General features: G+C 38.2%; 1 protein-coding gene and 1 non-coding gene across 2 annotated transcripts; one reads left to right on the top strand and one right to left on the bottom strand.

The window, feature by feature from the left end:
• Positions 1-23,630: 23,630 nt before the first annotated feature.
• On the bottom strand, positions 23,631-54,721 carry LOC140877705 (uncharacterized). Its single transcript, XM_073281260.1, has 6 exons — positions 54,637-54,721; positions 48,535-48,663; positions 47,617-47,811; positions 47,059-47,415; positions 46,585-46,812; positions 23,631-24,166 (listed from the first exon to the last, which is right to left on the bottom strand). Exons 1-6 carry the CDS (start codon positions 54,719-54,721, stop codon positions 23,631-23,633), a joined length of 1,530 nt encoding a protein of 509 aa, XP_073137361.1.
• LOC140885926 (small nucleolar RNA R71) lies at positions 50,679-50,789 on the top strand. The gene has a single exon (XR_012151338.1). It is a non-coding gene; the product is annotated as a small nucleolar RNA R71 (small nucleolar RNA).
• Positions 54,722-72,089: the final 17,368 nt, after the last annotated feature.

The raw sequence follows: 72,089 nt of genomic DNA, 5'->3' as shown, positions 1-72,089 counted from the left end.
AGTCAACAAGTGATATTTTGACACGTGGCAGATCAGGATCTTCGGAAGCTCCGATGGCAGGATCGGACGTTCCGATCGAAGTTCGGACATTCCGATCAAGGATCGGAGGCTCCGATCGTTGTCTATAAATAGAAGGCCGAGGCTTCATTTCTCCTTGCCAATTCCGGATTTCCTCTCTATTTCTAGTCATATTCGAGTTGTTCTAGCCTTCCTAGGCTTGAACCGGGAGTCGTCTAGACGTTCGATAGTCGTAGCGGAGTTGTGCCCAAGTTCTGGAGGCATCGACATCAAAGGGCTAACGACGGACGCAGGTATAGCTTTGAGCTCCTAAAAATATTTAGGAGTATGCTATAGCTTAGTTAAGGCTTTTAGGGCGCTATAATGATAGTAGTATCATTTGGCAGTGTAGAGCGGACTATAGGCGTGGACCTAGAGTTGGTAGAGCTTGCACTGTTTTGAGGTACGAAAGTACTGTTCGAGATATCCTGACTGAGTATGCATGTATTATGTGACTGCATGATTTATATGCCATGATATTATGCTGCATTCATTTGCATCTTGATGTATCTCCTTCGAGATGTCTGTAGTAGGGTTGTACCCTATCCTGTTAGTGGATGGACTTCCATCGATTTGGGTCCGGCGTTTCCACGGTTATCTCGGTATGGGAGCCACCTCCTGAAGCGACGGCACAGCGTGCTACATACCAGGGCCCGGTCTGTCTCTGTTATCTGATCCTTGACCTCGAGTCTATAGGGAGTTCACTTTGCATGCATGTATACTCATACTCTCGTGCTGAGCGTTTTATGCTCACGTCTCGTACTCTGTATTTTATGGACACCCTATTCCATGGGGCAGGTTTGCGATTGGACGAGAAGGGTGGATCCAGGAGGGGCTAGTCAGCGGTTGGCCGGCTGGAGCTTCGCTTAGGTTTTATTACTGATGTTTGGGTTTATACAGCTATTCGATTTGGTTGTATATTATTGGATAATTACAGATTCCTTTACTTGGGATTGTATAATGATATTGGTTTCCGCAGTTTTATTCTGATATCTGTTTTATTAAGCTAATTGCATGCATAAGTTCTGTTTAGTAGGTGATCCGGGTAAGGGTCACTACAACATGGCAAGATTCAATACCACTTGTGGAATTTTTATACAACAACAGTTATCAGACAAGTATTGAGATGGCTCCATTTGAAGCATTGTATGGAAAGAAGTGTCAATCGCCATTGTACTGGGATGATGTGTCAGAGGTACCTGAGTTGGGACCGGATATTATTAGACAGAGGCCTGAGAAAGTTAATTTGATACAGCAAAGAATGAGAATAGCACAGCATAGACAAGCTAGATATGCGAATGTTCAACGTCGGCCATTATCTTTTGAACAGGGAGATAGAGTGTTCTTGAATATTTCACCATTCAGGGGCACAGTCAAATTTGGCAAGCAAGAAAAGTTATCTCCGCGATTTATTGGGCCATATGAGATACTCGAGAATATAGTCAATCTTGCTTATCGACTCGCTCTTCCTACATCTTTATCTGGTATACATGATGTATTTCATGTCTCGATGCTTCGAAAGTATCAACCTGACGAATCTCATATTTTGCAAACTGATGAAGATGAGTTGGATGAGACTCTTAGCTATTTTGAACAACCAATTCAGATAATCGATAGGAAAGAAAAACAACTCCGAAACAAGACCATTCCATTTGTGAAGATTCAGTGGAATCGACATGGAGTTGAAGAGGCGACGTGGGAAGTTGAAGAAGACATGAAGCAGAGATTTCCCTATCTATTCCACTGATGTGAGTTCTTATTCAGTTTTCTTTTATTCTTTATTCTTATGTGTATACAGACTGCATATCTTGACTGCTTATGAATTCGAGGACGAACTCATGTCTTAGTGGGGGAGAAATGTAAGGCCCGGGTTTATTTAATTTAATCCAAACTTATTTAATTTTAATCCGAGTATATTTAAATTTGGAATATTTAGAGTTTCGATTTAAATTCTAATATTCTTAAATTATTTAGGATTGAAATTGAATTAAAATAAGGGATGATGACCAAATTGAAATTTCTGAAGAATTGAGGGGTTAAAATGCAATTTGGCTTGAAGTTATCAGATTATTATCACATATTCAGCATGTATACGTGTATAATCCATATTCCATTCAGAAAATTCGAACAGAGCAAGATGAGAACTTTATTTTATTTTTATTTTCCTATTTTCAAAACTCCGTAACTTTTAATCAGATCGTCCGATTTCGATTCCAAAAATTGTTCTGGAATCCTTGCAAAGAGGGCTTTGATCTAGTGTAAGTCTTTATTTCTTTTGGCATGTTTTGAAGATTGAAATATGTTAGAGATCAGAATTTGAGTATATGTTATGTTCTTGAGATTATTTGTTGTATCGTATCGACACCGAATCAACGAACGGCTATCGGTTGTGTTTGTTATGATTTCCAGCAAGTGTTTCGAATTGTATAGCTTATGATTATGCTGGTTTTTGATGGTATGTGACTGAGATTAATTGATTAGAAGTGGCATATGAAGTTAGAATGGTTTCGATATTATGTCGGTTATCAATTTTCAGTCGCTACGCCGTTGATTTGTGTTTTGAGACCGTTTTGATAGCTTATGTTTGAGCTGAGAGGTTCTTTGAGATGTTGTTGACGTTGTGGTATTTATATTCTTCAATTTCAGATTAGTATTGAAGGCTAACGACTCAAGAACTTGAATTCGAACCGAAGAAGAAAAAGTTGAGGTCGAAGTGATTTTGATTGAAGCTCTATTGCTGATTTTGAATTGATTTTGAAATGATAGATTTGAACAAATTTTGATATGAATGTTTTGATGTTATGTTTCAGATTTGAAGCGTTCAAAACCAAGAAAATACGAAGGTATAAGACGACATCGCGAGTCAGTGATTTGAAACTCGAGAATAAAGCTTCTTGAGTTGTCCCGCTAAAATTACATACTTGTTTATCGCTTTGATTTTATTTGATGTTGTCGATCCATCTCAGGTAGTGGATCTTTGAATTCGATATTTTGTTGATAATATATGTATGGAATTGATTCTATTGCCAAGGTCTAAGGCGACCTTATTTTCGAGTCAAGGATGGCTACGATAGATGGATATCCATGTCAAGATCGTTTACGAATCTTGATGAAAACGTAGTTTTATGAATCAATTCTTAATCGATATATGAGTTTTTTCTTATACTGTTGAGTCGAGTATGATTAGAGTTGATATGATTTATTTAACGCTTTATATATCGATTATACTGAGATTGTATTCTCACCGGAGTTTATCCGGCTGTTGCCTTGTTTTGTATGTGTGCATGGCAGTAGAGGGGGCAGGAGCTGGTCAAAGACGACATTGACACCTTGGGAGAGAGTTTAGCAAGTGAGGACTCGGGTTGTTGCTGAATTTGTACTATAGAATACATCAAACTTGTTAAGAGAAATTTAGACATGAAACACTTATGATGTTTGGTTGAATGTTGTTAGTTTAACGTCTTTTAAATGATCTGTTTGATGTAATAATCGCATGGATTGATGCTAGGAACTTACTACATGTATATGTGTATGTTTCCAGATTTATAACATGTTTAGAATCCATGTTTGTAGATGATTTATGCCTTGTTCCATGTTTTGACAGCAAGAATAATTATGCAGATTTTCTGGACAGGGGAGCCCGCTCGATCGGGTGAACTCCTCCGATTGAGCGCGGCCTGTAAATTTTCAAAATAGAGAATTGGAATTTTGAGCGAGCCCGATCGCACGAGTTGCTCCAATCGAGCGCGGCCAAATTATACTCAGACCCGAGAGTTTGAACTCCTAGCTCGCTCGATCGGATGAATTCAACCGATCGAGCGAGGTGCAAGATTTAAATTTTTTTTTTTAGCATTTGGTTTGAGTATTATTTTAAAGACTTGATTAATTGTTTCATTAATCATTAATTTCCCTAAGATGAGATTAGCAACCCGAGGTCCCCCCAGGCTATAACCACACCTTGGTTATTCCAAAACTTCTATTATAATCGATAGGGTTCTCAAGTGTATACCTCACACTTATATAACTGAAGAAGGAAACACGGAATTCGTATTTCAAAATGAAATAAAATGATCCCTATTTATAGGAAAATTTCTGGTCAAGTTCGGACCCTCCGAACTCGAGTTCGGGTCGTTCGATCCAACTCACTTTCTGCATGCAAGACACGTCGAGTTCGGACCGTTCGATTGTCACTTTGGGCCGTTTGAAGTGTCCTAAATCCAACACTTGTCAAAATCCATGACTGAGTAATCATGCCTGCTTGGAACAAGGGAGTTCGGGCCGTCCGATCCTGGTTCGGACCATCCGAATGTGCCTTAACTCCAAAGTCAACAATCCCTTCTTCGGAGCCCCAGGTTGCTGAGTTTGGATCGTCCGAAGAGGAAGTCCAATTCTTGATTCTGAAGTCCGATGAAGCCTCGGAATTGGTTTATTACTAACCCTTAATCATGTTTAACATATTATTATCTTAAAATGGGTTCTGAGTTACTACATTTTTCCCACCTTTAGATATTTCGCAGGCGAAATAAAATCTAAAGACAATTCAAGATAACAATATGAAAATCAAACCATGTTTTATTATAACAACTGTAATTACATCTTTACATGGTAATAAAAAATACAAAGCAAACAACTCAGGATACTCTGCTCGCATACGGCTCTCTGTTTCTCAAGTTTCTTCTTCAATACCTAGGCGCTGCCACTGTACCATCACAAGTGGTATAGTCTTGTTCCGAATAACTTTCTCCTTCCTGTCTAGGATAAGGAGTGGTCATTCGACATACGACAGATTTGGCTCTAGCTGAACATCAGTAGGCTGAATAATTTGAGATTCATCAGCTATGTACTGTCGAAGTAAAGATACATGAAAAACATCATGTATACTGGAAAGATATGGCGGTAACGCCAAACTATATGCAACGTCTCCAATCTTTTTCAGTATCTGAAAAGGCCCAATGAAACGGGGTGACAACTTGCCTTTCACACCGAATCTCATCACCTTCCTGAAAAGTGATACTCGTAGAAATACATATTCACCAGGCTCGAACTGAAGTGGCCTAGATGAATATTTGCATAACTGGCTTGCCGATCTTGATCAAATTTGATCCTTCGTTTGATCAAATCTACCTTGTCTACAATCTACTGCACCAACTCAGGACCCTCGACTTGCAACGCTACTATCTCATCCCAAAATAACGGAGTACGACATCGTCGACCATATAATGCCTCGAAAGGTGCCATATCAATACTACGATGATAACTATTATTGTAGGCAAATTTGATCAAAGGTAACTGATCCTGCCAAGATAAACCAAAATCCATGACAGAAGAACGTAGCATATCCTCCAACGTACGAATCGTCCGCTCTGACTGCTCGTTAGTCTCTGGATGATATAAAGTACTCAAACTCAGAGTGGTACCCAACGCCTGTTGAAAACTACCCCAGAAACGTGATGTAAATCGCGGGTCTCTATAACTGACTATGCTCACTGAAATCCCATGTAGTCGCACTATCTCCTGGATGTATAAGCGTGTCATGCGATCATAAGAATATTCTCGGTTGTAAGGAATGAAATGTGCTGATTTCGTCAAACGGTCAACAACGACCCAGATAGCATCACACTGACGTGAAGTAATAGGCAAGTGGGTGACAAAATCCATAGTCACGTGCTCCCACTTCCATTCGAGAATCTCAAGATTCTGCAGTAATCCACCTGGTCGTCGGTGTTCAGCCTTGACCTGTTGACAAAACAAACATCGAGAAACAAATTGATATACACTTCGTTTCATCCCCTTCCACCAGAATCTAGTTCGCAAGTCCTTATACATTTTCATGCTTCCAGGGTGAACTGATAATCGACCCCTGTGAGCTTGGGAAAGAATATCATTCCTGAGCTCCGCAACACCAGGCACAACCGCCCGATTCGATAAGTACAATAAACCATCTGCCTGATAATGGAATCCAGATGTATTAACTCCATTGGCTAGACATGCCAAACGCTGAGTCTTAACATCAAATATCTGAGCATCTCTGATCCGAGAATACAATGCTGGCTCAGATAGAATAGTATACAAACGAATCCCATTTCTCCCTTTCTTGTGCTTGAGTGTAAAACTCAATGAACAACACTCATGAATCATATGAGATAATTAACTAGTTTGAAGTGAAGAAAGTCTCATCTGCCGACTCAAGGCATCAGCAGTAATATTAGCAGAACCTGGATGATACTTGATTTCACAATCATAATCTTTCAGGAGATCCATCCAGCGTCTCTATTGCATATTCAACTCCGCCTGAGTGAATAAATACTTCAAACTCTTGTGGTCCGCGAATATCTCAAATTTCTCGTCATAAAGATAATGTCTCCAGATCTTGAGTGCAAATACAATGGCAGCTAACTCGAGATCATGCACTGGATAATTATTCTCATGTGTCTTAAATTGTCGAGAAGCATAGGAAATAACATGTCCATGCTGTGTCAGAACACATCCAAACCCCTGACCAGAGGCATCAGTGTAGACAACATAACCTCCTGATCCAGAAGGTAGATGTAATGCCTGAAAATTCGATTACGTAAATCCGCATGAATTATTAAGAAAATAATTATTTTGAAAAATTAAAAATTGGGTTAAATGATTTTATGTGATATTATGTGAATTATATGCATGATTTAAACTTTATTTTAGCATTTAACCAAGAATTATGAAATTTTTAGATTTTTGAGTAAATGATTTATTTGATCGCGTAGACGGAACCGTGGATGGACGAAATATTGTTTTTTTCATCCAAATTATTTTTGAGATTTTTAGGAGCCTAAAAATATTATTTTAAGGTATTATGTCATGAAAATTATAGTATTTATTAATATATTTATTTAGGTGCCCATTTTTATCCAAAATAAGTCATTTTTATGACTTTTAATAACTTTTAAAAATCCATTAGATTTGTATTTCGGGATTAATGTTTTAATATCAGATTATTATGTTAATTAGGAGTTTTTAAACTATGTTTTCATGGTATATTAAATAATTATTCTAATTATCTCCTAATTAATACTAGATTACCCTAAATTAATTCAATACCCTACGTGATCCTTCTAGCCGCCTCCATCATCTCCCTTCCCCATCCCTCACGTTCCACAGCAGATAGAAGACCACCATAGCCGTAGGTTTCAAGAAGTTTGGAGATTTTTATCGATCCGTCATCCCGGGGCCGTATACGCGATATTCTTTGTTTATAATTAACAAGGCATGTCGAATTCTCTCTTTCAACACCATATAAGCTATGTACATGTTTTTATGTCAGATCCATTACGTTTTTGTACTGATATTTGTGAATTCATAAAAGATCTTGAATGTTTTATTGAGCAGATGTAGTAGCCCGTAACCAAAATCAGTGATTAAGGAATTAATCATAATTACTTGGGAAGGGTTCGGAAGCTCCGAAAACAGGATCGGAAGCTTAAAACAAGATCGGAAGCTCCGAAGGTGAGTTTGGAAGCTCAGAACAAGATCGGAATCTCCGAAGGTGAGTTCGGAAGCTCCGAACAGGATCGGAAGCTCCGAAAGAGCGATCGGAAGCTCCGATCGAATTACGTCAGGCATGACGTGTGGCAGGATCAGAAGCTCCGATCAGGATAGGAAGTTTCGATCACCTCTATCCGAAGTCAACCAGTGAGATTTTGACATGTGGCAGATAAGCGAGATCGGAAGCTCCGATGTCGTGATTGGATGTTCCGATCGAGGAACGGAGGTTTCGATCGTCGTCTATAAAAAAGGGGTGCCGAGCTCACATTTGAGTGCACCAACTCCTCTCTTCTCTCTCAATTCCTTAGCCTTCTAACTCAGATCTAGGGAATTCTAGGCTTCCCGTGGGGAATCCGGAAGTGGCATAACGATCCAGGCATCGTAGCGGAGATGTGGCCTAGTTTTGAGGCACTCGACATCAAAGGTCTAACGACGGACGAAGGTATAGCTTTTGCTTCCTATAAATATTTAGGAGTATGCAATAGCTTAGTTAAGGCTTTTAGAGCACTATAATGATAGTAGTATCATTTGGCAGTGTAGAGCAAACTATAGGCGTGGACCTAGAGTGGTAGAGCTTGCACTGATTTGAGGTACGAAAGTACTGTTCGAGATATCCTGACTGAGTATGCATGTATTATGTGACTGCATGGTTTATATGTCATTGATTTATGTTGCATTGATTGCATACTGAGCTATCTCCTTCGAGATGTCTATTAGTAGGGTTGTACCCTATCTTGTTAGTGGATGGACTTCCATGGCTTTGGGTTCGGTAAATCCACTGGTATTATGGTATGGGAGCCACCTCCTGAAGCGATGGCATAGCGTGCTACATACCAGGGCCCGGTCTATCTCTGTTATCTGATCCTTGACCTCGAGTTTATAGGGAGTTCATTTTGCATGCATGTATACTCATACTCTCGTACTGAGCGTTTTATGCTCACGTCTCGTACTCTGTGTTTCTGGACACCCTATTCCATGGGGCAGGTTTGCAATTGGATGAGGCGGGTGGATCCAAGAGGGGCTAGGCAGTTGTTGGCCAGTTGGAGCTTCGCCTAGGTTTTATTCTTTTTTTCTTAGATTGATTCAGCTATTCGATCTGGTTGTATAATATTTTGGTATTTACAGATTCCTTTACTTGGGATTGTATAATGTCTATGGTTTCCGCAGTTTTATTCTGATATCTGTTTTGATTAAGTTAATTGCATGCCTAAGTTCTGTTTAGTAGGTGATCCGGGTAAGGGTCACTACATTTATGGTATTAGAGCAAGCAAAGTATTCTTGGGATTTAGATTCTACATAAGGTAATCGTTAGGTTAATTTTGTAGATGGCAGATCGTGATGACCAGAGTTCTCATGGAAGTATTGTTGGGCGTTGGGGTGATGCCGACTGGGAGCCTCATTGGGAAAGCCGCCATCATCATCGAGATGAGGACCGTTTCAGTGTACGTCGATTCTTGTAGATGGGGCCTAAGCCCTTATTTGGAGGTGAGTCTCCGGAGGATGCAAAAAACTGGTTAGACCGCATGGAGATGACTTTTCAGACTTTCCAATGCACCGAGGAGCAGAAGATGGAAACCCTGTGTTATCTTTTGGATGGACGTGCGCGCAGGTGGTGGAGGTTTAGTTCTGCACCTTTTGTTGCGGCGAGAGGAGTGGCCACCTGGACCGAGTTCTGCACAGCTTTTCAGAAGCTATATTTTCCTCCTGCACTTCGTCAGTCAAAGGCGGGCGAGCTACTGAGTCTGCGATAGGAAGCCATGTCTATTGATGAGTATCAGCAGAAGTTCTTTGATCTGCTATCCTATTGCCCCGAGATTGCTGATAGCTCTTGGATGAAGTATAATTTGTTCCTTCATGGCCTTAACCCTGAGATCCATGACCGTGTGGCGGTTGGTGACGACATGTACTACGAGGGTTTGGTGAGCCGTTGTCACCAGGCAGAGGATAGCATTCGACGGAACAAATCTTTCTCTCAGTCAAGACCTGCTAGTTCTTTGGGTTCCCGTGCCCAATCTTTCAAGAAGTCTGGATCTACTTTTTCTTCCTCTGGCTCTGCTGGTGTTGTCTGTTTCGGAAAGAAGGACAAGTGTGATCACTGTGGGAAGAACCATCCATCCGACAAGTGCCATAGAGCTTCTGGAGCTTGTTTCCATTGTGGAGAGACTGGTCATATTCGGAGGGATTTTCCACTATCTGGGGGAGGCGGTTCTGGTTCAGGATCTGGTTCTCAGGCCATCGTTCAGCAGAGGTCACAGGGACAGCCTGCTGGGAGTTCTCATTTGAGGCCACGAGCTTCTGGCCAGGTGTTTGCCCCTAGACATGATCATGCAGTGGAGGAGAATGAGAAAGTCATCGCAGGTACATTTCTGCTTTATGGTATACCTACTCTTGTACTTATTGACACTGGTGCATCTCATTCCTTCATTTCTGCACGTTTTGTTAAGAGGCATAAGTTACCATGCATTGCACTAGACGTAGTGATGTCTGTTTCTACTCCGACGGGCCAATCTGCTTTGGCTAAGCGTCTAGTGATGGGTTGCCTTTTAGAGTTCGAGGGGAACATTCTATTATCAAATCTCATGGTTCTTGCGATGGACGACTTTGATTGCATTCTGGGAATAGATATGTTGACTACCTATCGAGCTTCAGTGGACTTCTACCAGAGATTAGTATGCTTTCATCCAGAGGGGAGTGATAGCTGGTTTTTCTATGGTGAGGGAGCGCGACCCCCGATGCCTTTGGTATCAGCTTTGAGAGCCTCTCGAGCTCTAGAGTCTGGCGGGGAAGGCTACCTTATCTATGCAGTTGATTTGTCCGCTGAGAGTATTAGGATAGAGAGTATTCCTGTTGTGGATGAATTTCCAGATGTATTTCTTGATAAGATTCCGGGTTTTCCTCCTGTTAGGGAAGTCGAGTTTGGCATAGAGTTGATGCCGGGTACTTCGCCTATTTCTCGAGCACCGTATCGTCTGGCTCCGTTAGAGATGCGTGAGTTGAAGAATCAGCTACAGGATCTTTTGGACAAGGGGTACATTCGTCCTAGTGTATCTCCTTGGGGAGCTCCTGTTCTCTTTGTGAAGAAGAAGGATGGGTCGATACGGCTGTGCATTGACTATCGGCAGCTGAATCGAGTCACTGTGAAGAACAAATATCCTTTGCCTCGTATTGATGACTTGTTTGATCAGCTGCAGGGCACTTCAGTTTACTCCAAGATTGACTTGAGATCTGGGTATCATCAGTTGAGAGTCCGAGATCAGGACGTAGCCAAGACTGCATTCCATACTCGCTATGGGCATTACGAGTTTCTAGTGATGCCATTTGGTTTGACTAATGTGCCGGCTATATTCATGGATCTGATGAACCGTGTCTTCAGGGAGTATTTGGACAAGTTTGTCGTGGTCTTTATTGACGACATCTTGGTGTATTCGCGTAATATGGAAGAGCATGTTTCTCACTTGCGGTTGGTACTGCAGACTCTTCGGGATGAGCAGTTGTACACCAAGCTGAGCAAGTGTGAGTTCTGGATGGTTCGAGTGGTCTTTCTTGGCCATATCATATCCAGGGAGGGGATTTATGTTGATCCAATCAAGATTGAGGCGGTGCTTAATTGGTCGCATCCGACGACGGTTGCTGAGATCCGTAGCTTTTTGGGTCTAACAGGATATTATCGTCGCTTCATTCTGAACTTCTCTCAACTAGCTCAACCTTTGACGCAGCTTACCCGCAAGGGTGTGGATATTCGAGTGGTCCTCCGAGTGTGAGGAGAATTTCTATGAGCTTCGACGGCGGTTGACTTCTGCGCCAGTGTTGGCATTACCGTTAGGATCTGGAGGATATGTGGTATACACTGATGCTTCTCTTCAGGGGTTAGGTTGTGTCCTGACTCAGAATGGGCATGTGATTGCATACGCTTCTAGACAGCTGAAGCTTCACGAGGACAACTACCCAGTCCATGATTTGGAGTTAGCAGCGATTGTGTTTGCTTTGAAGATCTGGCGTCATTATCTGTATGGCGAGAAATTTGATATCTTCACCGACCATAAGAGTCTCAAGTATTTTTTCACTCAGGCGGAGTTGAACATGAGGCAGAGACATTGGATGGACTTGCTTAAGGACTATGATTGCGAGATTAAGTACCATTCGGGAGCTGCTAATCTCACCGCTGATGCATTGAGTCGCAAGGTCCGACTATCCGCACTTCAAACTTGTTCGATTTGTAATTCAGGATATACTTTCAAGCATAAGAAAGGTATGCAGAGTATCCAGATGTTTGCGATATTATTCAAGCCAGCTTTGTATTCACGTATTCAAGATGCTCAGATGTCTGAGTCGAAGACCCAGCGTTTAGCTCGTCTAGCTAACGAGGGTAGCTCGTCTGGATTTCACTATCAGTCAGATGGCTTTTTGTGTTTGTCTGGTAGGCTTGTGATTCCGCAGGATGTTGAGTTGCGAGAGGAGATTTTGTCTCAGGCGCATCGCACTAAGTTGAGTATTCATCCTGGGAGCAACAAGATGTACAAGGATCTATGTACTCATTTCTGGTGGAAGGGAATGAAACGCAGTGTTTATCAGTTTGTTTCGAGATGTTTGGTGTGTCAACAGGTCAAGGCAGAGCACCGACGACCTGGAGGATTGCTTCACAGTCTGCCTATTCCTGAATGGAAATGGGAGTTCATCACAATGGACTTTGTGACCCATTTGCCGGTATTCCCGAGGATCTGTGATGCTATCTAGGTTGTGGTGGACCGACTCACCAAGTCAGTGCATTTCATTGCCTATAGCCGGGAGTAAAATTTGGATCGTATGGCTCGGTTGTACATTCAGGATATCGTTCGACTTCATGGAGTGCCTGTGAGCATTGTCAGCGATCGGGACCCCAGGTTTACTTCTAGATTCTGGGGGAGTATTCAGCGTGCGATGGGTACTACTCTCAGTTTAAGTACTGCCTATAATCTGGAGACTGATGGTCAGTCAGAGCGCACTATCCGTACTTTGGAGGATATGCTTAGACTGTGCGTCATGGAATTTGGTTCAGCCTGGCAGGATCATTTGTCATTGATTGAGTTCGCGTTCAACAACAGCTATCATACTAGCATTGGGATGGCACCTTTTGAGGCGTTGTACGGACGAAGTTGTCGTACTCCACTTTTCTGGGAAGAAGTGGGGGAGAGACAGGCTGAGGGACCGGAGTTTATCCAGCAGGCGTTAGACATTGTTGATCAGATCAAGAAATGGATTAAGACTGCACAGGATCGTCAGGCCATCTATGCTAACACCAAGCGTAGGCCTTTGCAGTTTGATGTCGGGGAGAAAGTGTTTTTGAGAGTGTCACCTTTCCGTAGGATTCTCAGATTTGGCCTTAAGGGCAAGTTGTCTTCCAGGTTTATTAATCCGTTTGAGATTTTGGAAAGCATTGGCGATTTGGATTATCGACTAGCTTTGCCACCGCATCTTTCTAGTTTTCATGACGTGTTCCACGTATCTCTATTGCGGCGGTATGTGGTGGATGAGTCTCATATTCTGCAGCGGTCTGAGGTTCAGGTGAGCAAGGATTTGACCTATGTGGAGAAACCTATTCGTATCCTGGATTATAAGGATAAGGTTTTGCGAAACAAAGTCATTCCTCTGGTTTTAGTTTAGTGGAAGCGCCGAGGCACTGAGGAAGCTACTTGGGAGCTTGAGGACAGGATGCGTGAAGACCATCCAGAGTTGTTTTGATTTCATTCTTAAAGTTGTATTCAGTTACGAACTCTGTAAATGTTTGATTTGAATAAAGAATGTTTTTGATTTCTGTATTACATTCAGTACTTAAGATCTGATTTCGAGGACGAAATATCTTAAATGGAGGAGAATGTAGTAGCCCGTAACCAAAATCAGTGATTAAGGAATTAATCATAATTACTTGAGAAGGGTTCTGAAGCTCCGAAGGCAGGATCGGAAGCTCAGAACAAGATCGGAAGCTCCGAAGGTGAGTTCGGAAGCTCAGAACAAGATCGGAAGCTCCAAAGGTGAGTTCGGAAGCTCTGAAGGAGCGATCGGAAGCTCCGATTGAATTACGTCAGGCATGACGTGTGGCAGGATCAGAAGCTCCGATCAGGATAGGAAGTTCCGATCACCTCTATCCGAAGTCAACCAGTGAGATTTTGACACGTGGCAGATAAGCGAGATCAGAAGCTCCGATGTCGTGATCGGATGTTCCGATCGAGGAACGGAGGTTTCGATCGTTGTCTATAAATAAGGGGTGCCGAGCTAATATTTGAGTGCACCAATTCCTCTCTTCTTTCTCAATTTCATAGCCTTCTAAATCAGATCTAGGGAATTCTAGGCGTCCCGTGGGGAATCCGAAAGTGACATAGCGATCCAGGCGTCGTAGCAAAGTTGTGGCCTAGTTTTGAGGCACTCGACATCAAAGGGCTAACGACGGACGAAGGTATATCTTTTGCTTCCTATAAATATTTAGGAGTATGCAATAGCTTAGTTAAGGCTTTTAGAGCACAATAATGATAGTAGTATCATTTAGTAGTGTAGAGCAGACTATAGGCGTGGACCTAGAGTGGTAGAGCTTGCACTGATTTGAGGTACGAAAGTACTGTTCGAGATATCCTGACTGAGTATGCATGTATTATGTGACTACATGGTTTATATGTCATTGATTTATGCTGCATTCATTGCATACTGAGCTATCTCCTTCGAGATGTCTATTAGTAGGGTTGTACCCTATCCTGTTAGTGGATAGACTTCCATGGCTTTGGGTTCGGTAAATCCACTGGTATTATGGTATGGGAGCCACCTCCTGAAGAGACGGCACAACGTGCTACATACCAGGGCCCGGTCTGTCTCTGTTATCTGATCCTTGACCTCGAGTTTATAGGGAGTTCACTTTGCATGCATGTATACTCATACTCTCGTACTGAGCGTTTTATGCTCACGTCTCGTACTCTGTGTTTCTGGACACCCTATTCCATGGGGCAGGTTTGTGATTGGATGAGGCGGGTGGATCCAAGAGGGGCTAGGCAGTTGTTGGCCAGCTGGAGCTTCGCCTAGGTTTTATTCTTTTGTTCTTAGATTGATTCAGCTATTCGATCTGGTTGTATAATATTTTGGTATTTACAGATTCCTTTACTTGGGATTGTATAATGTCTATGGTTTCCGCAGTTTTATTCTGATATCTGTTTTGATTAAGTTAATTGCATGCCTAAATTCTGTTTAGTAGGTGATCCGGGTAAGGGTCACTATAGCAGATCACGTTTCTTTCATGTTATATGGTTCATCCTCAGGTTTTATTGGCATGGGACGGGCTGGCTGCTGGTCCGAGGTTCAGAGGGTGTGCTAGGGTCCTTAGACTTGGGTTGGCTTGGTTGTTAAGGGATGGGAAATCCATGACCGATCGGGTTATTTATTGGGATGTAGCAGATCACACGGCAGTTTCGGGATTCCCGGAAGCGTGGTTCGCCGAGGCTGTGTGAGGATCGGTTGGGACCATGGTTGGTCTCATTGGAACTGCCCAGACGTGGGCTACGTGTGGGCGGTGGAGATCCGACCGGTGGGTGGCCGGAGCTGGCCGGCAGCAGGGCACAAAGCCTACTGCTGCACGGCCGAGGCATGCACAAAATTGTGCATGTCACGTAAGTGTTGGGGGGGATCGGGTTTGTGGGGCTGGGGTGGTTGGGCTGGGCTAGGGTGGTACGGGTCGGGTCTAAAATATGTCGGGTTAAGTTAATTGGGTTCGGGTCTGGGTTAGTTTAGTTGGGCTCGGGTATTTTTATTTTTAAGTAAATAATAATTTAAATGTATTTTTTTGGGCTTTTAAAATTAATTAAAAAAATTATTTGGACTTTTAAATAATTTATTTTGGGCCTCAAATTATTTATTTAAGTGAGCCCAATAATTTTCAAGGGCTTGGGAGCTCATGAGAAATATTGGGTCAGTCCGTGAATTTTTGGGTCTGTCAGGAATTAATATTTGGCTTAATTAAGTTATTGGGCTTAAATATTTTATTTGAGCCCAATTATGTTTAAGTATTTTATTTGGGTCAAATTATGATGTTTGGGCTTAAAAATTTAGTTATTGGGCTAGTCTTAAATTTTATGGGTTTAAGTCTAGGAGACCTGCAGTCTGGAAAATTTCATGAAAAATCAATAAGTCCGGAATATATATTTAAATTATTTTATGCATGATATTTATTTTATGTACAAGTATTAATATTATGAAAATTATTTAAATATATATTTCGGACCAAATTTTAGTGCATGCATACATGAAATAATTTTATGATGAATGATATGTTTAATGTTGAGCATGAAATAGAGGTGGTTTTCCACCGAGCACAGAGGTAGTTTACTACCGTCATAGAGGTGGTTTTCCTACCGAGCACAGGGTAGTTTACTACCAGCATAGAAGTGGATTTATCTACCGCCACGTACGATTGTTCTTAGACTGATCAGTTGCTCATGATTACGAGCCACACTCATGGATATAACCTACACTGTTCTTTATGATTATGACATGCTCAAATTATGTTATGTATTATATGATATAACACATGGATATTATGTTATAATGAAAGTTATGACATGGAAGAATTTATGATGCATTATTTTAAGAGCATGCATGCATATTCATGATGTGTATATGTATTAGTATGATTATGTGCTTATGTGTGATTTTTAAACCTTGTTATTATGAGATAAAACATGTTGGGCCTCTAAACTCACTACGCTTATATGGTGCAGGTGATTATGATGATTCATTTGTAGCTCCTACCGATGGTGAGGACATATGAGCTCGCTGGCAGTAGACCCCGTGACAGTCTCTTTAGGATTTTTGTCATGCATTGAGACTTTTTATCAGTGTTTAAAATAAGTCCAATATTTTTATGTGTTCAGTGGTTGGGAATAATATTTTATTTATGGTTATTTCGGTATGCATGAATGATGAATTTTCAGCATAGGCAAGACCCAAGTTTTTATTGGATAATTGTTTATTATTTTGTTATGTTAATTTATAAAAGATTTTAATTATTATTTTTATTTTTAATGTTTATACTTATATGTATGGGCATATAGGTGTAATTAATATTTTAGTTAAAAAAATTAAATAAATTCCGCATTTTATTAGTCAGAATCGTTTCAGTAGAGCTAGCATAGGTGCAGTAGTAAGATGTCTACGCAGCTCGTGAAATGATTCTTCACAATCCGAGGACCAAATGAAGGCAACATCTTTCCGTGTAAGCTGAGTTAAAGGCCTGGCCAACTGTGCAAAATTCTCGATGAACCGACGATAATAACCAGCTAGACCAAGGAAACTTCGAATCCCAGCAACCGTCGTCGGACGAGACCAGTTCAGCACTGCCTCTATCTTACTAGGATCAAGAGATATTCCTTCACTAGAAATCACATGAACGAGAAACACTATCCGATCAAGCCAAAATTCACACTTGCTCAATTTTGCATACAACTGCATATCTCGTAACGTCTGCAAAACAATCCTTAGATTTTGTGCATGCTCATTCTTGTCATGAGAATAGATAAGAATATCATCAATGAAGAAAATGAAAATTCTATCCAGATATTCTCGAAATACCTGATTTATCAGATTCATAAAGACTGTCGGTGCATTCGTCAAACCGAATGGCATCACCAGAAATTCATAATGCCCATATCTGGTCCTAAAATCAGTCGTATAAATATCTGAGTCTCGTACCCGTATCTGGTGGTATACCGATCTCAGATCTATCTTAGAGTAGACAGAAGTACCCTATAATTGATCGAACAAATCATCAATCCGCGGCAAAGGATACTTATTCTTGATGGTCAACTGCCTGTAGTCTATACATAATCGCATCGATCCATCCTTCTTCTTGACAAACAACACAGGTGCTCCCCACGGAGAAACACTCGAACGAATATATCCATTATTAAGCAGATCCTGCAACTGCTGTTTCAATTCCCTCATCTCTGACGGTGCCAGACGATAAGGTGCTCGGGATATAGGCGTAGTTCCTGGTACTAGATCAATACCAAATTCAACCTCTCGAATCGGAGGAAAATCAGAAATCTCATCAGGGAATACATCAGGAAACTTGATGACAACCGGTAACTGATCAATACCTGGACTACTCATGGACATATCAACTACATAAATGAGGTAGCCCTCCCCACCTGACTCTAAGACATGACATGCCTTCGGAGCCAAAATGAGTGGCATCGAAGGTCGCGCACCCTCACTATAAAAGTACCAACTCTCACCCTCATCAGGATGAAACTGTACCAAACGCTGATAACAATCCACAGTAGCATGATACAAAGTCAGCATATCTATTCCCAAAATACATTCAAAATCTGTCATCGCTAAAATCATCAGATTAGCCGATAACACATGACCCTCAATCTCTAGAAGGCAACCCATCACTAAATGCTTAGTTACTACCTCCTGCTCCAGCGGAGTAGATACAACTAAATCCAGGTCTAATGATACATAAGATAATCTATGTCTCTTAACAAAGAGACTAGAAATAAAGGAATGCGATGCTCCAGTATCAATTAAAACAAGTGCAGGATTACCGCATAAAAAAAGGTACCTGCCAACATGTGATCGCTTCTCTTAGTAGCCTGCTCCTGAGATAGAGAAAATACCCGCCCTTGAGTCTGTGAACGGTAACCAGAAGAACTCTTTGATGCTGGCTGCTGACGTGGAAAAGTAAAAGCCTGAGATCCAACCTGTGATCTCGATCCACTAGCAGAACTCATACGCTGAGGACAATCTCTCCGCAGATGTCCCTTCTCACCACAAATATAACAAGCACCAATAGTCTTCCGACACGAAGCTGCAGGATGATTTCCACCACAATGACTGCTCGTGAACCATGAGAACCAGAAGAAGTAGTAGTAGTAGAAGAAGACATAGGTCCAGATTGCACAACAGATTGAGCCCTAGGCCCAAGTGATCCACTAGGTTGTTCTGGCATCATCAACAGTGCCCGCCTATTGCTATTTTCCACTTGACGACAACGGTTCACCAAAGTCTCATAAGATGTCGGATCATCACAGACGACAACTTGTGAGTATATCTCTTGATTCAAGCCTTGCAGAAAGATATCATACTTTGACGCATCACTATCACTGATATGAGAAATGAAAGGTAGCAGATCAAGAAATCGTTGCTGATATTGATCAATAGTCATTGATCCTTGCCTCAGAGTCAGCAACTCCATCGATCGTGCCTGACGAACTGCTAGAGAAAAATATAGTTTCTGAAACTGCTGACAGAAATCCCCACAAGTCACATGTCCTCTCTCTGTACGTGCCTGAGTAGCCTTGGCATCCCACCATAAGCGTGCTCGATCTTCTAGAACAAATTCTAGAACTTTCAGTTTCTGCTTTCAGTGTAATCAAAAGGTCGAAAATCACTCTCGAGTTTGGACATCCAACCTCTTGCTTGTTCTGGATTTTCGCCACCCAATAAAGGCTTCGGTCTTACTTGCATAAAAATATTGATAGTGTAGCAACGTCTACCCTCATGAGGACGATGTCGATCCTTATGATGATGGCGATGGTGACGATGCTGATGACCACCTTCCTGGCCAACACTACCATGGCTCTCATCACCTATCCCGGCCATATCCTGAAAAGATTTGCACATTTAAAATCCCAAAATGCGCAATAATTACTCAAGACTAGACTAAATCCCTAGGACTAATCCCAAAATCTAAGCATGCTCTGATACCAAAATTGTAGTGACCCTGCAATGAATCACCTACTAACTGGCAACTAATGTAATGCATTAAACTTAATAAAGCAAGAATGCTTAACAGAGTAAAACGTGCGGAAACATAATCCATAATTTACATATCAGCTTAGTAGAACATATCCAGGCTTATTATAGTAGTGATACAATCATATCGAAAGGTTTAAAAGTAAACATTATACAACTATATCGAATCCTGCCGTATAAATAACTCTTCAAGACTCCTGCTCCCTAGTCCTGCCTTGAACTACCAGATCCATCCATCCTGCGACTTGCCCCGTGAAATAGGGTGTCCAAGATAATAACTAGGACGTGAGTGCTAACGCCTAGTACATAAACATGAGTAAACATATATATATGATGCATGCAACATGATGACTGGTAAAGGGTCATCTGAAAAGTCATGTTCAATACCGGCGCCACATGAGTGCTATCATCAGACGGATCAACCTCTGGGTGCAACCATACTCATCTAGTACACAAGAGTAGTCAGACATACATGTCCCCGCCGTCGCGGTACTCTTAGTGACAGACTAACGAGTATATAGCTGAGCGGCTCTATAATAAGGTATAACAAGGTATAGGCTCAACGTATATGTGCACATGATATATGAATATAGAAAGCGGTAAAACATACATCATGCCACATAATAATTCCAAATAAATGCAACATATAAACATGTATACTCGTTGGCAATCTCAGTCAATGTGTACGTACCTCTAGGCTAGTTCAAGTCTTAGTAGGATCCTAGGTTCCAAGCCTATATTTAAAAGTTCACCATATTACTACACAAGTTTTATAAGCCTTAACTAAGCTAATAAGTACTCCCAAAACTTAAATAGATTCCCGGACCATACCTTTGTCCGTAGTAAGCCCTTTGGAGTCGCTAGTCCTAGATGACTATAACCACACCTTGGTTATTCCAAAACTTCTATTATAATCGATACGACCCTCAAGTGTATACCTCACACTTATATAACTGAAGAAGAAAACTCTAAATTCGTATTTCAAAATGAAATCGAATGAGCCCTATTTATAAGAAAATTTCCGGTCAAGTTCGGACCCTCCAAACTCGATTTCGGGTCGTCTGATCCAACTTCCTGTCTGCATGCGAGACACGTCGAGTTTGGACCGTCCGATCGCCACTTTGGGCCGTCCGAAGTGTCCTAAATCCGACACTTGTCAAAATCCATGACTAAGTAATCCTGCCTGCTTGGCACAAGGGAGTTCGGGCCGTCTGATCCTGGTTCGGATCGTCCGAATGTGTCTTAACTCCGAAGTCAACAAGCCCTTCTTCGGAGCCTCGGTTGCTGAGTTTGGATCGTCCGAAGTCCTCTTCGAACAGTCCGAACTGGCCAAAATATTGAAAGTCAAATTCTTGATTCTGAAGTCCGATGAAGCCTCGGAATTGGTTAATTACTAACCCTTAATCATGTTTAACAAATTATTATCTTAAAATGGGTTCTGGGTTACTACATACAACGTGTGAATGACATGTGATGTTTTCTGCTAGTTTTAATCCACGAATAGATAGAAGGGACAAACCGAGAACTTTTGGTAAACATTTGAGATGAAACCGAGAACATAAAAACATTTAGGACTGAACCGCAAGAACTTTTGATAAATATTTGGGACGAAACCAGGAACATAAAAATATTTAGGACTGAACCGAGAACTTTTGGAAAACATTTGGGACGAAACCGAAAACGTAAACACATTAAGGACTGAACCGAAAATGTGTTCAAAAATTTAAGACTGAACCTGAATTTTCCCTTTATTATTTTTTATAAAGCAGCAAGCTCTCGATCGTACAATAACTCTATCCTCGTTTCTATATTAGTTAATCAATCAATTTGAGTGCATGTTTCACCGCACAATTCTGTCCAAATTTATGCAACGTTGTTATAGGGTAAATGTCACGCCCCAAAAATGGGCCTAGTTGACATCGGCGTTGTTTAACAATTTAACATTTAAACAACAAGCCTCGTAGTACAAATCTTGCCAAAAACCAGTCTATTTCATAAACTATAACTGTTTATACATTGAAAAACACAAGTGCGACAATGCGGAAGCGAAACTGAAATTTAAAGTAAAAAATATTTCTTCAACTTGAACTGATCCGTCATCACCAACCCCAGAACATATTCTGTTCTTCGTCATCTAACTCATCTTCATTCTTATCTGTGGAGGGAGAGTAAAGAGGTGAGTGTTTTGAGAAACACTCAGCAAGTGGAGGCCAATCGTACACATAAATTTCGAATATATATATACATGATAAGAATTCAAAAGAAGACATGTTCTAGAACATGTCGCAACAGGAGTCAAGATATGAGACAAACAGAATTCAAAACAAAGCATCAAGACAAATCATAACTGAAGCATAACTTAGACATAGCACTGTTATTCATCTCGTTAATCCTTGGCTACTGATCAGTCCCTAATTGTTACTCCTCTAAGGGGACGAGGCCTTAAACGGTTATTATAACACACCGCATCAAGGCCTTATCATATCATGTTTTCGGAATTTCCTTACCATTTCTTAATTTGAATCCTAACAGTGCATTTCAAGATCTCATTGCATAAAAGAGGAATCGTATAGAACGAAACATGAAACAAAATCAAAGGACATGAAACGAGGAACGTATGATCAAGTTTTCAAAACAGGAACATCATTCTTTTAAAAATATATTTATTCATATCTTATCATAATGACCATGGGCTTTTACTGGTTTTGGGCTCCCTCTGGGGCCTTTTCCCACGCATGGGCTCCCTCTGGGCCTTTTCCCTCACAGGCTTTTCCCAATGCGCCATTATTCCAATCAAAATCATCACAAATGAACATATCACATGGGTATCAATTGGAACGAAAAGAACAGAATGGATCTGAACAAAGGCTTAGCAAAGGAATGCATAACGAATCATAAGGTACTTCAAAATGAAGCATAACAAAGGATTCATGTGGAACAAAACATATACGGAATCAAAGGACATAAAACAAACAGTGTACGATCAAGACTTGAAACGAATACTTGGTGATTTCAAACAAGAATAAGCCCAAACAAAGATTTCGATGGTTTCTTAGAATAATGCTTAGAGAATCAAAATTAACAAAAAGAGTCCAATAGAAACAAGACTCAATGATTTTCATCGAATTGAAACAAATATGGCTTAAAAAATCTGTAGTGACCCGCACCGTGATCACCTACTAATCAGAACTTAAGCATGAAATTAATTAATAAAATAATCTTAATCAGAGAAACTGCGGAATTAAAGTAAGTCAAATACCAGGTAAGCAAAACCTAGTTGTCAACCCCGCTATCCAGCCTTGGTCACCACCTAACCTCCCTGTCTCCGGGAGAACTACCTACATCTGCCCCATGGAATAGGGCATCCAGCCAATAGAAAATAACCGGAAGTGAGCCTAACATGCTCAGTACGAGAGTATGAGTATACGGTGTTATGTGTGCATGTATGTAAGTGAACTGGTGATTTCAAACAAGAATAAGCCCAAACAAAGATTTCGATGGTTTCTTAGAGAGAATCAAAATTAACAAAAAGAGTCCAATAGAAAAAAGACTCAATGATTTTCATCGAATTGAAACAAAGATGGTTTAAAGAAACAAAAACCCACTTACCTTATTTTCGGATTTGTATGCAACAAAATTCAGTCAACTTGCAGAAGTATTTTTTTTGGAATATTGAACCGTCGGATCGACCTCAAATTTGGTCCGCACGTTTATAAGGATGTAAGAAATATTATGAACGGTTATGATTGGCTTTTAAGGTCATTTGATACCGTTTCTGGTCGACGAACTGGAGTCGCTCCCTTTTTACCTAGAATCTGCCACGTATTATTGTGATGGTCTTTTACATAAATCTAACCGTTGGATTGGGCTAAATGTTGTATATGTTGTTCACAACATGTGTGGGTATAATATGAACGGTGGAGATGGGATTTAAAGCAATTTAGCGATGGGAATGATGTTTTATCTGCTGCTGAAAATTTCAGGATTTGGACAGAAACTTGGGTAGTGCATATGCTCGAATTTGTGTGTTCTTTTCCATCAGCTTAATCCCCTATTTATAGGCTTCACATAGCTGCCAAAGGCCTCCTATTAACAGTCATTTATCTTCCATAATAGCCATTAATATCCATTAACATGGATGTTACAATGGCTGTTACAATTCTCCATCATTTTCCATTACTATGGCTATTGCTATGGTTGTTACACTCTCTCCCAAATCAGCTGCTTGTCTTTTTGAATTCCATCGGTTGGGGAGGTGCTTCTGAAATTTTTAGTCTTCACATCCCACCCTCCTTATTGAGGGTTTTTTCCTCGAAACTTGAGTTGAGTTGCTCTTCAAAAAGGTAAGGGTATTGTTTCCGCATCTTATCTTCGAGTTCCCATGTGGCTTCTCTTTCAGAATGATTAGACCACTGCACTTTAACGCATGGTATGTTTTGTCTCCTCAGTACTTGGTTCTTTGTATCCACAATTCGAATAGGAACCTCTTCATACTTAAGTTCCTCATTTAGATTCCCTTCGATTATAAGGGGTGCAGTTTCAAGGACATGACTTGGGTCCGGGATGTACTTTTTTAACTGGGACACATGGAAAACATTGTGAATTTTTGACATATCTGGTGATAATGCCAGCCTGTATGCCAATGTTCCCACCTTGTCAAAAATTTCGAATGGTCCAACATATCTCAGGTTTAACTTCCCAGTTTTTCCGAAACGGATCACCCCTTTCATGGGTGAGATTTTAACATAAGCCTTTTCGCCTACTTCAAACTCCAACGGTCGTCTCTTCATATCAACCCATTTATTTTGTCGATCTATAATCCAATATTATCAAAGTAACTTAAACTTCTACAATCATGACTTTAAATTCTTATCTATAATGTAATGAATACTAGCTCCAAAATAATTCTTTGTAAATATGAAATCATATAATAAATATTTCTATCGACCAAGTATTATAAATAATCGTCCCAAAATGAGTCCAACTTAAGTCTGAGTAAACATTCTCAAAATTTCTACAATAATTCTAATATGTAGCCTAGTTTCCTAACCTCTACTTAAAATATTAATGGATTCTAGTCTAAACTTTTGAATCTTAGAAGTGATACTGATGGAGGGAATTGAATAGATTTTCCATCATGGAACAATAAGAATATTGACTAGATTTATGATATTTGAAACAACTTAACGATAGACAAGAAATGAAAATTAATTTAACTTAGTATAATCAATATGATTTTGGAAACTAAGTAAAATGATTTGGATAATAGAGGTGCGTTATGGATTTTATCATGTAAACGAGGAAGTGAATATGAAAATCTCGGATAGGTGAATTATCAGAAAAATCAACCATATCGGTTAAACAAATTAATTAGCTATGTCAAATGGTATGACCAGGTAATGTAATCAAATATGAGGAGATAAATCTAGTTGAATAATGATGTACAAAACTTTGTAACTCAAACAAATTGCCAAAATAACCCAATCGAACCACTAAAATTAGGATGATGGATATATTTGAAAAGAAAAAAAATATTGGGTTATCTGGACTATGAGTGAAAATATATATTAGAAAATATGTGAGGCTGATAATCATATAAAGTTTATCATATGACAGGATAACTGTAGTAACCCGCATTTCTAATTAGTGATTAATGAGTAATTAATCACGTGATCATGTTTAGATTAAGTAAAACATGATTAAGTAAGTTCCTATTGGGATAACGGACTTCATAAATGGATTAAGAGCACTCGAATTAGTTGAATTGGTTCAGCAGGATCCGACGCTCCGAACTGAAGTTTGGAAGATCCGAAGAGGATCGGAGGCTCCGTCGGTGGGATCGGAGGATCCAAACAGGGTTAGGGCTTACGTCATCAACTACGTCAGCAAGGTGACGTCGTGGATGACATCACTGATGTGACTTCGGAAGACCCGAAGTAAGGATCGGACGGTCCGATCGTGTTCGGACGATCCGAAGTCGTGATCAGAGGATCCGAACCAGTTCGGAGGGCCCGAAGCCGAGTTCGGACGGCCCGAACGTCGTCTATAAATAGAGGAGCCGAGGATCATTTGTGACTCGCACATCTCCTCTCTTCTCTCCTATGGGAAATCCAAAAGTGGCTTAGTGATCTAGACGTCATCGCAGAGCTACGGCCTAGTTTTGAGGCTATCTACAGCAAAGGGCTAACGACGGACGTAGGTATAGCTTTGGCATCCTAAAAATATTTAGGAGTACGCTTTAGCTTAGTTAAGGCTTTTAGAGCTTTTGGTTGATGCATGAATATTTGCATTGTAGTAGCAAGTATACTGGACTAGTAGGCTTAGAGTCTAGACCAGCGGAGCTAGGTTTGACCAGGGGCTTTTAGAGCTTTATGGTTGATGCATGAATATTTACTATAACTCTGATTTGTTGTATTCTGCCGATTGGAGGTCTACTTCCGCACCGTTCATAGCAGCTATAGGTGCAGCTACTTGGGTTGAGTTCCGTATTGCTTATCAGAGATTTTATTTTCCTCCAGCTCTTCGTCAGGCGAAAGCCAGTGAGTTGTTGAGTTTGCGACAGGGGACGATGACGATCGAGGAGTACCTGCAGAAGTTCTTTGATCTGCTACCTTATTGTCCTCATGTTGCTGATAGTTCTATGGCGAAGTTTGATCATTTCCTTCAGGGTTTGAATCCTGACATTCATCTTCTTCTTCCAGGCCAGCGAGCTCTAGTTCTTTGGGTCCGAGAGGACAGTCTTTCAAGAAGCCAGGAGGTACTTCTTCTTCTTCCTCTGGATCTGGTGGAGTGCATAACTTTGGTGGCCAAAGGCCGAACCGTTGTCATCAGTGCCGATGCAGACATCCACCAGGGCAGTGTGGTCGATCGACCACTGCATGTTTCCAGTGTGGCCAGGAGGGTCACATGAAGAGAGATTGTCCTATGCTGGTTGGAACAGCGAGTAGTTCCGGAGGTTCTCAGGCATCTGTTCAGCCACCTCAGTACCAGCAGCCACCTTTTCAACAGCAGTATTCGCAGCAGCGCCAGCAGCCGCAGCAGTCTCAGAGACAGCCTACTCAGACTCCTTCTCGGGATCATTCTTCTTTGAGACCACGTACCCAGGGTCAGGTCTTTGCGCTTAACCAGAAGCAGGCAGAGGCTGACAGTGACCGGATGATTGCAGGTATCTATAGTTTATGTGGTTTTCCTGCATATGTTTGAAATGATACCGGTGCATCGCATTCTTTTGTCTCAGCACGTTTTGCTAAGAAGTATAGATTGCCATTTATTCCTTTAGACGTGTTGCTAGTGGTTTCTACTCCTATGGGGAGCGAGGTTTTAGCCAAGCATCTAGTTGTGGGTTGTGTTTTGGATTTCGAGGGACATCCGCTGAGTGCTAACCTGATGATTCTAGCGATGGAGGATTTTGATTGCATCATTGGGATAGATCTATTGACTACCTACCGAGCGATAGTGGATTTCTATCAGAGGTTTGTTCAGTTCCGACCGAAGGATGACGATTCATGGTATTTCTATGGTAAGGAAGCGCGACCCCGGATGCCAGTGGTTTCAGCTCTGAAGGCCCGGCATGCTTTAGAGTCTGGAGGGGAAGGCTACCTTATCTACGTCATTGACGCATCCTTAGGACAGCCAGATATCCAAGAGATACCAGTGGTTCGTGAATTTACAGATGTGTTTCCGGAGGAGATTCCAGGTTTGCCCCCGGTAAGGGAGATTGAGTTTGGCATTGAGTTAGTGCCAGGGACTGCACCGATTTCCAGAACTCCTTACCGATTGGCACCGTCAGAAATCAAAGAGCTGCAGAAGCAATTGCAAGATCTTCTTGATAAGGGTTATATTCGACCTAGCGTTTCTCCATGGGGAGCCCCAGTACTGTTTGTCAAGAAGAAGGATGGGTCGATGCGGTTGTGTATTAACTACCGTCAGTTGAATCAGGTGACAGTGAAGAATAAGTATCCTCTTCCGCGGATAGATGATCTCTTTGATCAGTTGCAGGGTACTTCTATCTATTCGAAGATTGATCTTCGGTCTGGGTATCATTAGTTGCGAGTTCGACAAGAGGATGTTCCTATGAGTTTCTAGTGATGCCGTTTGCTCTGACGAATGCTCCAGCTGTTTTTATGGATCTGATGAACAGAGTTTTCCGAGACTTTCTGGATAAGTTCGTGGTGGTGTTCATCGATGACATTTTGGTGTATTATCACAGCATGGATGAGCATGCCTACCATCTCTATACTGTACTGCAGGTCTTGAGGGAAAGACAGTTGTACGCGAAGCTGAGTAAGTGTGACTTCTGGATTGACCGAGTTGTGTTCCTTGGTCATGTCATTTCTCAGGATGGCGTATCTGTTGATCCAAGCAAGACAGAGGCTATTCTGAATTGGTCACGTCCGACTACAGCTTCTGAGATTCGTAGTTTCCTTGGTTTAGCAGGATACTATCATCGCTTTGTGGAGAATTTCTCTCAGATAGCTAAGCCTTTGACTCAGTTGACGAAGAAAGAAGTTTCTTTTGTTTGGTCTGATGCTTGTGAAGACAGTTTTCGTGAGTTGAGACGTCGTTTGACGACAGCTTCAGTTCTTGCCTTACCGTCTGGATCAGGTAATTTTGTAGTCTTCACTGATGCTTCTCTCCAGGGTTTGGGGTGCATGTTGACTCAAAACGGCCACGTGATTTCTTATGCCTTCAGACAATTGAAGACTCACGAGGTGAACTATCTCGTACACGATTTAGAGCTTGCAGCCATTGTCTTTGCTCTTAAGATATGGCGTCACTATTTGTACGGAGAACGATTTGAGATCTTCACCGATCATAAGAGTCTGAAGTATCTGTTCACTCAGGCTGAGTTGAACATGCGACAGCTTCGTTGGATGGATCTGTTGAAGGATTACGATTGTGAGATCAAGTACCATCCAGGTTCTTCAAATCCTGTTGCTGATGCGCTTAGTCGCAAAGTTTATATTAGTTCCCTTCGTACTAGTTCAGTTTCGAAGGTAGTGGAGGAGTGTTGTTCTTCAGGATTCACATTCCGTCATAAGAAAGAACAAGGGATTCGTGTTTCTTCTGTGCTTGCAGAGCCAGCGTTGTATTGACGAATCCGTGAAACTCAGAATTCTGATCTAAAGACTCAGAAGTTGGCCCGTTTGGCTGAGGGTAGTAATAATTCTGGTTTCCATTTGCAGGGAGACGGTCTGTTGTGTCTTTCTGGTCGAGTTGTGGTACTCGAGGATTCTACTTTGAGGGATGAGATCTTATCGCAAGCTCACCGTAGTCGATTCTCTGTACATCCAGGCAGCATGAAGATGTATAAGGATCTTCGCACTCGATTTTGGTGGAAAGGGATGAAGCGCAGCATTTATCAGTTCGTATCCCGATGCCTTGTGTGTCAGCAGGTCAAGGCAGAGTTTAGACGATCCAGAGGGTTACTTCACAGCTTAGAGATTCCTGAATGGAAGTGGGAGCATGTGACGATGGACTTTGTCACCCACTTTCCTATGTCTTCCTGGAATTGCGATGCTATTTGGGTTGTCGTGGATTGGTTGTCGAAGTCAGCGCATTTTCTTCCCTATAACTGCGATTACACCTTTGATAGGATGGCGCAATTGTATATGCGGGAGATTGTTCGATTGCATGGGATTCCATTGAGCATTGTCAGTGATAGAGATCCGAGATTCACCTCGAGATTTTGGGGTAGTTTCCAGCGAGCCCTTGGTACTACCTTGAGCTTGAGTACGGCTTATCATCCAGAGACGGACGGACAGTCAGAGCGAACTATTCTCACTTTAGAGGATATGCTTTGCGCGGTGGTGATGGATTTTGGTCCTGTTGGAGAACCGTGATCAGATCAATCAGAATTGATACCCGGTGCAGCGGAAGTTTAAAAATTTTATATGGAACGATTCCATAATGGATATCAAAACTTTACAATTAAATTGTGTGTGTAAAAATTAAATAACAATTAAATTTTTACCTCCAATCTCGAATCGAGATTATGGACAACAACAGATTACTCTGCTCTTGTTGTATATCCCAGGAACTGATGGACGAACTGTTCTTCAATCAGGTCCACGAACAGAGATTTAATTCCTCTGATATATTGCACTAGAAAGTCTATCAGAAGTTTCTACGAAGAGAATTAACGAATTTGATCCATTAAACCAGACTGAAAATTCAAAATTCACAGGCTGGATTTTTCCCGAGCAGAGGGGAGGGGGGCGGCCACTTAGAGAAAACACAGCTAGGGTTTTTCAAAATATTTTGTGACCTCTGTTGTGTAATTTCTGTACTGCAATAACTTATTTATAATGTGGGCTGCTAACAGCTTAGGGCCCATTAGTCATAAGTTCAAGCCTGACAAGCAAAGCCCGCATGTTCAGAAATTAATATAAAATTCATCGTGACTCAGATTGATAAACCAATTTCACCAATGTTCACAGAAACCATTTCTGCATCTTTTAGAATCAAGACAAATTTTCTGAATCCGAATTCAGTGGTTTCCAAAAATGCCCATCCCTATGTCATTTTAGGAAATCTTACTCCTCTACTCTTAAATAAGAAGTCCCACTTCTTTGTTCATTAAATTTAACTCTTTAAATTTAACTATCTCAACGGGGATTAAAAATCCATTATTCTGTGTGACCCTCAATGGTTCAGGGATACAGCTAGCCGTGGGCTCACAACTCCTTGTGACTCGGAACAACAATTTCCGACTTGCCCATCGAATCATGGTAAGAGCGCCTAGTAACATCGCCCCATGATTCCCTAGGTATCACTGATAGTGCCTGCAAGAACCAATAGATTTTGGTTAGCGTACAGTACGGTCCCTTCATCCATATATCCCGATCGAATCAACAACCATTGGTAAATCGAGAGTCGTTCGAGATTCGATAACTATGTAATACATCTTGAAGATCAAATAGTGACATCGCATGTGCTACTAAGAAACCATTTCTTAAAACACATCATGTACTCTGGCCAGAGATTCGTCACACTAATATCTCCTCAGATTGCATAGGATATCCACACTAGCAAGTATGTGGTGAATCCTTGACAACAAAGCATCGACTCATATATGTGTCGTAACTATACCCAATCCCGACACCTGATGACCCTAATAGAGTCGGTAAACGAGTCAAAGTACAGTACTAGCATATAGAGTCTCAATGATGTTTCAAGTAGTAAGGACTAATGGTGTACAACCAAAACCGCGGACTTTATCCACTCGATAAGTGATAACCACTTGGAAAGTCCGGATAGGATAGTTCGATCATTCATCGTATGAATATCCATTTGCATGCTTTGAACATCTCTATGTTCCATACCAATGAAACGTGGTACTCGGCATCGCAAATGCTAGTCTCAATCTCGAGCGATCCTTATCCTTATTAACGGACGGCCCAATCGACTAGGAACTGTTTAGAATATACAGTGACTATAAGATGTGTTTCATGATAGTCATCCCCATGCACTACCATATCTTACATACACTATAGTATATTCAAGGTCTTTATCAAAACAACAATAGTATATCACAATATAACAATATGAAGAAAGATAAAGTCATTGCCATTAATAAAAGTGTAAATTATATTAAACAAAAGATTGTTTATACAAAGAGTCATCAAAGCCCTTAGCCACAAGTTGGCTCACCGGGCACCCACTCTTTCAATCTCCCACTTGCCCTAAAGCCAACTAGTCATACTACGTAGACCCATTGTTTCGCGATGTTTGTCAAATAATGGTCCTGGCAAGGGCTTAGTAAGTGGATCAGCGATATTGTCTGCAGAGGCCACTCTCTCGACAGTGATGTCTCCTCTTTCCACGATCTCCCGGATGATGTGGTATTTCCTCAGTACGTGTTTGGATCTTTGATGAGACCTTGGTTCCTTTTCCTGAGCAACGGCACCCGTGTTGTCACAGTACACCGGGACTGGACCAATAACTTCAGGAATTACGCCCAACTCTTGGACGAAATTCCTCATCCAAACGGCCTCTTTAGCAGCAGCTGATGCTGCAATGTATTCTGCCTCAGTGGTGGAATCCGCTGTGGTGTCCTGCTTGGAACTCTTCCAAGAGACAACACCGCCATTGAGCATGAACACAAATCCAGAGGTTGACTTCGAGTCATCCACGTCACTTTGGAAGCTAGAGTTGGTATAGCCTTCCAATTTTAGTTCTCTTCCTCCATATACCATGAACATATTCTTAGTCCTTCGTAAGTACTTAAAAATGTCCTTCACGGCTTTCCAATGCATTTGACCGGGATTAGCTTGATATCTGCTCGTGACACTCAGAGCAAATGCTGCATCCGGTCTGGTAGATATCATCCCATACATGATACTACCAATGGCTGACGCATATGGTACATGTGTCATTTTTTCTATCTCTTCATCAGTCTTGGGACACATAGACTTGGATAGAGAAACTCCATGACACATAGGTAGATGTCCTCTCTTGGACCCATCCATTGAAAACCTTTTTAATATGGTGTCGATGTAGGTTGCTTGAGTGAGTCCTATCATTCTCTTAGATCTATCTCTATAGATCTGTATCCCTAGAATATAGGATGCCTCACCCAAATCCTTCATCGAGAATCTACCTGATAACCATATCTTTGTTGACTGCAACATCCCTACGTCATTCCCAATGAGTAGGATGTCATCAACATAAAGTACTAAGAATGTCACAGCATCCTTAACTACTTTCTTGTACACGCACGGTTCCTCCGGGTTCTTGATGAAACCAAAATCATTTATTGTTTCATCAAATTTCTGGTTCCAACTTCTTGATGCTTGTTTGAGACCATAGATCGATCTCTGAAGCTTGCATACCTTATGCTCACTTCCCATGGATGTGTATCCCTCAGGCTGCGTCATATAGATCTCTTCCTTAATGTTTCCATTAAGAAATGCAGTCTTCACATCCATTTGCCATATCTCATAGTCATACCAAGCAGCTATGGCAATAAGGATTCTTATGGACTTGAACATTGCAACTGGTGAAAAGGTTTCATCATAGTCAACTCCTTGTCTTTGATTATAACCTTTCGCCACCAATCGTGCCTTGTAGGTCAATACCTTACCATCAGGCCCAAGCTTTCTCTTGTAGATCCATTTACACCCTATTGGAACAATTCCATCGGGAGGATCTACTAAAGACCAAACTTGGTTTATATGCATCGAATCTATTTCCGACTGCATAGCTTCAAGCCATAAATTTGAATCCGCATCAGAAATTGCTTCCTTGAAGTTTCTTGGATCACATCCAACATCGGGTTCATCTTGATCCCCTTCAAGAAGAAGACCATATCGAATAGGAGGTCTAGAAGTCCTCTCGGATCTTCTAGGTATAGGCGTGTCTATCAATGGTTCCTGAGGTGTAGGATCATTATTTTGTATTTCGGGTTCTTCTCGAATTTCTTCGAGTTCCATCATCTCGCCTTTCTTATCCAATAAGAACTCCTTCTCCAAGAAGGTGGCATTCCTTGAAACAAACATCTTTGTTTCAGCAGGATGATAGAAATAATATCCGATTGAATTCTTCGGATACCCTACAAAATAACATAAGGTGGATCGACTATTCAACTTATCTCCCACTGTCTGCTTCACGTAAGCAGGACATCCCCAAATCCTCAAGTACGAATACTTAGGAGCTTTGCCATTCCATAACTCGTATGGTGTTTTGTCCACTGCTTTGGTATGGACGTTGTTCAACAACAACACCGCCGTTTCAAGCGCGTAGCCCCAAAACGAAGGTGGAAGCTCAGTGAAGCTCATCATGGATCGAACCATGTCCAACAAAGTTCGATTACGACGCTCCGATACACCATTCAGCTGAGGTGTCATAGGAGGAGTCCACTGAGAGAGAATCCCATTCTCTTTCAGATAGTCCAAAAACTCGGTACTTAAGTATTCTCCACCTCGATCCGATCGAAGTGCTTTAATACTTTTACCTAGCTTGTTTTCTACTTCAGCCTTGAATTCTTTGAACTTTTCAAATGCTTCAGACTTATATTTCATTAAATATAAATACCCATACCTAGAATAATAATCAGTAAAGGTAATGAAGTAGGTGTGGCCGAATTGAGTACCAATTCTAAATGGACCACAAACATCTGTATGGATCAAATCCAACAGATTTTGTTTCCCCTTAAAAGGAGATTTAGTCATTTTTCCTTTCAGGTAGGACTCACAAGTAGGTAGAGAGTTAATATCAGACATATCAAACATGCCCTCTCCCACTAGCTTGTTCATCCTCCTTGAGGAAATATGACCTAGCCTAACATGCCAAAGGTTTGCCGGGTTTTGACTATCGATTTTCCTTTTGTTTGTTGTTACCGGTTTATCAACATAATTTATTGGAACGTCTTTTAATTTGAAGTTATATAGATCGTTTTCAAGTTGTCCATTTCCAATCAAACATTTATTCTTGTAAATATTGCAAATATCATTCACAAAATTGCAAGAATAACCATCTCTATCAAGCATAGAAACAGAAATAATGTTTTTAATCAAATCTGGAACAAATAAAACATCTCTCAAAAGTAACTTAAAACCGTTCTGCAAAATTAAATAAACATCTCCCACAGCTTTAGCTTCAACTCTGGAACCATTTCCGAGCCTCAGCTTGGTCTCACCCATTCTAAGCTTGCGACTTCTTGTCATCACCTGCAAATCATTGCAAATGTGAGATCCACATCCGGTATCCAATACCCAAGAAGTAGTATTAAGTGAAACATTTATTTCAATATAGAACATACCCTTCGCAGTTCGCAACTGCTCTAGATATTCCTTGCAGTTACGTTTCCAATGACCGGGTTTCTTGCAGTGATGGCAAACATCCTTGGATTTTTTCATGTTTGAAGCCTTTGTCTTGTACTTCTTCTCGGGTCAGGTTTTCTTGGGTGGGGCAGAACATTTCTTACCCTTTGTACTTGGCCCCTTCTTAGCAGAAGAAGAGGAGCCCACCAAGAAAGCCGGTTTATCCTTCTTTAAAGTGGATTCATATGTTACAAGCATATTGACCATCTCTTCAAGGGAGGCCTCTATCTTATTCATATTGAAATTCACCACAAATCCGTCAAACGAAGAAGGAAGAGATAGAAGTAATAAGTCCACGTTGAGTTCATGCTCCAACACCAAATCAAGCGTTACCAACTTCTGTATGAGCCAAATCACTCGTACCCCATGATCACGGACCGAAGTCCCTTCATGCATGTGACACGTCATTAGCTCTTTTACATTAGCGAACCTTTCAGCTCTCGATTGAGCCCCAAAAAGTTCCTTGAGTTGTACGTGAATGTCAGCAGCATTCACGGTATCCTCAAATCGCCTCTGGAGTTCATCAGACATCGAGGCTTGCATATAGCATTTGGCCTTGATATCATGGTCCCACCATGTATCAAGTTTGTCCAACTCTTCCGGACTTATATCAGCTGGTGCTTCCTTTGGAGGAGATTTTTCTAACACGTAGAGCATCTTCTCCGAAGTCAAGACAATCTTCAACTTACGGAACCATTCCGTATAGTTTGCGCCAGTCAGTTTATTTTGTTCGAGGATAGAGAATAGTGGATTACGCGAATTCATCTTTATGAAATACTGAAAAGAAACAGACAATTATCAGTTATTGTTTAATTAATTTACTAAGACATAAAATAGGCGAAATTTATTTTATGAATCTCACTCCCACTATTTTAACGATTTCACTACCCTCTAGTGAAAACGGGAAACTATTTTCCTTAGTGGGAACATGGAGTCCAATTGACAAACTATGGTCCCGAATAATATCATCCAACCATAATTTTCAAAAGGTAGAGCCCAATTGCTTCCAAAAAAACCTCCACGTTTTTACCTCATGTCCAATAAGGGCCCAATAATATGACGCCGTTTATTGTGACATGTCAAGATGACCCATCAATATTAAGTTGTGATGGACGGTCGCCATGTGGATCCCCCAATAATATGAGCCGATCCCATGGGAGTTCCACCCAACTTACAACATGTGTCGATCCAATGTACAGCTTTCCGACGAACGGGCCCCCCCAATAATATGAGCCGGACCGTATCCGCGGGTAGCATCTCATACATTGATCGTTGATGGAAGGTAAGAACATTTAAACAATATTTAAATTTTCTTTATTTATCTTGATATCAATTTTAAATCATATTTAAAATGAGGGATTTTAATTTTGAAAATTTTCTCATCATTTTAAAATTTGTATGCTTGCGGGATTCATACAATTTTGTCTAAAACATGCATACAACTATAATATCATATATTATATAGGATGATCGATTCCATTTCTAATCGACCTGTGGTTGCCAATCACGAGTCTAAGTCCAATCCTAGGTAATATGCAGGTATGCAATGCAATCCTATTACATTGAGCTTCCAATTTACATTTCTTCAGTCTTTATTGTCTGCTGGGCCCACCTCCGTCTTCAAATCTTCATCTCCCACTAAGTCTAATGTATTTACAATAAATAACCATGACAAGTAGGGGATACATTTCAAGGGGTGGGAACGGGCCATAAACCAAGCCCACTTTTATTACATATGACAATTCATATTGGGCCATAAACCAGACCCATTAATAAATCCAACAACAATAAAAACAAATGTAAATTCCTAACATACACCTACAAAATTGGTCATGGAAATCGATCATCCTTATCCAATAATATTTAATTCAAAATTAATTTATTGGATAACATGCAATGGCAATTTAAATTAAAAGGATAAAATCATATTCCATATATAAAATCTTATTTTACATACAAAATCATATTTTATCTTTTTATCAAATAAAATCATATTTTACATATAAAATCCAATTTTATACATAAAATCATATTTTACTCAATATTTCCATAAGATCATATCTTATCATCAATTGTACCAAAAATAATTAATTTCATAAAATCTGATTTAACGGATAAAATCTATAAATTTTCCAAAAATTCAAATTTATCCAAAAATCAATTTTAAAATTTTCGGACTCGAACAATTCGATCCGACGCCTCGTGGACCAATCAAAAACAATTTTCGATCGGACCAAAAATAGAATTTTAACATATTAAAATTTTAATTTAAAAATAAAAATTAATTTTTCCCGGGCCGCCCGGGACACTCCCGGGCTGCCCGCGCCCCAAAGGGGCTCGGGCCGGGTAGGCGCTGCGCTGGGAAGCGCCGTGCGCTGCCCGGGGCAGCGACCCTCGCTGCCCCCCGGGCAGCGATCCAATCGCTGCCCGTGTTTTTGCCCGAAAAAATTTTATTTTAAAAAATTTATTTTGTTTCAAAAACCGAGGCTTATAAAATTTTTGTACAATCGATTAATTTAATCGCTTGATCTGAGCAACCTGGCTCTGATACCACTGTTGGAGAACCGTGATCAGATCAATCAGAATTGATACACGGTGCAGCGGAAGTTTAAAAATTTTATATGGAACGATTTCATAATGGATATCAAAACTTTACAGTTAAATTGTGTGTGTAAAAATTAAATAACAATTAAATTTTTACCTCCAATCTCGAATCGAGATTATGGACACCAACAGATTACTCTGCTCTTGTTGTATATCCCAGGAACTGATGGACGAACTGTTCTTCAATCAGGTCCATGAACAGAGATTTAATCCCTCTGATAGATTGCACTAGAAAATCTATCAGAAGTTTCTACGAAGAGAATTAACAAATTTGATCCGTTAAACCAGACTGAAAATTCAAAATTCACAGGCTGGATTTTTCCCGAGCAGAGGGGAGGGGGGCGGCCACTTAGAGAAAACACAGCTAGGGTTTTTCAAAATATTTTGTGACCTCTGTTGTGTAATTTCTGTACTGCAATAACTTATTTATAATGTGGGCTGCTAACAGCTTAGGGCCCATTAGTCATAAGTTCAAGCCTGACAAGCAAAGACCGCATGTTCAGAAATTAATATAAAATTCATCGTGACTCAGATTGATAAACCAATTTCACCAATGTTCACAGAAACCAATTCTGCATCTTTTAGAGTCAAGACAAATTTTCTGAATCCGAATTCAGTGGTTTCAAAAAATGCCCATCTCTATGTCATTTTAGGAAATCTTACTCCTCTACTCTTAAATAAGAAGTCCCACTTCTTTGTTCATTAAATTTAACTCTTTAAATTTAACTATCTCAACGGGGATTAAAAATCCATTACTCTGTGTGACCCTCAATGGTTCAGGGATACAGCTAGCCGTGGGCTCACAACTCCTTGTGACTCGGAACAACAATTTCCGACTTGCCCATCGAATCATGGTAAGAGCGCCTAGTAACATCGCCCCATGATTCCCTAGGTATCACTGATAGTGCCTGCAAGAACCAATAGATTTTGGTTAGCGTACAGTACGGTCTCTTCATCCATATATCCCGATCGAATCAACAACCATTGGTAAATCGAGAGTCGTTCGAGATTCGATAACTATGCAATACATCTTGAAGATCAAATAGTGACATCGCATGTGCTACTAAGAAACCATTTCTTAAAACACATCATGTACTCTGGCCAGAGATTCGTCACACTAATATCTCCTCAGATTGCATAGGATATCCACACTAGAAAGTATGTGGTGAATCCTTGACAACAAAGCATCGACTCCTATATGTGTCGTAACTATACCCAATCCCGACACCTGATGACCCTAATAGAGTCGGTAAACGAGTCAAAGTACAGTACTAGCATATAGAGTCTCAATGATGTTTCAAGTAGTAAGGACTAATGGTGTATAACCAAAACCGCGGACTTTATCCACTCGATAAGTGATAACCACTTGGAAAGTCCGGATAGGGTAGTTCGATCATTCATCGTATGAATATCCATTTGCATGCTTTGAATATCTCTATGTTCCATACCAATGAAACGTGGTACTCGGCATCGCAAATGCTAGTCTCAATCTCGAGTAATCCTTATCCTTATTAACGGACGGCTCAATCGACTAGGAACTGTTTAGAATATACAGTGACTATAAGATGTGTTTCATGATAGTCATCCCCATGCACTACCACATCTTACATACACTATAGTATATTCAAGGTCTTTATCAAAACAACAATATTATATCACAATATAACAATATGAAGAAAGATAAAGTCATTGCCATTAATAAAAGTGTAAATTATATTAAACAAAAGATTGTTTATACAAAGAGTCATCAAAGCCCTTAGCCACAAGTTGGCTCACCGGGCACCCACTCTTTCAGGTCCCGCATGGCATGATCATTTACCATTGGTGGAGTTCGCCTACAACAATAGTTTCCATCGCAGCATTGGCATGGCACCATTTGAGGCTCTTTATGGACGCTGTTGTCGTACACCTTTGTTTCGGGACGAGGTTGGTGTGCGTCAGGTTGAGGGTTCTCAGATGATTCAGCAGATGATTGATGCAGTAGAGTTGATCCGACACAGGATTAAGGCAGCCCAGGATCGACAGGCTAGCTACACGAACACTCACCGCAGGCCACTTCATTTTGAGGTAGGGGAATGCGTTTTCTTGCGTGTGTCACCTTTCCGGAAGGTGATGAGGTTTGGTCGCAAGGGTAAGCTGACACCTAGATTTATTGGTCCTTTCGAGATTCTCGAGAAGGTTGGGGATGTGGCTTATCGTCTGGCCTTGCCACCCGATCTTTCGGAGATCCACGATGTGTTCCACGTGTCCTTGTTGAGGCAGTATGTGGCGGACGAGTCGCATATTTTGCATCCGACCGAGGTAAAGGTAGATCGGGATCTATCGTATGTGGAGAAACCCCTGCGGATTCTTGACAGGAAGGAAAAGGTACTTCGTAACAAGCGTATACCGTTGGTGATGGTACAGTGGCAACGCAGAGATGCAGAGGAAGCTACTTGGGAGTTGGAGAGCCGGATGTTAGCCGAGCACCCCGATTTATTTTGTGATTTTGTACTTCTTTGTACCGAGTTTGTACTTGTTCAGTTGTAATAAGATTATTTTGTTGGCTATTTATGTTTTCCTCTAAGACTTAAATTTCTAGGACGAAATTTCTTAAGTGGGGGAGAATGTGGTAACCCGCATTTCTAATTAGTGATTAATGAGTAATTAATCATGTGATCATGTTTAGATTAAGTAAAACATGATTAATTAAGTTCCTGTTGGGATAACGGACTTCAGAAATGGATTCAGAGCACTCAAATTAGTTGAATTGGTTCAGCAGGATCGAACGCTCCGAACTGGAGTTTGGAGGATACGAAGAGGATCGGAGGCTCCGTCGGTTGGATCGGAGGATCCGAACAGGGTTAGGGATTACGTCATCAACTACGTCAGCAAGGTGATGTCATGGATGACATCACTGATGTGACTTCGGAAGACCCGAAGTAAGGATCGGACAGTTCGATCATGTTCGGACGATCCGAAGTCGTGATCGGAGGATCCGAACCAGTTTGGAGGGCCCGAAGCCGAGTTCGAACGGCCCGAACGTCGTCTATAAATAGAGGAGCCGAGGATCATTTGTGACTCGCACATCTCCTCTCTTCTCTCTCAATTCCGAAGCCTTCTAACTCAGATCTAGGGAGATCTAGGCGTCCTACGGGAAATCCGGAAGTGGCTTAGTGATCTAGACATCATCGCGGAGCTACGGCCTAGTTTTGAGGCAATCTACAGCAAGGGGCTAACGACGGACGCAGGTATAGCTTTGGCATCCTAAAAATATTTAGAAGTATGCTTTAGCTTAGTTAAGGCTTTTAGAGCTTTATGGTTAATGCATGAATATTTGCATTGTAGTAGCAAGTAGACTAGACTAGTAGGCTTGGAGTCTAGACCAGCGGAGCTAGGTTTGACCAGCAGTGTTAGAGGTACGTAAGTACTGATCGAGATAGCCGGCATGATATATTTGCTTGTATGTTGCATGAGTATGTGCTATATGCTTTATCGTGTCTTAGCATGTTTTACCATCTTAGCACATACATGATTTTACGTGTGACTGCATCCGGAGAGATGTGAGTCATTGACAGTCTCCATAAGGAACAATGATCTCATTTTGGACTCGAGTCAGGTATGAAAGTTTCCACATGAGGCTTGTATCCTGTTTTAGATTCGGGTCAGGATGGGGTTGGCTCAGCCCTGATATGGAGTATACGAGTACCCCGCGGAGTAGCTCTCTAGTCGGTACTGTATATTGTCGGCGCCATGAGCAAGTGTTTTCACTTGAGTTTTAAATCATCTGTGTGCGCATATTTGTATTTATATCATTGCTTCGTATTGAGCGTTCTAGCTCACGCCCCTGTGTTTGGGTATTGTGTACCTTGTGGCGGGACAGGTTTGAGGCTGGACGGTCCAGGCGGCTCTCAGCAGGATTGAGCTTTGGAGAGTGCGAGGTTGTAGAGGGTAGGGATTTATTTACCCTGAACCTTCGATTTTGTTGTATAACAGTACTTATACACTTGTGATAGCGTCGGTTGTATTCTGCCGATTGGATTTTTTGTATTTTTATTATCCGCTCTTTACGCTTTAAGCTTTTATTGCGTGCGCTTTTACTATAACTCTGATTAGGTAGTAGATCCGGGTTGGGTCACTACAATAACATGGTTGGGTAAAATAATAACAATCAAAAGGGATATATTCTAAAGAAAATGCAAGTCGGAAAGTAGAAAATTTTGATATGAATATCAGAAGTAAAACTGAAATGATTTATGTACAATGAAACAAGAAAACTAAAAAGGGCGATATTGTCAAACGGACTTATTGGATCAAGATGAATGATGTCTTGACAAAATAGAAGTGTTACTCAAAATGTATAATCGAAGGCGAAAGAAAAACAAAAAGAAAAATGTATACAAAATATGGTATAGACAGATACAATGTCTAAACATTTGGGCAAGTGCTACAACTTAAATTGTAATTCACCCAAGTGTAGGTTGTCTGCAAGTAATATACTCGTGAGTACGAGATCGATCCACGGAGAGGATGTTGTAAGTTTAATTTTAGCAATAATATATTATAGATTTATAAAACTTCAAATACACAAATTATAAAATTGTCAAGGTTTCAAAGGTTCCTTGTTGGTTTATTTAAGATTGCTTAATAAATAAAAGAAACTAAAATAAGAATAAACATAAAAGAACAATGAAATATTTAAACAAGTATATCATATAATATAGTTCCCACTATATTAATATCAGTCGATATTTAATACATGGTACCCATAATATATATATAAATGCATAAATATAAATTGACATAAAAGTAAATGTTAGATCAAATCACAATATTTCATTTAGAACAACCGGCAGAGCCACGCTATCGTCTAAATAAAATATATGACTTTATGTTAGATGCGATAAAGTAAATGTTAGTTGCGGAAAAGTAAATGTTATATGCGAGAAAGTAAATGTTAGTTGCAAAAAAGTAAATGTTAGTTGCGATAAAGTAAATGTTAGATGCGAGAAAGTAAATGTTAGTTCAAATCACAATATATTATTTAGAACAACCGACAGTGTCATGCTATCGTCTAAATAATATATATGACTTTATTATAAATAGATACATATATTTATAGTATATAATTATTGTAGTTTTTATTGTATCATATTTGACAACAAATCAAGGTAACCACATTCAAGGTACCAAGCATTTGATGTAAATAGATAACAACAAATCATCCAAAATTATACCTACAAATAAAGATCAATTAGTAAAAATAAAAATAGAAAAGAAAAGAATATACAAAATATAAACAATCTTACTTGACCAACAATGAAACCTTTTCACCTTGACATAAATAGATTTAGCTTTCCATGAACATGAAACTCAAGAATAAAGATAAAAGAAATTTCATACTTGAACTTGAGAAACTTGCACACTCAAACTTTTATTCTCACACACACAATATTTATTTTACAAATGAAGAATTCTCTCCACTCTTGCACACTACAAAGCTTATACAACACATCTATTTATAGGCCAAATGAGAGCAAGAGTCCAAGGCTCATTAAATATGAAATAGTAAAGTTGGTGGGTGCTTGTCTCCTTGAATGTCAATACCTTGATCCAACTTTAATTGGCATGTTTGATGCCTTAGACCACCGATTCAGCCTTTCTTTTCAACATAGAACACGTAGGATATTTTGTGTAGATGTGTTTGGACAACTCATTCACCCCTTTTGGATAAAATATGAAATACTTGTGATATTTTTACTCCAAGCTGGTCATAGTAAAAGTAAATCTATCTCCATTTTGATGTTTAATTATTTTGATCATCTTAATGAAGTTTTTGGAATTTCTTGTCTTCTACAAAGTTGAAGATGCCTCTTTTGTGATTCTACAGGTTTTGAGATTACTCCATTATGACCTCTGTAGCTTGAGTAATTTTATTTTTACCAAACCTGCGCAAACCGTAAAATACAACATTTTAGTAAAACATTTAAATATAAACACATAACACTAAAATAATACAACTTCATAATTTTAATTAAACTTAAATTTTAAAACACACTTTTTAACATATAAATAATTACAAATTTTAAGTTTCATCACACCCCCAAACCGGCTAATTACTAGTCCCTTAGTAATAAAATATCATAAAATATCATAAAATCACAAGTTAGATTTTTATTCCTTAATATATATTCAAATTTGCAAACTTTGAAATTTTAAAAACACACTTGTGAGGAGATCATATGTTTATTTATAAATCTCATTATCAACCAATATATTAATATGTAATTGGATGGGCTATACATATATATTTCACACAATATCAAAATATTAAATATATATAATTTTTTTTTTACATAAATATTTTCTAAAAACTTTGAGAATAATATAATTAAAAGGATAATAGAAATCATTTTCATAACATGTATATCATCAGGAATATTAATGTAAAAGTCTCAACTCCATATTCTCTCGGGTTAAAGTATTTCATATATAGCTGTTTTTCACTCATGGAGTTGGAAGAAAATTATACACTCTTTGAAAATGGCTAGTAAAGCAGACAATCAAATAACCTAATATTGAAAATAAGATAGAATGATTTACAAAGAATAAACCCATTTTTTTTTGTTTTTTTTGTTTTTGTTTTTTTTTTTTTTTTTTTTTTTTTTTTTTTTTTGCTTGGTTTTTTTTTGTTTTTTTTTTTTTTAGCTTGGCTGCAAAATTGTTTTTACATAATCAAATACCTCCAATAAACTTTGAAAATGTAACATTTTTTTTTTTCAAAGTTTATTTATTTTTTTATTTTTTATGAGGTAAATCTATTACATTAATAATTATAGTAGAGATATTAATACTCTACATCTTTACAATCAAACTTCAAACAACTTTGCAGCCAATTTTCATTTTTCTTCTTTTTTTTTTTTTTCAAAATGGGTTTAATCTAGTAATCAACCATTTCTTAATAATCAATAAAAGCTTATAAGTTGTTTTCTCAATTCTTACCCCTCACTCACAAAATTTATGTGAGTAACTATTGCACTTTTACAAATTAATTCCCTCAATTATACATGTTATTATTTATTCAATCAATATCACTTTAATTATATACTCATAAAAGTTTTAGAAAATATGTATTTGAAAACACACAATTATATATTATTTATAACTTATATCCCATCAATTATATATTTTCTATTAAATTGATAAAAAGAAGAATAAATAAACATCTATACAAAAAGACTTCATTTTCTTAGTAGTTTGCAATTTAAATATATACGGAATATTAAAATCTAAAATTGATAAAAAGAAGAATAAATAAACATCTATACAAAAAGACTTCATTTTCTTAGTAGTTTGCAATTTAAATATATACGGAATATTAAAATCTAATCTATTGTGATAAGATGATAAATAAAAACTAATGCGTGTCAGGAGTTTTTGACTCCTTACTCTGCCATTGAAAAAGAAAAATAAATATTATTATAGAAATATTTTTTTTTTTTTAAATTTTAAATTTTTTTTTTTTTTTTTTTAGAGATAAACCCTCCCCCAAACCTGAATATGACATTGTTTTTAATTTTTATTTATTTTATTTTTTTTAAGAAAAATAAAGAGTACATGATGAAAGAGATATCACCTGGAATTATTGAAGATGAGGAACAAACACAAACCATTTCATGACATGTTGAATCAATGATCCAGTTTTCTTTTCTTACTAGTTGGTTGAGACCAATTGATCTTTGTTATAGCTGAATCAGGTTGATGAACAAAAGCTTGGAGATCATCAATTAATTGGTCTTCATTCGAAGCAAAGATGAGCATCCTTCGTGAATTTTCTGAAATAAAATTTTGTTCCACGGCTACATCGAGAAAAGTCAACAAACCATCATAATAGTTATTGATATTCAACAAGCCAACAGGTTTATTATGGATATTAAGTTGTGCCCAAGAAACAACATGAAAAATTTCTTCTAAAGTACCAAAACCACCAGGTAAGGCAATAAAAGCATCAGAATTTTCTATCATTTTAGTTATTCTCTCGTACATTGATGAAACTTTCAACTCTTCCCCAACCGTAACACCTGTAATATTTCCTTCAGCTAAAGCTGTAGGAATAATACCCAAAACCTGACTACCTCCAAGATGAGCTGCTGTTGAAATAGATCCCATTAACCCAATATTGCCTCCTCCGTAAACCAAGTGAATTTTTCTCTCTGCTAACTTTTTTCCAAGATTAATTGCTGCATCAACAAATATTTCATTCTTTCCAGTATTAGAACCACAAAAGACACAAATATTTTTCAATTTTTGTGAAGAAGATCCTGTCATGTTTTTTTTCTTTTTTTAAAAAAAAAATATAGAGAGAGTTGAGTGATTTTATAAGGAAAACAAGGAATAAGACAGAAATAGGAATACAGATGTGAACAAAATGATGAAAATAGTAAAAAAAATAAATAAATAATATATAATAATAACATGCATGCATATAAACAGTGATGTGATTGTGGCTCACAGTGTTCCTTCAATATTTATGAGTCGAGGGTTGGCTTACCATCCAATTTTTTTATAAATTGGCAAATAGGGTCTTTTTTAGTCAGATTCCCAAGACCATCACCATGACGCTGCACTTGGAATAGTTTCCATAAACGGAGAAGTTGACCTTGTACATCTCCACTAGAATGAGTCTCAAGAGTCAATGAGATATCATCCAATGACTCTTTACTCAGCCCATTCTTAATGAAATCAATTTTATCTTCTCTATTTGTGGAAACATATCCCAAAGATCTGCATTGTCTATTACAAGTCCATCTGGCACAATTATGACAAACATCTAACCTTTTAGCCCTTCTTTTCTTCGCATAGATACTTTTTCCTAGTCCAGACATATTTCGAACAAGTAAGAATTTTGGAACTTCACCACCTAATCGAACCTTGGCTTCAATTATAAGACGAATATCCTCCGGGATTCCTTTTTGCATAAGCATTCTCAATCTTTCACATCTGCCTTCATAAATTATTCTCAGAACTTTTTTAGAAACAGATGGAAAATATTTACCAAGTTTTTTGATAGCTTCATCCATAATATATATTTATATATATATATTCAATTATTTTGGGAAATTGAAATAAAACCGACTGAAAGTAGTCACGGAGTACCGTTATCCACCACTTAACCGGGAAGTGAACTCAATTCTGCAAAAATAAAATAAAAATATAAGTAACAATTAAGTTGGATCATATAAAGGCATAAACTCTTCATTAAGAACTTCATTTTCTATAAACGGTTTAAGTCTTTGCCCATTAACTTTAAATACATTATTATTTTTAGGATTTTCAACATCAACAGCACCATGAGGATAGACAAATTTAACAATAAATGGTCCAGACCATCGCGATCTAAGTTTTCCTGGAAACAAATGCAAGCGAGAATTATAAAGTAAAACTTTTTGTCCGATTTCAAAAGATTTCCTCATAATATTTTTATCATGAAATGCTTTTGTTTTATCTTTATAAATCTTTGCATTTTCATATGCATCATTTCTTAATTCTTCTAGTTCATTTAATTGCAATTTTCTTGATTTAGATGCATCATCTAAATTAGTATTAAACGCTTTAATTGCCCAATAAGCTTTATGTTCAATTTCAACAGGTAAATGACAATGCTTTCCAAAAACTAATCTATATGGTGACATCCCCAATGATGTTTTAAATGTAGTTCTATATGCCCATAATGCATCACTTAATCTTAAAGACCAATCTTTTTTATTTGGATTGACTGTTTTTTCCAAAATTTGTTTTATTTCTTTATTTGCAAGTTCAACCTGACCATTCGTTTGAGGGTGATATGGAGTAGAAACTTTATGTGTAATACCATATTTTCTTAACAACGAAGAAAATGATTTATTTATAAAATGACTTTTCCCATCACTTATTATAGCTCTAGGTATTCCAAATCGACTAAAAATATTTTCTTTCAAAAATTTTATCACAACTTTATGATCATTAGTTCTACATGCAATTGCTTCAATCCATTTTGAAACATAATCGACAGCTACTAAAATATAAGTGAATCCAAAAGATAATGGAAATGGACCCATAAAATCTATTCCTCAACTGTCAAATATTTCAATAATCATGATTGGATTTAAAGGCATCATGTTTCGTTTTGAAATTGAACCCATTTTCTGACAATTTTCACAAGATTTGCAAAATGAATGTGTATCTTTGAATAAAGAAGGCCAATAAAATCCACATTGAAAGATTTTTGCAGCTGTTTTCTTTGACGAAAAATGACCTCCACATGCCTCAGAATGACAAAATTTAATGACACTACTTACCTCATTGTCGGGTATGCATCGTCGAAAAATTTGATCAGGACAATACTTAAACAAATAAGGATCATCCCAATAAAATTTTTTGACCTCTTTCAAGAATTTATTTTTATCTTGTGAACTCCAATGAGAAGGCATTTTATTTGTCACAAGAAAATTTACAATATTAGCAAACCAAGGCGTAGTACTAGCATAAAATAGTTGATCATCCGGAAAATTTTTATTTATTGGTATTTCATTTTGAGATGATTCAGAAATTATTCTTGATAAATGATCGGCTACTACATTTTCTTTTCCTTTTTTATCTTTTATTACAAGATCAAATTCTTGTAACAACAAAATCCATCTTATTAATCTCGGCTTAGCATCTTGTTTATTTGATAAATATTTTATGGCAGAATGATCAGTGTAAACAATAGTAGTAGAACCAATTAAATAGGATCGAAATTTATCTAATGCAAACACTACTGAAAGTAATTCTTTTTCAGTTGTTGAATAATTGATTTGAGCACTATTTAAGGTTCTACTTGCATAATAGATCACATAAGGTTTACCTTCTTTTCTTTGTCCTAACACGGCTCCTACAGCATAATCACTTGCATCACACATTAATTCAAATGGTAAAGACCAATCAGGAGGTTGTAAAATAGGTGATGTAGTTAAAAGATTAATTATTTTTTTAAAAGCAGTTTCACATTCTTGAGTCCATTCAAATTGTGCATCTTTTGTTAAAAGATTTGAAATTGGTTTCGATATTATGCTAAAATTTTTTATAAATCTTCTATAAAATCCCGCATGACCCAAAAATGATCGAATTTCTTTGATCGTGTTTGGTGATGGTAGATTAGCAATAACATCAACCTTAGCTTTATCAACTTCAATTCGTTTTTCAGATATGACATACCCTAACACAATTCCGGATTTAACCATGTAGTGACATTTTTCCCAATTTAAAACAAGATTTTCTTCTTCACATCTTTTTAAAACTTCTTCCAAATTTTTAAGACAGTTTTCAAATGAGTTTCCAAAAACAGTTATATCATCCATAAAAACTTCCACAAATTCTTCAATCATGTCACTAAAAATACTTAGCATGCATCTTTGAAAAGTAGCCGGGGCATTACATAAACCAAATGGCATTCTTTTAAAAGCAAAAGTTCCGAACGGACAAGTGAAAGTAGTTTTTTCTTGATCTTCTAATGATATTGGTATTTGATAATACCCCGAATACCCATCAAGAAAACAATAATAAGGATTATCTGCCACTTTCTCTAAAATTTGATCTAAAAATGGTAACGGAAAGTGATCTTTTCTAGTTGCATCATTTAATTTTCTATAATCAATGCACATACGCCAACTAGATGGAATCCTAGCTTGTAATAATTCTCCCTTTTCATTTTTTATAACAGTGATGCCTGATTTTTTTGGTACTACTTGTGTTGGACTTACCCATTTACTATCCGAGATTGGATAAATAATTCCGGCATCTAATAGTTTTAAAACTTCATTTTTAACAACTTCTTTCATGTGTGGATTTAATCTTCTTTGTGGTTGTTGATATGTTTTAGCATTTTCTTCCAAGTGAATTCTATGTGTGCAGATTAAAGGATTTATACCTTTTATATCTTGCAAAGTCCATCCAATTGCATTTTTGTGTTTTTTAAGTAGTGTTATTACATCTTCTTCTTGTTTTGGTAAGAGGGTAGAAGATATTACAATAGGATATGTTTGATTTTCACCAAAAAAAACATATTTTAGTTCTATTGGCAAGGGTTTTAATTCAAGTTTTGGATGATCATTTTCTTTTACTTCTTCAAGTTCATTAATTTCTTCAAATAACTTTGATTTAAAAACATTTTTTGAATCAAAACTTTCCACTAAACAAACTTCAGATTGTTGATTTAAGTTTTCTTGGTGTATATTTTCTTCCACAATTGTTTCTATTGCATTATCATCTTCATCTTCATTAATACTTGGTTGTTTACATAAATTGAACACATTAAGTTCTAAAGTCATATTTCCAAAAGACAATTTCATTATTCCATTTCGACAATTAATTAAAGCATTTGAAGTTGCTAGAAATGGACGTCCCAATATTACTGAAATTTCGTTATGTACTTCTATTGGTTGTGTATCCAAGACAATAAAATCCACAGGATATATGAATTTATCGACTTGAACTAACACATCTTCTACGATACCTCTAGGTATTTTGATTGACCTATCGGCTAGTAAAAGAGTAACAGATGTAGGTTTTAAATCTCCCAACTCAAGCTTTTCATAAACTGAATAAGGAATTAAATTCACACTTGCTCCCAAATCTAACAAAGCTTTTTTAATTTTATTTTTTCCAATAATACATGAAATTTTTGGACAACCGGGATCTTTATATTTCAAGGTAGAATTATTTTGAATAATAGAACTTACTTGCTCCGTTAAGAATGCTTTCTTCTTTACATGCAATTGTCTTTTTACAGTACATAAATCTTTTAAAAACTTTGCATAAGAAGGCACTTGTTTAATAGCATCTAATAATGGAATATTTATTTTTACTTTTTTAAAAACTTCATAAATATCAGAATCATTTTTTTGTTTTTTATTATTTACTAATGCATGAGGAAAAGGAACATGTTTATTTATTTTATCATCAATTTTCTTATTTTTAGGACTCAAAGCATCATCTTTCTCAAAAGTATCAGGATTTGAATCCTTACTCTTTGAGTTTAATTGATCTTTGTTTTCATCACTATATGGATCATTAACTATTTTACCACTTCTAAGAGTAATAACAGATTTTACTTGATCAAATTTTTCTTGATTTTGATTTTTAGGATTAGGTTGTGGTTGAGATGGAAATTTTCCTTTTTCATGAATATTAAGTGCAGATGCAAATTTTGCAAGAGTTTCTTTCAAATCATTCATAGATTGAATGTTTTGAATATTAATAGACTCTTGCTTTTGAATGTATGCATGAATTTCATCTTCAAAATTTTTTCTTGGAGGTGGGATATAAGGAGCATAACCTTGATGATTTTGGTTATTTTGAAAAGGTTGTTGTGAAGGTTGTGCATTATTATCGTTCCTCCAACTAAAATTGGGATGATTTCTCCAACCAGGATTGTATGTTTGTGAAAAAGGATCTAATGTTGGTTTTTTAAAATTGTTAACATAATTGGCTTGTTCATGGAGACATTCTTTGAATGAAGGCAAAGTAGGACAATTTTTTGTAAGATGATCATGTGTGTCACATATATGACAAACAATTTCTTGAACACTTTTTAATTGATCACTCTTTTTCATTTCTAATGACTCGATTTTTCTTGCTAAAGATGCAAGTTTAGCTTGAACATCTACATCATCTTTAAGATGATAAATACCACCCCCATTTGTTGAATTATTGGTTTTACTTGGTGGTTCAATTGAGCCTATATTATCCCAATTTTGAGCATTTTCTGCTAATGACTCCAAATATTCCATAGCTTTATTTGGGTTTTTATCTTCAAAAGTTCCATTACACATGAATTCTATCATTTGCCTATCTTTAGGTATTAAACCTTCATAAAAGTGAGAAACTATTCTCCATATTTCAAAACCATGATGTGGGCATGTATTAAGTAACTCTTTATATCTATCCCAACATTGATAAAATGTTTTCCCTTGTTTTTGAGAAAAAGTTGTAATTTGTCTTTTAAAAGAGTTTGTTCTATGGGAAGGAAAAAACTTTTTTAGAAATTGTTGTTGCATTTCTTCCCATGATCTTATTGAACTTGATCTCAAATTTTGCAACCATGTTTTAGCTTTATCTTTTAAGGAAAAAGGGAAAAGCTTTAATCGAACAGTATCCATGCTACAATTTTGATCATTATAAGTGTTGCAAACCTCCTCAAATTCTCTTAAATGCAAATATGGATTTTCAGAATCTAAGCCATGAAAATTTGGTAAAAGTTGAATGACTTGTGGCTTAAAATTGAAATTAGATGCATCATGAGGAAAAACTAAACAAGATGGTGTACTAGTTCTTATTGGATTCATATGGTGCCTAAGTGTTCTTGGTTGTTCATGTTCTTGATGATGATTATTATTATTATTATTATCATCTTGATTATTAAAATTATCGTCCATGTTTAAAATATTTTCAGTTACTCGAACAAGTCTACCACTTTGTTTACGACTCCAAACAATCATACAATTAAAAACAACATACTATTTACATAATAACAAAATTAAACTTAATTTATACCTCCCCGGCAACGGCGCCAAAAACTTGCTACAACTTAAATTGTAATTCACCCAATTGTAGGTTGTCTGCAAGTAATATACTCGTGAGTACGAGATCGATCCACGGAGAGGATGTTGTAAGTTTAATTTTAGCAATAATATATTATAGATGAAAATATTATTATAAAACTTCAAATACACAAATTATAAAATTGTCAAGGTTTCAAAGGTTCATTGTTGGTTTATTTAAGATTGCTTAATAAATAAAAGAAACTAAAATAAGAATAAACATAAAAGAATAATGAAATATTTAAACAAGTATATCATATAATATAGTTCCCACTATATTAATATCAGTCGATATTTAATACATGGTACCCATAATATATATATAAATGCATAAATATAAATTGACATAAAAGTAAATGTTAGATTAAATCACAATATTTCATTTAGAACAACCGGCAGAGCCACGCTATCGTCTAAATAAAATATATGACTTTATGTTAGATGCGATAAAGTAAATGTTAGTTGCGAAAAAGTAAATGTTATATGCGAGAAAGTAAATGTTAGTTGCGGAAAAGTAAATGTTAGTTTCGATAAAGTAAAAGTTAGATGCGAGAAAGTAAATGTTAGTTCAAATCACAATATATTATTTAGAACAACCGACAGTGTCATGCTATCGTCTAAATAATATATATGTCTTTATTATAAATAGATACATATATTTATAGTATATAATTATTGTAGTCTTTATTGTATCATATTTGACAACAAATCAAGGTAACCACATTCAAGGTACCAAGCATTTTATGTAAATAGATAACAACAAATCATCCAAAATTATACCTACAAATAAAGATCAATTAGTAAATATAAAAATAGAAAAGAAAAGAATATACAAAATATAAACAATCTTACTTGACCAACAATGAAACCTTTTCACCTTGACATAAATAGATTTAGCTTTCCATGAACATGAAACTCAAGAATAAAGATAAAAGAAATTTCATACTTGAACTTGAGAAACTTGCACACTCAAACTTTTATTCTCACACACACAATATTTATTTTACAAATGAAGAATTCTCTCCACTCTTGCACACTACAAAGCTTATACAACACATCTATTTATAGGCCAAATGAGAGCAAGAGTCCAAGGCTCATTAAATGTGAAATAGTAAAGTTGGTGGGTGCTTGTCTCCTTGAATGTCAATACCATGATCCAACTTTAATTGGCATGTTTGATGCCTTAGACCACCGATTCAGCCTTTCTTTTCAACATAGAACACGTAGGATATTTTGTGTAGATGTGTTTGGACAACTCATTCACCCCTTTTGGATAAAATATGAAATACTTATGATATTTTTACTCCAAGCTGGTCATAGTAAAAGTAAATCTATCTCCATTTTGATGTTTGATTATTTTGATCATATTAATGAAGTTTTTGGAATTTCTTGTCTTCTACAAAGTTGAAGATGCCTCTTTTGTGATTCTACAGGTTTTGAGATTACTCCATTATGACCTCTGTAGCTTGAGTAATTTTATTTTTACCAAACCTGCGCAAACCGTAAAATACAACATTTTAGTAAAACATTTAAATATAAACACATAACACTAAAATAATACAACTTCATAATTTTAATTAAACTTAAATTTTAAAACACACTTTTTAACATATAAATAATTACAAATTTTAAGTTTCATTAGCAAGATAAAAAGAGAAATCAATTTAATAGGTTAATTGAGAGGGAAAAAGATCCGATCTTATTTAAACCCAAAAGGAATTTTGATAAAATTAATCTCCATAAAAAAAATTCTTATTGTCATATCTCTACTAATTGAACCCAATTTACTTAATTACCTTGGTTCTATCAAGTTTCCTAAAAAAACCCATTTTATCGGCATGCTTCTTTTAGCCGAACTTTTCTTAATTCTGTCTATGAGGATTACCTACCAAATTCTTATTAGATGAAGCACTAATATTTGAATTCTTCTCTACATATATCCCGAACCATATTTTCCAATAGTTGGATAGTTCAAACCTAAATTCCTTTAACTGAGTTTCTCTTAACTAGAATCATCCTTAAATGATTTTATCCTTAACTAAACACACAAGATATTGTATGGCAAATCTATGACTTAAAAATTTCTCCTTTTGGTGATAAGCTTAGTATGTCGCATTTCAGACATGTATACTTCAATTGGATCTTCTTCATCCACGTTCTTTGCGTTAACTGGTGTCCAGTTGTAGCTAACTTGATTGGAGTACTTTCACATCCCATAAATCGTTCAAGGACAAAATTGAAGTTCATTCTAGAATAAGATTACTCTTAACAAATCTATTCTATCAGCCAGCTATTTTATCTTATCGGATTCTTTCTCTCCCAACTGGTCTATTGTCCCAGCTGGTCTATCTGAACTAGGGATGCTTCACAACTAAAATTTATTTTTTTTTCAGCAAGAAGCACTTCCCATCCGGATTATGGAACCTGGCGGCTCTGATACCACTAAAATGTCACGCCCCGAAAACGGGCCTAGTTGACATCGGCTTTGTTTAACAATTTAACATTGAAACAACAAGCCTCGTAGTACAAATCTTGCCAAAAACCAATCTATTTCATAAACTATAACTGTTTTTACATAGAAAAACACAAGTGCGACAATGCGGAAGCGAAACTGAAATTTAAAGTAAAAAATATTTCTTCAACTTGAACTGATCCGTCATCACCAACCCCAGAACATATTCTGTTCTTTGTCATCTAACTCATCTTCATTCTTATCTGGGGAGGGAGAGTAAAGGGGTGAGTGTTTTGAGAAACACTCAGCAAGTGGGGGCCAATCGTACACACAAATTTCGAATATATATGTACATGATACGAATTCAAAAGAAGACATGTTCCAGAACATGTCGCAACAGGAGTCAAGATATGAGACAAACAGAATTCGAAACAAAGCATCAAGACAAATCATAACTGAAGCATAACTTAGACATAGAACTGTTATTCATCTCGTTAATCCTTGGCTACTGATCAGTCCCTAATTGTTACTCCTCTAAGGGGACGAGGCCTTAAACGGTTATTATATCCCACCGCATCAAGGCCTTATCATATCATGTTTTCGGAATTTCCTTACCATTTCTTAATTTGAATCCTAACAGTGCATTTCAAGATCTCATTGCATAAAAAAGGAATCGTACAGAATGAAACATGAAACGAAATCAAAGGACATGAAATGAGGAATGTACAATCGAGTTTTCAAAACAGGAACATCATTCTTTTAAAAATATATTTATTCATATCTTATCATAATGACCATGGGCTTTTACTGGTTTTGGGCTCCTTCTGGGGCCTTTTCCCACGCATGGGCTCCCTCTGGGCCTTTTCCCTCACAGGCTTTTCCCAATGCGCCATTATTCCAATCAGAATCATCACAAACGAACATATCACATGGGTATCAATTGGAACGAAAAGAACAGAATGGATCTGAACAAAGGCTTAGCAAAGGAATGCATAACGAATCATAAGGTACTTCAAAATGAAGCATAACAAAGGATTCATGTGGAACAAAACATATACGGAATCAAAGGACATAAAACAAATAGTGTACGATCAAGACTTGAAACGGATACTTGGTGATTTCAAACAAGAATAAGCCCAAACAAAGATTTCGATGGTTTCTTAGAATAATGCTTAGAGAATCAAAATTAACAAAAAGAGTCCAATAGAAACAAGACTCAATGATTTCCATCAAATTGAAACAAAGATGGCTTAAAAAAACTGTAGTGACCCGCACCGTGATCATCTACTAATCAAAACTTAAGCATGCAATTAATTAATAAAATAATCTTAATCAGAGAAACTGCGGAATTAAAGTAAGTCAAATACCAGGTAAGAAAAACCTAGTGGTCAACCCCGCTATCCAGCCTTGGTCACCACCTAACCTCCCTGTCTCCGGGAGAACTACCTACATCTGCCCCATGGAATAGGGCATCCAGCCAATAGAAAATAACCGGAAGTGAGCCTAACATGCTTAGTACGAGAGTATGAGTATACGGTGTTATGTGTGCATGTATGCAAGTGAACTGGGTACCAAGACTCTCAGATCAAGAAACAAGCTCATAGACCGGGCCCAGGGTATATAGCACGCTGCGCCGTCGCATCAGGAGGTGGCTCATATACCCAGTGGATAATGGTGATCGGATACTAGTACATGTGTCCAACCATAAAGGTGACCTGACACAAGAATTACGTATCCAACCATCCACAAACTCGTAGGGTGAGCGCCCTACTACAGGATACCTCTAAGGTAAAAGCTCAATATGCTCATATATGCAACATACAGTCATGACATGCTGTATATAAAGGCATATAAAACATGCAATCACATAATTCATGCAAACACATAATACATGTATACTCAATCTGGATATCTCGAATAATACTTCTGTACCTTACTAAGGCAGATCCTAGAAGCTCCCCCTCTAGGTCCAAGCCTACCATGCAGCACTACAGCATAAATAATCATGCATTACCTAGCATGCCAAAAATCACCTACTAGGCTCTAAAAGCCTTAATTAAACTATAGCCTACTCCCTATTTACTATAGGGAACCAAAGCCATACCTTCGTCCGTCGTCAGCCCGCTGATGTCGCATGCCCCAAAGCCTGGGCATAGCCTAGCTACGACTCCTAGATGCCTCGCCAGAGCTCCGCCGCCTGGCTACTACTGCGGACACTGTCCGCTATAAAATAAACTATTTCCTACTCCAACTCTTAAAGAAAGAGTCCCGAAGCCCTTAAATAGAGCGATTACCGGGAGAGGAGAGGGAAAATTGCACTTAAAAATGAGGGATTCGGACCCCTATTTATAAGCCACGATCCGAAGTTCCGATCTCCTGATCGGAAGCTCCGATCGGTGCATGTTTGCCATGTTTTGGACGGCCGAGATCGGAAGCTCCGATCGCAGGATTGGAAGCTCCGATCTGCCCGGAAGCTCCGAACTGTTTCTCATGTTTCCGAACTGGTTTTGGGCCCCCAAGACCCCCGGAACTTACCCCACCATTTTCAGACGTTCCGAATCTGATTTTCCACTTATTTTTACCAAATAAGGACTCCTTAAACATGTTTTGACACTTTTAAAATTATATGTCATTTTCTAACATGTTTAAAATCACTTAATCTTGTAAAATGGAACCGGGCTACTACATTCTCCCCCTAATTAAGATATTTCGTCCTCGAACAATCTTAAATACTGAATGCAGTAAAACACTGAATAAACATCTTTTATTCAAACTGATTCATTTTACAAGTTACAATCTAAAAATACAATAATTCAAAATAACTCTGGATAATCTGTACGCATACTACTCTCAAGTTCCCAAGTGGCCTCCTCAGTGCCTCGACGCTGCCACTGAACTAGAACAAGAGGAATGGTCTTGTTGCGTAACACCTTATCCTTATGACCTATGATACGCAAAGGTCTCTCCATGTATGTCAAATCCAAGTCCAACTGTACCTCAGACGGCTGTAAGATATGAGACTCATCCGCCACATACCGTTGTAACAGTGAAACATGGAACACATCGTGGATACTTAGACAAATACGGGGGTAAATCCAACCTGTAAATCAGATCTCCAACACTTTCCAATATTCCAAATGGACCAATAAACCTAGGAGATAGCTTAACCAAATCTCAAAAATCCTGCGAAATGGTGAGACTTTCAGGAATACTTTCTCACCCACCTCAAACTGTAAAGGTCTGCGCTTGACATTCGCATAACTAGCTTGTCGATCTTGTGCAACCTTAATTCTCTTCTTAATCTGTCCAACAATATCAACAGCCTGCTGGACTAACTCTGGTCCCTCAAACTGTTGCTCCCCCACTTCCTCCCAGAACAGTGGAGTACGACATCGTTGCCCGTACAATGCCTCAAATGGAGCCATCCCAATACTGCGATGGTAACTGTTATTGTACGCGAACTCAATCAATGGCAACTGATCTTGCCATGCTGGACCAAAATCCATAAAACATGCTCGCAACATGTCTTCAAGAGTACGAATCGTGCGCTCTGACTGCCCGTCAGTCTCTGGGTGATATGTTGTACTCAAACTAAGAGTAGTACCCATAGCGCGTTGAAGACTCCCCCAGAACCTGGAAGTAAACCTGGGATCTCGATCGCTGACGATGCTCATAGGCACTCTGTGCAATCGAACAATATCCTGGATGTACAATCGTGTCATCCTATCAAAACTAAAGTCTCGGTTATAAGGAATGAAATATGCTGACTTGGTGAGTCGGTCCACCACAACCCAGATAGCATCACAATTCCTCGAGCTTACTGGTAAATGGGTCACGAAGTTCATCATGATCAACTCTCATTTCCACTCAGGAATGGATAAACTGTGAAGCAATCCTCCAAGTTGTCAGTGTTCTACCTTGACCTACTGATACACCAAACATATAGAAGCATACTAATACACATTTTTCTTCATTCCTTTCCACCAGAAAGAACCTCAGATGCAAATTTTTCTACACCGAAAGGATTCGCATACTTTATGACTAACACTTGTCATAACAACTGTGACAACGTCGTTGTCCACAATTCTTGATTTCTTGAACCTCTCAGGTTTTCTTCTTGGAAAACATCTATACAATTATTCTGTTGATTAACAAATCGATTACTGCAATCTCTAGTGCCAATTTATATTGACACCCATCTCATAACTTCAGATAACACCTGAAAATGAGAATATTGCTTATCCTCTCACGGATAATCATTTCTTATTGAATCCTGACTTGCACTACTGGATGAACAAAACCGTTTCATCCCTCTTAGGCAAAGTCCTAAAAAACAATACAACCTAGCAAAAACCCCTGAATCGATCTCATTGAATCAGACTTATCAATGCATCCATTAGACATCCTGAAAAATCAGTGACAACAATCTCGCTGGATCTGATAACCTTAGATCTCAGCTGATGTCCTTTTTCCATGTCTAAACACTTGATGTTATCCTGTTAGTATTCATTAAAATTCAAATGCTTGCTAGATCAATTTCTGTCACTGAAGTCCGAGAATTACTTCAAATCATTCCTGAAAACTGAATATCTGAGTACTCTACTCATCTTTTCAGTCTATCAAAAAGTGAATAATTCTAATCATTCTTTATGCAAAATAATATTTAGCTCCCCCATCACGAGTTATAACATCTGTATCAATCTCAGACAAATAATTGCAAATAGTCACTGGGCACCAAACTTGCACCAGTTTAACTGACCATTTCAAAACATACATGAACACCTAAGTGCCCAGCTTTCACTAACCAAGTGAATTCTCATACTGATGAATCCATGCTGTAATTTAGCAGGCTCATGACATCTATCAATAGAATCGAGTATCTTTTCAAGGTTATCAAACTGACACCAAACTATATTTTTAACGTAACTGTTGCAATGATCTCTAGACTGAGTAAATTTTCCATCCTTTCCTGAAGTACAAAAGACTTCCAGAATATCAATGGAAATATACTCTCCCATGTCTATCGTTGATCACAGTTCACGTCTCCTAGTATAAGTCATCACAGTGCCCTGATAAAATTCTTCTTTTCTTGACAATCCATCGATCGAATTCCAATTCTTACAGGAAAATTTACCTAAGTAAATTCATCACTTAGAATTTCCTGTTCATCTCATAATCAAGATCCTGATCACTAATATACCTCTGATAGAATCAGACAATACTGGTAAAACCTCCTGGTTCTCCCCCAGTATCATGTGCGAGAACTACCCGTCCAGAATATTCAATTGTCAAGGAATCCTTTCCAAGACTATTCTGTCCACGGAAACGAAAGTCTGTATCTCTGATGAAGTCAGACGATAACTCAAATCCCTTGGAACTAATCCAGTACCAAGTATAACTCCAGAAGACTCAAATAAATCCTGAATATTCTCCTGATAATTATACCTATTGCTATAACTATACAAACAACGAGACTGAGGTAAGTCTTCCTATAATGCCAAACTGGAACAAAAGAATCCTTCCCAAGTACATCGGCAAAAGGTCGCACTTACTATACCATCTCGGAACCCGACAGTCAAGAGCACCCTGGAATAACTCATCCCTAAGTCTCTGATATTAAGCAATCATTCCTTTCTGGACCAAAATCATTGGTCAAGGAAAATTCTTTGTAGAGGCACAACTCAAATCCCGAGTCTGCAAGCATCTGATAATTAAATCCTGTTGAATATCAATTCAACTAATCTCCTGGATTAAATCCCGATATCACAAATCAAGATCAAAAACTTATCTACTCAAAACAATTACTTGTCAAGGAAAAATCCATTCCAAGACTGTTCTGACAACGGAACATCTTTATCTCAAATAAATGATAACTAAACCTTGATACCACACCTGGTATCTGTCCTATCCAAAGTCATATCCTGTTGTGACTGTTGCCAAATTTCTAAACTGAGTAGCCTTCCCTATATAGTCCCTGGAGCACCAAGGCCTCCAAACAATCTCCAAAGTATAGAAACTTCCAGAGGAATAACCGACTAAGGGTGACGCCCCCTCATGTCTAGTACTGGTCACAATCCACAACTCTTGGTATTAGTTAATCTGTCATCCTGATGAAAATCCATCATCACTAGGTAACAACCTAAAAGGATCAAAGCAGCCAACTGTTCTAAGAAAATACGTCTAAAACAAACATTCATGTGTCTTGATGAGTCACATCATCCCTGGCAAACACTTGGCTTAATAGAATATTCTAGGTAAAACATCTAGAACTATTCATTGAAAACATGCAAAATTCCCAAGTACTCATTTAAAACAATGATCAGTCTTTTATTCAAAATAACCAAGTTAATCTCAAAGATTATAACACTTGAACCACAAATCCAGGTTCTAATACAATCTTTATTATAATCCCATGTAATACATAACTTAATCAAAAGATTACACTGAAAGATGTACAATACAACCATAACTGAGTACATCAAATACTGAAATCTTTAATACATCTGATTACAACTGAAATACTGTTTACAACCAAATACAGTATTTAAATTCATGCGGAAGTCTTTCATTCCGTCTACTGATCTTGAACGTGAAGTTTCCCGTCTGCTACTCATGTCAGCAGAACTTCTACCTCACAAGATATCAAAGAATAAAATCTTGCTAATCTACCGGATCCTTCCAATATTGTTGGGTTCCTTATCTGGTAGATGAGACAAGATTTTCCCGTCAATCTCTCCAACTACTAGAGGAGAGTCTTCCGGGGTGGCTTCCTTGGTCGACTCAGAATGGATGACTACATGTCACACATTCCTTTCAACCTGGAGAAGCACCTGGCGTTGAAAACTGGATCTTCTCTACCAGCTCCATCCTACTGGGATCCACATAATACGAACTTCTGCTGCCAACATTGGCAATGACGATCTTGGAAAAGCCTAAATATCCTGCTATTCCAATTCCTGATACTTCAATCGTTATTGAATCCAACTTGTAATCCTACAAAGGATAACCCAAAATCAATACTATGTCCCAAAGCATCTTATTGCATGCTCTGATACCATAAATGTAGTGACCCACACCGTGATCACCTACTAAACAGAACTTAAGCATGCAATTAATTAATAAAATAATCTTAATCAGAGAAACTGCGGAATTAAAGTAAGTCAAATATCAGGTAAGCAAAACCTAGTGGTCAACCCCGCTATCCAGCCTTGGTCACCACCTAACCTCCTTGTCTCCGGGAGAACTACCTGCATCTGCCCCATGGAATAGGGCATCCAGCCAACAGAAAATAACCGGAAGTGAGCCTAACATGCTCAGTATGAGAGTATGAGTATACGATGTTATGTGTGCATGTATGCAAGTGAACTGGGTACCAAGACTCTCAGGTCAAGAAACAAGCTCATAGACCGGGCCCAGGGTATATAGCACGTTGCGCCGTCGCATCAGGAGGTGGCTCATATACCCAGTGGATAATGGTGACATGATACTAGTACATGTGTCCAACCATAAAGGTTACCTAACACAAAACTTACGTATCCAACCATCCACAAACTCGTAGGGTGAGCACCCTACTATAAGATACCTCTAAGGTAAAAGCTCAATATGCTCATGTATGCAACATACAGTCATGACATGCTTTATATAAAGGCATATAAAACATGCAATCACATAATCCATGCAAACACATAATACATGCATACTCAATCTGGATATCTCGAATAATACTTTCGTACCTTACTAAGGCAGATCCTAGAAGCTCCCCATCTAGGTCCAAGCCTACCATGCAGCACTACAGCATAAATAACCATGCATTACATAGCATGCCAAACATCACCTACTAGGCTCTAAAAGCCTTAATTAAACTATAGCCTACTCTCTATTTATTATAGGGAACCAAAGCCATACCTTCGTCCGTCTTCAGCCCACTGATGTCGCATGCCCCAGAGCCTGGGCATAGCCTAGCTACGACTCCTAGATGCCTCGCCAAAGCTCCGCTTCCTGGCTGCTAGTGCGGATACTGTCCGATATAAAATAAACTATTTCCTACTCCAACTCTTAAAGAAAGAGTCCCAAAGCCCTTAAATAGAGCGATTACCGGGAGAGGAGAGGGAAAATTGCACTTAAAAATGAGGGATTCGGACCCCTATTTATAGGCCACGATCGGAAGCTCCGATCAGTGCATGTTTGCCACGTTTTGGACGGCCGAGATCGGAAGCTCCGATCTGCCCGGAAGCTCCGAACTGTTTCTCATGTTTCTGAACTGGTTTTGGGCCCCCAAGACCCCCGGGACCTACCCCACCATTTTCGGACGTTCCGGATCTGATTTTCCACTTATGTTTACCAAATAAGGAATCCTTTAACATGTTTTGACACTTTTAAAATTATATGTCATTTTCTAACATGTTTAAAATCACTTAATCTTGTAAAATGGAACCGGGCTACTACAGAAACAAAAACCCACTTACCTTATTTTCGGATTTGTTTGCAACAAAATTCAGTCAACTTGCAGAAGTATTTTTTTTGGAATATTGAACCGTCGGATCGACCTCAAATTTGGTCCGCACGTTTATAAGGATGTAAGAAATATTATGAACGGTTAAGATTGGCTTTTAAGCTAATTTTGATACCGTTTCTGGTCGACAAACTGGAGTCGCTCCCTTCTCACTTAGAATCTGCCACGTATTATTGTGAAGGCCCTTTACGTAAATCTAACCGTTGGATTGGGCTAAACGTTGGATATGTTGTTCAAAACATGTGTGGGTATAATATGAACGGTGGAGATGGGATTTAAAGCACTTTAGCGATGGGAATGACGTTTTATCTACTGCTGAAAATTTCAGGATTTGGACAGAAACTTGGGTAGTGCATATGCTCGAATTTGTGTGTTCTTTTCCATCAGCTTAATCCCCTATTTATAGGCTAAAATATTTGATGCCCCGCTAGACAAGTTGTGGCTAAGGTCTTAGAGAGTCTCTTATTGTAAACAATTTTTGCTTAATATAATTTACATTCATTAATGGCATTTTTTTATCTTTCTTCATAATGTTATATTGTGATATACTATTGTTGTTTTGATAAAGACCTTGAATATACTATAGTGTAAGTAATATGAAATAGTGAATAAAGAGATATCACTATCATGAAACACATCTTACAGTCACTGTATATTCTAAACAGTTCCTAGTCAATTGAGTCGTCCGCAAATAAGGATAAGGATCGCTCGAGATCGAGACTAGAATTTGCAATGCCAAGTACCACGTTTCATTGGTATGGAACATAGAGATGTTCAAAGCATGCAAATGGATATTCATATGATGAATGATCGAACTACCCTATTCGGACTTTCCAAGTGATTATTATTAATTGAGTGGATAAGTCCGCGGTTTTGGTTGTACACCATTAGTCCTTACTACTTGAAACATCATAGAGACTCTATATGCTAGTACTATACTTTGACTCGTTTACCGACTCTATTAGGGTGATCAGGTGTCGGGATTGGGTACAGTTACGACACATATAGGAGTCGATGCTTTGTTGTCAAGGATTCACCACATGCTTGCGAGTGTGGATATCCTATGCGATCTGAGGAGATATTAGTGTGACAAATCTCTGGCCAGAGTACTCGATGTGATTTAGGTTACTTGGTTTCCTAGTAGCACATGCGATGTCACTATTTGATCTTCAAGATGCATTGCATAATTATCAAATCTCGAATGACTCTCGATGTATCAATGGTTGTTGATTTGATCGGGATATATGGATGAAGGGACCGTACTGTACGCTAACCAAAACCTACTGGTTCTTGCAGGCACTATCAGTGATACCTAGGGAATCATGGGGCGATGTTGCTAGGCGCTCTTACCATGATTTGATGGGTAAGTCGGAAATTGTTGTTCTGAGTCACAAGGAGTTGTGAGCCCACGGCTAGCTGTATCCCTGAACCATTGAGGGTCACACAAGTAATGGATTACTAATTCCCGTTGAGATAGTTAAATTTAAAGAGTTGAATTTAACGAAAGAGAAGTTGGACTTCTTAATTAAAGAAAGTGGAATTTCCTAAAATGACATAGGGATGGACATTTTTGAAAATTACTGAATTCGGATTCAGAAAAATTATCTTGACTTTAAAAGGTGCAGAAATGGTTTCTGTGCACATTGGTAAAATCAGTTTATCAATCGGAGTCATGATGAATTTAATATTAATTTCTATAATAACAAGCTTGGCTTGTTGGGCTTAAGTTATGGATCATGGGCCCTAAGGATTTATTGTCCTAATAGACTTATAACTTAATCTAGTCTAAAAATTATATAAATATATGTGCGTAATTTTCGAAAACAAGATTGATTCCAACCTTGGATTTTTCGAAAATCACACAGATTATTCCAAGGGGAATTTTCGAATTCCTCTGCTCTTTTTTTAGAGAATTCAGTCTGTGATTTTTATGAAAAATTACATTCTGAATTGACAGATCAAATCTGTTTAATCTCTTCGATAAACATCTGATAGATTTCTAGTGCAATCAATCAGAGGGTTTTAGTTTTCTCTTCGTGGACCTAATTCCGGAGATTAATTGAGCAAGTCATTAGTTCCTGTGATTTACAACAAGAGCAGATTAATCTGTTGGAGTCCATAATCAAGTCATAACTTGAAGAGGTAAAATATTAATTGTTATTATTATTTTACTTGCATAATTTAATCGTTAGGATTTGATACCCATGATATGGAATCGTTCCATATAAAAAATTTTTAAACTTCTGCTGCACCGGGTATCAGATCTATGATCTGAAAACGTGTTCCAATAGTGGCGTCAGAGACAGGTTGCTCTCAGATCAAACGATTAAATTAATCGATTGTGCAAAATTTTTGAGCCTCGGGTTATAGAAACCAAAATAAAAATTTTTGAAATTAAATTTGAAGAGGGTAACGGGTCAGCGAGATGGCCGCCCAAGGGGCAGCAATCGTTGCTGCCCAGGGTAGCGAAGGGGCTGCCCTAGGCCCCATGTGGGGGTGCAGCTGCCCGGGAACGTCCCGGGCAGCCCGGAAAATTAAAATTTTATTTTTTAATTAGAATTTTAACTTTTTTAAAATTTTAGTTTTTGGTCCGATCGAATTTTTTTTTGATTGGTCCACGAGACATCGGATCAAATTGTTTGAGTCCGAAATTTTTAAAATTGATTTTTGGATAAATTTGAATTTTTAAAAAATTTATAAATTTTATCCGCTAAATTAGATTTTATAAAATTAATTATTTTGGTACAATTGATGATAATATATGATCTTATGAATATATTAGATAAAATTTGATTTTATCTTTTAATTAAATTGTCATTGCATGTTATCCAATGATTTAATTATTGAATTAAATATTGGATAACGGATGATCGATTGCCATGACCAATTTTGTAGGTGTATGTTAGGAAATTTACATTTGGTTTTTGTTATTGTTGTTGGGTTTTATTAATGGGTTTGGTTTATGGCCCAATTTGATTTGTCATTTGTAATAAAAAGTGGGCCTGCTTTATGGCCCGTTCCCACCCTTAAATATGTATCCCCTACTTGTCATCGAAATTTATTGTAAATTTATTAGACTTAGTGGGAGATAAAGATTTGAAGACAAAGGTGGGCCCAGCAGATAATAAAGACCGAAGAAATGTAAATTGGAAGCTCAATGTAATAGGATTGCATTGCATACTTGCATATCACCTAGGATTGGACTTAGACTTGTGATTGGCAACCACGGGTCGATTAGTTTTGGGGTCGATCATCCTAAATATAATATATGATATTATTGTTGTATGCATGTTTAGACTAAATTGCATGAATCCCGCAAGCATACAAATATGATATGATGAGACAATTTTTCAAAATTAAAAATCTCTCATTTTAAATATGATTTAAAATTGATATCAAGATAAACAAAAGGGAATTTAAATATTGTTTAAATATTCCTACCTTCCATCAACGATCAATGTATGAGATGCTACCCGCGGGCACGGTCCGGCTCATATTATTGGGGGGGCCCATTCGTCGAAAAGCTGTACATTGGATCGACACATGTTGTAAGTTGGGTGGAACTCCCATGGGATTGGCTCATATTATTGGGGATCCACATGGCGACCGTCCATCACAACTTAATATTGATGGGTCATCTTGACATGTCACAATAAACGGCGTCATATTATTGGGCTCTTATTGGACATGAGGTAAAAACATGGGGGTTGCTTTGAAAGAAACTGGGCTCTACTTTTTGAAAATTATGGTTGGTTGATATTATTTGGGACTATGATTTGTCAATTGGACTCCATGTTCCCACTAAAGAAATCGTTTTCTCGTTTTTACTAGAGGGTAGTGAAATCGTTAAAATAATAGGAGTGAAATTCATAAAATTAAATCTCGTCATATTTTATGTCTTAGTAAATTAATTAAGCAATCACTGATTATTGTCTGTTTTTTTTCAGTATTTCATTACAATGAATTCGCGCAATCCATTATTCTCAATTCTCGAACAAAACAAACTGACTGGCGCAAACTATCTGGAATGGTTCCGTAAGTTAAGGATTGTTATTAGTTCGGAAAAGGTTTTCTACGTGTTAGAAAAGCCTCCTCCGAAAGAAGCCCCGGCTAATGTGAGTCCGGAAGAATTGGTCAAACTTGACAAATGGTGGGACCATGATATCAAGGCCAAATGTTACATGCAGGCTTCGATGTCTGATGAACTTCAGAGGCGATTTGAGAATGCAGTGAATGCTGCTGACATTCACGATACTCTCAAGGAACTTTTTGGAGCTCAGTCAAGATCGGAGAGATATTCCACCGTCAAAGAGCTCATGACATGCCGCATGCGAGATGAGACTTCGGTCCGTGAGCATGGGGTACACATGATTGGGCTCATTGAAAAGTTGGTAACACTCGACTTAACATTGGAGCATGAACTAAACGCGGACTTGTTACTTCTTTCTCTTCCTTCGTCGTTTGACGGCTTTGTGATGAACTTCAATATGAACAAGATAGAGGCCACCCTTGAAGAGATGATCAATATGCTTGTGACTTATGAGGCCACATTAAAGAAAGATAAACTGGTACTCTTGGTTGGTTCCTCTTCTAACTCTAAGAAAGGGTCAAGTGGAAAGGGTAAAAAACATTCTGCCCCACCCAAGAAAATTGTACCAAAGAAGAAGAGCAAAAAAAGGCTTCAAATGGGAACGGATCTGAAGACGTTTGCCATCACTGCAAGAAACCCGGTCATTGGAAACGTAACTGCAAAGTATATCTCGAGCAGTTGCGAACTGCAAAGGGTATGTTTTACATTGAAATAAATGTTTCACTTAATACTACTTCTTGGGTATTGGATATCGGATGTGGATCTCACATTTGCAATGATTTGCAGGTGATGACACGAAGTCGTAAGCTTAGGATGGGTGAGACCCAGCTACGGCTCGGAAATGGTTCTAGAGTTGAAGCCAAAGCTGTGGGAGACGTTTATTTAGTTTTTCAGAACAATTTTAAGTTATTTTTGAGAGATGTTTTATTTGTGCCAGATTTATTTAAAAACATTATTTCTGTTTTTATGCTTGATAGAGATGGTTTTTCTTGCAATTTTTTGAATGGGATTTGCAATATTTACAAGAATGAATGTTTGATTGGAAATGAACAACTTGAAAACGATCTGTATAACTTAAAATTAAAAGACGTACCAATTAATTATGTTGATAAACCAGCAACAACAAATAAAAGGAAAAATGATATTCAAAACCCGGCAAACCTTTGGCATGCTAGGCTAGGTCATATTTCCTCAAGGAGGATGAACAAGCTAGTGGGAGAGGGCATGTTTGATATGTCTGATATTAACTCTCTACCTACTTGTGAGTCCTGCCTAAAAGGAAAAATGACTAAATTTCCTTTCAAAGGAAAACCTGAGCGTAGTCAAAATCTGTTGGATTTGATCCATACAGATGTTTGTGGTCCATTTAGTATTGGTACTCAATTTGGTCACACCTACTTCATTACCTTTACTGATGATTATTCTAGGTATGGGTATTTATATTTGATGAAATATAAGTCTGAAGCATTTGAAAAGTTCAAAGATTCAAGACTGAAGTAGAAAACAAACTAGGTAAGAGTATTAAAGCACTTCGATCGGATCGAGGTGGAGAATATTTAAGTACCGAGTTTTTGGACTATCTAAAAGAGAATGGGATTCTCTCTCAGTGGACTCCTCCTATGACACCTCAGCTCAATGGTGTTTTGGAGCATCTCAATCGAACTTTGTTGGACATGGTTCGATCCATGATGAGCTTCACTGAGCTCCCACCTTTATTTTGGGGCTATGCGCTTGAAACGGCGGTATTTTTGTTGAACAATGTCCACACTAAAGCAGTGGATAAAACTCCATATGAGTTATGGAATGGCAAAGCTCCTAAGTATTTGTACTTAAGGATTTGGGGATGTCCTGCTTACGTGAAGCGGACAGTGGGAGATAAGTTGGATAGTCGATCCACCTTATGTTATTTTGTAGGGTATCCAAAGAATTCAATCGGATATTATTTCTATCATCCTACTGAAACAAAAGTGTTTGTTTCGAGAAATGCCACCTTCATGGAGAAGAAGTTCTTACTTGATAAGAAAGGCAAGATGATGGAACTCGAAGAAATTCGAGAAGAACCCGAGATACAAAATAACGATCCCACATCTCAGGAACCATTAAACGACACGCCTCTTTCTAGAAGATCCGAGAGGACTTCTATACCTCCTATTCGATATGGTCTACTTCTTGAAGGGGATCAAAATGAACCCGACATTGGATGTGATCCAAGAAACTTCAAGGAAGAAATTTCTGATGCGGATTCGAATTTATGGCTTGAAGCTATGCAGTCGAAAATAGACTCGATGCATACAAACCAAGTTTGGTCTTTAGTAGATCCTCCCGATGGAATTGTTTCAATAGGGTGTAAATGGATCTACAAGAGAAAACTTGGGCCTGATGGTAAGGTACTGACCTACAAGGCACGATTGGTAGCAAAAGGTTATACTCAAAGACAAGGATTTGACTATGATGAAACTTTTTCACCAATCGCAATGTTCAAGTACATAAGAATCCTTATTGCCATAGCAGCTTGGTATGACTATGAGATATGGCAAATGGATGTGAAGACTGCATTTCTTAATGGAAACATTAAGGAAGAAATCTATATGATGCAGCCCGAGGGATTCACATCCATGGGAAGCGAGCATAAGGTATGCAAGCTTCAGAGATCAATTTATGGTCTCAAACAGGCATCAAGAAGTTGGAACCAAAAATTTGATGAAACAATAAAGGATTTTGGTTTCATCAAGAACCCGGAGGAACCATGCGTGTACAAGAAAGTAGTTAAGGATGCTGTGACATTCTTAGTACTTTATGTTGATGACATCCTACTCATTGGAAATGATGTAGGGATGTTGCAGTCAACAAAAATATGGTTATCAGGTAGATTCTCGATGAAGGATTTGGGTGAGGCATCCTATATTCTAGGAATACAGATCTATAGAGATATATTTAAGAGAATGATAGGACTCACTCAAGCAACCTACATCAACACCATATTGAAAAGGTTTTCTATGGATGAGTCCAAGAGAGGACATCTACCTATGTGTCATGGAGTTTCTTTATCCAAGTCTATGTCTCCCAAGACTGACAAAGAGATAGAGAAAATGACACACATACCATATGCATCAGCCATAGGTAGTATCATGTATGTGATGCTATCTACCAGACCGGATGTAGCCTTTGCTCTGAGTGTCACGAGCAGATATCAGGCCAATCCCGATCAAATGCATTGGAAAGCTGTGAAGGATATTCTAAAGTACTTGAGAAGGACTAAGAATATATATTCATGGTTTATGGAGGAAGAGAATTGAAATTGGAAGGCTATACTGACTCTAGTTTTCAAAGTGACGTGGATGACTCGAAGTCAACCTCTGGATTTGTATTCATGCTCAATGGCGATGTTGTCTCTTGGAAGAGTTCCAAGCAGGACACCACAACGGATTCCATCACTGAGGCAGAATACATTGCAGCATCAGCTGCTGCTAAAGAGGCCGTTTGGATGAGGAATTTTATCCAAGAGTTGGGCGTAATTCCTGAAGCTGTTGGTCCAGTTCCGGTGTACTGTGACAACACTTGTGCCGTTGCTCAGGCAAAGGAACCAAGGTCTCATCAAAGATCCAAACACATACTGAGGAACTACCACATCATCCGAGAGATCGTGGAAAGAGGAGACATCACTGTCGAGAGAGTGGCCTCTGCAGACAATATCGCTGATCCACTTACTAAGCCCTTGCCAGGACCATTGTTTGAGAAACATCGCGAAGCAATGGGACTACGTAGTATGACTAGTTGGCTATAGGGCAAGTGGGAGATTGAAAGAGTTGATGCCCCGCTAGCCAAGTTATGGCTAAGGGCTTAGAGAGTCTCTTATTGTAAACAATCTTTATTTAATATAATTTATATTCATTAATGACATTTTCTTTATCTTTTTTCATAATGTTATATTGTGATATACTATTGTTGTTTTGATAAAGACCTTGAATATACTATAGTGTAAGTAATATGAGATAGTGAATAAAGAGAGATCACTATCATGAAACACATCTTATAGTCACTGTATATTCTAAACAGTTCCTAGTCAATTGAGCCGTCCGCAAATAAGGATAAGGATCGCTCGAGATCGAGACTAGCATTTGCAATGTCAAGTACCACGTTTCATTGGTATGGAACATAGAGATGTTCAAAGCATGCAAATGGATATTCATATGATGAATGATCGAACTATCCTATTCGAACTTTCCAAGTGGTTATTATTAATTGAGTGGATAAGTCCAAGGTTTTGGTTGTACACCATTAGTCCTTACTACTTGAAACATCATGGAGACTCTATATGCTAGTACTATACTTTGACTCATTTACCGACTCTATGAGGGTCATCAGGTGTCGGGATTGGGTACAGTTACGACACATATAGGAGTCAATACTTTGTTGTCAAGGATTCACCACACGCTTGCGAGTGTGGACATCCTATGCGATCTGAGGAGATATTAGTGTGACAATTCTCTAGCCAGAGTACTCGATGTGATTTAGGTTACTTGGTTTTCTAGTAGCACATGCGATGTCACTATTTGATCTTCAAGATGCATTGCATAGTTATCGAATCTCGAACGACTCTCGATGTACCAATGGTTGTTGATTCGATCGGGATATATGGATGAAGGGACCGTACTGTACGCTAACCAAAACCTGCTGGTTCTTGCAGGCACTAACAGTGATACCTAGGGAATCATGGGGCGATGTTGCTAGGCGCTCTTACCATGATTCGATGTGTAAGTCAGAAATTTTTGTTCCGAGTCACAAGGAGTTGTGAGCCCACGGCTAGCTGTATCCCTGAACCATTGAGGGTCACACAAATAATGGATTACTAATCCCCGTTGAGATAGTTAAATTTAAAAAGTTGAATTTAACGAAAGAGAAGTTGGACTTCTTAATTAAAGGGAGTGGAATTTCCTAAAATGACATAAGGATGGGCATTTTTGGAAATCAAGAAAAATTGTCTTGACTTTAAAAGGTGCAGAAATGGTTTCTGTGCACATTGGTAAAATCAGTTTATCAATCGGAGTCATGATGAATTCAATATTAATTTCTATAATAACAGGCTTGGCTTGTTGGACTTAAGTTATGGATCATGGGCCCTAAGGAGTTAGTTTCCTAATAGACTTATAACTTAATCTAGTCTAGAAATTATATAAATATATGTGTGTAATTTTCGAAAACAATATTTATTCCAACCTTGGATTTTTCGAAAATCACACAGATTATTCCAAGGGGAATTTTCGAATTCCTTTGCTCTTTTTTGAGAGAATTCAGTCTGTGATTTTTATGAAAAATTACATTCTGAATTGACAGATCAAATCTGTTTAATCTCTTCGATAAACATCTGATTGATTTCTAGTGCAATCAATCAGAGGGTTTTAGTTTTCTGTTCGTGGACCTAATTCCGGAGATTGATCGAGCAAGTCATCAGTTCCTGGGATTTACAACAAGAGCAGATTAATCTGTTGGAGTCCATAATCAAGTCATAGCTTGAAGAGGTAAAATATTAATTGTTATTATTATTTTACTTGCATAATTTAATCGTTAGGATTTGATACCCATGATATGGAATCGTTCCATATAAAAATTTTTAAACTTCCGCTGCACCGGGTATCAAATCTATGATCTGAAAACGTGT

Source organism: Henckelia pumila, chromosome 2 (genome assembly GCF_033568475.1).
Source record: "Henckelia pumila isolate YLH828 chromosome 2, ASM3356847v2, whole genome shotgun sequence".
NCBI lineage: Eukaryota > Viridiplantae > Streptophyta > Magnoliopsida > Lamiales > Gesneriaceae > Henckelia > Henckelia pumila.
This window is presented reverse-complemented; position numbering and strand designations above follow the sequence as displayed.

Coding starts and splice junctions, on each gene's coding strand:
- LOC140877705 (XM_073281260.1), bottom strand. CDS start 54,721: ATGGCGCATTGGGAAAAGCCTGTGAGGGAAAAGGCCCAGAGGGAGCCC. Junction 47,812..48,534: donor CTCGGATAGTAAATGGGTAA/GTCCAACACAAG, acceptor TTTTAACAAAAG/ATGCACAATTTGAATGGACT. Junction 47,416..47,616: donor TTATGTGATCTATTATGCAA/GTAGAACCTTAA, acceptor TGTTGTTACAAG/AATTTGATCTTGTAATAAAA.